The sequence below is a fragment of the Cupressus sempervirens genome, chromosome 7, assembly GCF_028749045.1.
Source record: "Cupressus sempervirens isolate cs-2001-9-10 chromosome 7, ASM2874904v1, whole genome shotgun sequence".
Classification (NCBI taxonomy): domain Eukaryota; kingdom Viridiplantae; phylum Streptophyta; class Pinopsida; order Cupressales; family Cupressaceae; genus Cupressus; species Cupressus sempervirens.
The window spans coordinates 282136140-282208228 of record NC_143124.1 but is presented as its reverse complement, the minus strand read 5'-3'; the positions used below and the strand labels follow the sequence as shown (position 1 = coordinate 282208228).

General features: G+C 33.5%; 2 pseudogenes; both read right to left on the bottom strand.

The window, feature by feature from the left end:
* Positions 1-19537: 19537 nt before the first annotated feature.
* Positions 19538-21548, bottom strand: LOC149546524 (cullin-1-like; annotated as a pseudogene).
* Positions 21549-21709: 161 nt separating this feature from the next.
* Positions 21710-63606, bottom strand: LOC149546523 (FAM10 family protein At4g22670-like; annotated as a pseudogene).
* Positions 63607-72089: the final 8483 nt, after the last annotated feature.

The following is a 72089-nucleotide window of genomic DNA, read 5'->3' as shown; positions in this document are numbered from 1 at the left end:
TATGCAATAAGGCTCATTGTTTCCAAATCTTACACTACCACCATCATAATGTTCCATGTGTTAAAATTTTGTTTTATCACCTGTCATATGATGTGAGCAGCCATTATCAATAATCCATGCATCATTTTTTCTAACATGAGAGATAAGTTCCATTTTATCTCCTTCATCATCAAATTCATCTTTTACTGCAATATAAACCATTTCATCATCTTCACTACTATCTAAATCTTTAGCAATAAAACAAGATTTATTACATTTTTCCTTGTAGTCCTTGAAGTTCTTAAAATCCTTCTTGCCTTTGAGCTTACTATGCTTCTTTTCATCTTTGTCTTCTCTATTTGGGCACCTTACAACAATGTGTCCAAATTCTTCACAAGGGAAATAGATTAGAGGAATCTTACCTTTATACTTTCCTTTGCCTTTGGGATACCTTCTTGCAAGCAATGCTTCAATGGTTTCAAGACCACTATCAGAACTATCTTCCTCTTAACTTTCAAATTGTTTTCTTTTAGACTTTTAAACTTTTTGCTTGAGTGATACTTTAGCTTCAAATGCAAACTCAAGATTGCTAGAACTAGGAGTATAACTATCATAGTTGTCTAGTTCAAATGTTGTCAATCTTCCAACTAGAGCATCTAAAGTTATAATATGATTTGGATTACATCTCATCTCTTGAATAGATGACACTCTAATTGCATAGATAGGAAGAAGGGTTTTGAGTACCTTGCTTGCCATTATTACATCATTAATTGTTCCACCAGAGGCTTTGATAGTATTGACATTGGCTTTGATTCTATCAACATATTTTTCAATATTTTCATCCTCTCTCATTTTCATATGATCAAACTATCCTCTAAGAATTTTAGCTTTGGCTCTCCTTACATTTTCATCACCTCCATAGATATTCTTCAGTTTGGTCCACATTTCATGAGTAGTTCCACAATCTTTGATTTCATCAAATTTGACATAGTTGAGAGATGAAGAAATGTCAATCATCATGATATTATGACTCTTCTTCTATTTAATTTCTTCAATAGTCATAGTTCTAGTAGGAGAATTATATTTGGTGTCTAGATTCTTTATACCTATATCCCCAATGGTTGCCAAGTTCAGCATCAAGAGTTCTTTACATGCCTTTAAGTTATCTTTGTTCAACTTTTGAATCTCCCTTCTGTAAGATATCTTGATCTTTAGCCTAGGTCCTTGAATCCTTTTCTGCAAGCACCAAAAGCTTTGATACCAATTTTTAGAAATATAAGAAGAGTAACTAAGAGGGGAGGGGTGAATTAGTTACTACAAAAATAAATCCCAAATCCCTTAGATGCCAATATCAATCAATACTCTAATTAAACTATATCTATTGTAACTCAGCAAACACACATGCACTCAATTTACTCTAGCAAATGTTGTAACTCAGCAATAATTTAATAACAATAACTCAGCAAATGTAAATCTTAAGATGTTTACTATGAATATCCTTAAGATTAACTTAGTTGTAAACACATAAATAAATAACATGAACACAAGTGACACCAAGATTTAACATGAAAACCTATAAGAATTTGGCTTAAGCCAAAATTCACCCAAGAACTAAAGAACTCAACACGAGCACACAGTAGACCAAAATAGAGAGAGTATGATTAGAATGATGATATTCATTCAATATGCTAGCTTGAGAGTACACTAGGAGTGCCTATATATAAAGGCCTTAGGAGAGCTTCTAGAATGCATAGAAGTCAACACTATGATAAGTCATACAACCAGGCACATGTCCACCAAATATGGGTTATCCTTCATTAAGCACAGGATTAAGTGTGATGATGTGAGAATAAGCCTAGAATGGTGTAGCATGCAAATTAGTGGTGTAGACAACATGTGCTAAATGAGGAGTGCAAATAACTATGTTGTCAACATGAAAACTCAGTGAATGATACAAACTCCTATGTTGTAGACACCATGTGCATAATTAGAGTTGTGTAACTCATAAGAGTACACAAACTCCTAAGTGTCTCACCTAAATGAATAATAAAATAATGCAAAATAATTAAATAATGTATTAACCTAAGTAAGTGTAATAAGTAAATACTTATTTACACCAACAAAACCCAATTTGGGAAAACCCCCCAATTTCAACTAGTTACTGATTTTCACTCTTCTGAAGCGAGCCTTGATAGGAGTCAACCTTGTTAAAGATTACAAAACATGTTGTTAGGTGTGATTCTATTAGAGGATTTAATCACCCTGTTAGGAGTGGCCTTTTTAGAGGTCTTTAGGTACTTCAAATAAAAATTCCACCTTGTTAAAGGATTTACAAATAGTTGTTAAGCCAACTCAGTTAAGAGATTTAGATCACTACTACAATGGTTAGAAAGTGACAATGAGATGACCTAATTTATAATGCAACTAAATTGCTAATTACAGATCTCAATTCTAGCTTGTATACATGATCCTTCCTGATCAAATGTATCTTTGCAACTCAATAAGGATATTCAACTTATCCTTCTAATTCATTTCCTCTAAGCATCATCAAATCTTCTATTCCTACCACTGACATTCAATCCTCAACTTGACCTTGTTTTTATATCTTACACATTGTCAAGTAAGCTTGAATACAACTTAAAATACTTAATATTCATCTCTTCAGTTAACTAAAACCAACAACTAAATCAATTGAACTTAATATGCCAAAACAAGAAAATCCTTTGTTAGTTGACCATGCTCGGTAGACACTAACTCAAAAATAATTTTCTTGGATTAACCAAGTGAACTCGGTTAACACTACATATTCACAAAGTTTCATTGGTAACCAAGGGAGTTCAATTAACACTGGTTCCATCCAACATTTTCTTCATTAACTGAGTGAGATTTGTTAACACTCAACTTCTACGTACAAACTTACCTTTGATGATTGAGTGAACTTGGTAGACATTGTCTTTTGAACTAAGAAAACTCTAGAGTGCTCAATAGATATAGGAAATTGTCTTCATCACTCTATTTCAACATACACTGACTGGAAATGACATGACATTTTGTATAACATCAATGACAATACACAATTAATCAATTGTTTCCAACAATGTGTAGGAGGGAGTGGAGGCTTCGAATGCTAGTGATGCTATTATAGGTGCAACAACGAAAGCAATAATTATTTCTTGGAGTTATGTTCTCATCTTCTTTGAAAGTAGAAAAGTTTTCATACATGAATTTTGGACAATATTCTAAATGAAGTGTTATTTTTTAATTTCATTTTTTTAATAATTCAACTCATCATCACAATTATGATGGCTAGTCTTAATGGGTTACCATCGCTTCTATAGCATAGTTGTCACATATGCATCACAATTATGATGTCAAAGTCAAAGTTTCAACTGTCGTAAGTATGATGGACTATTGTCACAATTGAAATGTTGTGAATATGAACTCTTGTCCCTCCCTTCTTCCAAGTTATGACTATGTATGTAACTCCCATTACAATGGATACCCTCATTTTCACAATTTGTCACAACAAAATTTTGACTGCAGTCTGATGGGAGCCAATTTGTGGTTCTATCATTAGGGTAATGGGTAGACATTGCAATTATGACAGCCTGCCATGGCAAAATGAGTCCAAATGTAGTAGCTCCTTTAGGTTGTTCAATGTATACTTCCTCCTCTATAACTTCATTTAGAAATGCAAATTTTACATCCATTTGGTACACTTAGAAGTTTTTATATGTAACAATTTCTTGGAATACCCCAACTCCTTCTAGGATTATCACCAATGCAAATCTTTCTTCATAGTTTATGCCTTCTTATTGTGTATATCCTTTGAAAACAAGTTTAGCTTTGTTCCTGACTACTTCTTCATCATTGTTCATTTTACTTTAGTACACCCACTTTGTTCTAATGATATTCTTGTCTTCTAGTTGGGTTACCAAGGTCCATGTATCATTTTTTATTATCTAATCAATCTTTTCCTCCATGGCTTTTCTCCATTCTTCATCTGTAAGAGCTTCCCTAGTAGCTCTAGGCTCTATGTGTGAGATAAGACATACTATCTCTCTCATCTTTTTCTTGGTCATCACTCCAACATCCTTGTCTCCAATTATCTGATTGGAAAAGTGGTGTCTTCTTACATACTTTTCTAGCACCGATTCGCCTTTATTTGTTTTTACTTTTTAATCTTTAGGTTGATTTGTTTCTACCTATGTTGGTACAACTTCTTGTACGGTTCTTCTTTCACCCACACTCTCTCCACAATATCATTTATAGAAATACTTTCAAATTGCCTGTAATCTTCTAATTATTTCATGTTTTCTTATTTTTTCTTCTTAGAGAATTCATCTACCTTCACATTGGAAAATTCCACAATTTTGTTTGTTCAAAGGTTTAGATATTGGTAAGCTTTTCTTTTGGTAGAGTATCCCAAAAGGACACCCTCATCTCTTTTAGGTTCAAATTTTCTCTGGTATTCATCTCTATTGGTGTAATATTTGTTTATGAATAATTCGAAGTAACTAATAGATGGTGAGTGACCAAACTAAGGCTCATAGGGAGTCTTCTTCATTCCCTTCTATACTTGTACCTTTTTTAAGGTTTACATTTTTGTACTTACATCTTCTCTGTAATTGATCTATGCAACATTGTTCTAAATCATCATTGTTCTAGCATAATCTATGATTGTCCTATTTCTTCTTTCAAAAACACCATTTTGCTTTGGCATCCTAGGTGCTAAGATCTATCTTTTGATTCTTTTCTCCCAACAATATTTTTTAAATTATTGTGTTGTGAAATCACTTCCCCTATCTAATCTCAAGCATTTAAATGCTATACTAGTCTCCCTTTCCACTTTTTCCTTTTAGGCCTTAAACATGTGAATATATTCTGACTCTTCCTTCAAACAGATAATCCATATCATTTTGGAAAAATGATCAATAAATAACATAAATTATCTATCATTAGGTACACTCTTTGTTCTCATGGGACCACACAAGTTAGTATGAACTAGATCTAGAACATGTTCATAAGTAAGTGACTTGCTAGAGAAACTAGAGCTTGCCAACTTTCCTAGTTGACAGTCTCTACACACAACATTTTCAGGTTTAGTAATCAAAGGTAGACCACTTACACAATTTTTCTTTCCTACCTTAACAATTCTTTCAAAGTTCACATGACATACCCTTCTATGCCACAACCAGCTATCATCATTCTTAGTTACCAAGAATTTATCTTCAAAAATATTGAGGTAGAAAATGTTAACTCTACTTTGTTCTCCTATAGCTAAAAATTTTCTTTTCTTATCAAATATCATGTAAGAACCTTTGTTAAATTCAAACCTATAGCCTATATCCATTAGTTGGTCTATACTTAAAAGGTTATATTTCAGACCTTCCACTGAGTATACATCTTCATAGTTACTAGATTCATTCAAGGCTAAAGTACCCTTATCATTGAACATGGTGAGTTGTTGTCAAACTTCACCATTCCTCCAAAGAAGGCTTCTACCTCATTTAAATTTCTCTTATCACCAAACATGTGGTGTGAGCAACTAGTGTCAATTATCCAATTCTTGTAGAAAATAGTATTGGTTATCATGGTTTTTTTAACACTTTCTTCTATAATAACAATAAAGGACATTTCATCCTCATCATCATCACTGGCGGGCTCTTCATCAGTCACACCTTCTTTATAAATGTAGCCTCACTTCTTCTCCATTCCTTTGGATCTTTTCCATCTTTTACCAGTCTCCTTCACATTCTCTGTACATCTAGCAACATAGTGTCCTGCCTTTATGCAATTAAATCACTTGAAAGAATGTTTTCCTTTTGAATTTCCTTTTCCTCTAGCCATTCTCTTTGCAAAAAAATCCTCTAGCTCTTCTTATTTGGCTTTTTCAGCATAGGTACTCTTCAATTCCCTTTTGTATTTGGATGTGCTCACCTACTCTCTCTTTTTTGAGTTGCAATCAATGTAAGTAAAGCCTTGAATGCAATCCCAACCTTAGGTTGACTATTTTCAAAGTTTCTTAGCTCAAATGTAGTGAGCTTTCCTACTAAGGAATCAAGAGATACATCTATTTTATCTATTTTTCTTAGCTCTTGAATCATTGACACCCTTATAGAATATTTAGGAAGAAATGTTATCAATATCTTTCTTATACATTTATCTTGTTTTTGTGTTCCTCCAGCCACTTTGACAACTTGCATCTATTCCATACGTCTCAATGTCCTCTCCTTCTTGCATACTCATTTCATTGAACTTTCCTCTTAACCTTTTAGCTTTGGCTTTATATGGACATGCTTATTACCACCATAGATCATTTTTATCTTCTCTAACATCTCATATTTTATTTCCAATTCTTCTACATCTTTATATTCAAGGTAGGATAGGGTATTGATCCATTGTGGAAAAGTGAGTTTCTTTCTCCTTTATCTAGTCCAAGATGAGTTGACCAAAAGGTTCCACATATTTGACATCTACATGGGTCCAACAAGAGCCACCAAGAGTTCTTATATGAAACCACATCTTTCTATACCATGATTTGTAGTTTTCCTTGGAAAGGTTTGGTGCTTCTCTTTCAAACATCTTGATCTTTTCCTCGGGTTGTTATACTCTTTACTTTAAAGGACTTAGACTCTAATACCAATTTTTGTTCCAAAAATAGATTGGTATACTGAGAGGAGGGTGAATCAGTATAAACTAGTAGTTTTAACTTTTCTTCTTGTGCCACACTTTATGCTAGTCTACATGTGGGCAATACAATTTGATCCTTGTCACATTTGGGCAATACAATTTGATGTAGAGCCTAGCAAAAAAAAGTGTAGATTTACCAATGAATCATAAGCCCTTAAAGGTTTGGTTCTTTTCTAACCTTACTAGACTACTAATTATTAGGGTTCCCAATACCTCCTTGACCCTATCTACTGGACCAACACCAACTCCAAATTTAGGCCTATACTCCTAGTAGGTCTAAAAATCTAGTTTTTCTTCACTAACTACTAATCATGGAAAAGGATTTGGAATTTTTTTTTTCTATTTGAATACCCTTTATCAAGGTCATAACCCCAAGGTTTCACCTTCCAACTCTACTCCAACACCCTAGAACTTGCTTAAGACTCAAAGGCCTAATTATCCATATTAGGTGTGGTTTCTTAAGGAAGTAGTCTCTGATGGGGTCATAGAACTGGAAAGAAGTCTCTGGGGTGTGATTCTACATCATTATCAACCAAATCCACCATTTTTTCATTCAAACATATTGCATCTTAATGGTTATTCACATAAACTTGCTTCAAGCCAATTGAATACATAAAGATATTCATTCTAGGGCATAGATGGAAAAATAGAAAACAAAATCCCCAAATATTTATCCTTTGGAATCTGATAGTAAATTGTCCTAACTTGATATTCCCAAGTGGTTGTACCAATCCACTAGTGGTAAATCAAGTTAGGCCTCCATTTTGAGTAAATTCCTAGTTTCAGGGCTGATTCAGACCAATTTCAAAAAAAGGTTAGAACTCCCATCTCTCTAAACAAAATAACTTCAAATCAAAGCCAATAGATAGATAATTCACTCCTCTACATATCCATGTAAGATTTAGGTATCAAAGCATCCCTACACATCTATACCAAGGCAATTTCAGCAAAATTTGCATAGAAAAGAGGGTTTATTTATTGATTTCAAAGTAAAATCCATACAACCTAGTGTATCTCTCATCAAGGAGATGAATTACATTTAAATATATTCAAAACCAATGGCTATAACCAACTTTTGGTAATTGGGAGTCATTTTAAACCAAATGTAATATTTTTCAAAATTTTGACATTTTTGCAAAAAAGTATGAATTTAGAGCCAAACTTGAATTTTACCTTATGAAAAAGACCTAGACCTTAATTAGATCCTAGGTTAGGACCTTTATTTAACCAAAATACAAAAAACCTATATGCAATGGGTCATGATTCTAATTCATACAAGATGTACATAGAAGTATCTTGATGTATTGACCCTGCAAAAGACCAAACTAGATGAAAGAAATGGTTGATCTCTAGGATCCAACCATTGTTATACTAACTAGGAATTGAACCTCTAAGATTTATGTTATTTTCTTGGGTGCCCTGCACTAAACTCCTCTGACCAATTATACTCAAGTCCCTTGAGTTGGAATATTGATAAGTGGAACACCTATCTTCTTAATGGCAGCCCTTGTCATCCAAGTTTCTTCATCCAAGGGTTTGTCTTGCCACTTAACCAAATAGTCATGGTAGACATGCTTCCTAGTTTTCTTGCTGACTCTCTTTCCTAGAATAGATTCAATAATAGGTGGAGTTTTAGTGGATTGATCTTTTAGTACTTTTGATGAAGTAGGTTCAATTTTTCCTGCATCACAATCATTAGTAGCATGAGATTTATAAGCATATATATTATAAACATTGAAGATAGGAGAGAGATAAATATTTAATGGAAGTTCAATTTTATAGACATTTGGGCCACACTATTTAAGGATCCTGAATGGACCAATCTTTTTCATATGAAGTTTTGTGTATTTTCCCTTCGAAAAGATCTCCTTCTTTAGATGAACCATGACCAAGTCCCCCACTTTGAAGTTTACATCTCTTCTCTTGACATCTCTTGCTTGTTTGTATTTTGGTGAAGTATGAATGAGCCTAACATTGACCTTTTTATGTATACCCCTCATGACTTGTGCAAATTTTTCAGCAAGGGCACTCCTCTAACCAATATTTTGTACTTCTCTAAGTTTTAACACTTGCCTAGGATGGGATCCATATACAATAAGAAAGGGATTGCAGTCTATGCTTCTATTGATGTAATCATTATAGGAGAATTTTTCTTGTGGCAAGATTGTGTCCCATACTACCCCATATTCTATGGTCAAGCATTTGAGAGGTTTCCTAGGGATCTTTTGGTGACTTTAGTTTTCCCATCTAACTATGGGTGGTAGGCAGAAGACATAGCAAGATTTATTCTCAATATTTTCCGTAGAGCTCTCCAAAAATGTCCTAAAAACTTAGGATCTCTATATGATACAATGGTGAGAGGTAAACCATGTAGTCTAACAATTTATTTAAAGAATAAACTTGCAATGCTTGAATCATCATGAGTTGTCTTGCAAGGTAAAAAGTGAGCCATCTATAAGATCTATCTACCACAACACAAATACTATCAAAACCAGATTTTGTCCTTGGAAGACCTAAAAAGAACCCATACTCACTGAATCCCAAGGTTTTGTAGGGATGGGTAAAGGTGTGTATAAGCTAGCATTTGAAGTGACTCACTTGGATTTTTGACCCACTAAACAACTTTTGACAAACCTTCTGACACATATCTATATTTTGGGCTATAAATAGAACCTTTTCACTAACACAAGTGTTTTGTCTAAACCAAAGTTGCCTAATAGACTTCCACAGTGCTTTTCCTTGGTGATGTTTTCTCTCATGGAGCAGTTTGGGATGCATAATTGATTGCCCTTAGAAAGAAGACCTCCTTGGAAGATATAATCAGGAAATTCAGTATGATATTTGTCCCCAAGTTGTAAACAAACCTCATAAGCAACCCCAAAGTCTTCATGATGTTGGCATATGTCCTTTAGTGCTAAGATGCCCACACTCTCTTATTGAATTTCTTGGATGGATAAGTTCCTTCTACTTAAGAAATCTACTACCTGGTTAGCTACACCTTTTTTTTATTGATGGTGAAAATAAAATCTCACAAGTACTCCATCCATTTGAGATGTTTGTGGTTCAACTTTTCATACTTATTCAAAAAACTAAAGGCATTATTGTTAGTGTAAACAAAAAACTCTTTATGTAGGAGATAATGCCTCCACATTTTAGGTGATTTAACCATAGCATACATTTCTAGGTCATATGTAGAGTATTTATATTTATATTAATTTAACTTCTCACTAAAAAAGGCCATAGGTTTGCCTTCTTGGCTCAAAACACCCCCTATAACCTTCTTACTTGTATCACATTCAATGGTAAAAACCTTATGAAAATTAGGGAGCACAAGTATAGGTTGTTGGGCCACTTTTTTTTGAGGTATGAAAATAACCTATCTACTTCATTAGTCCACAAAAAATGACATTTTCTTCCACCCTTGATAGTGTCTATCATAGGTGCACAAACCCCACTGAAATCTCTTATAAATTTTTAGTAAAAACTTGCAAGACCATGAAAATTATTTACCTCACAAGGAGATTTTGGATTAGGCCAATTCAAGATGGTGACCTTGTATATGAAAAAACCAAGAAATATCAGTTCTTTCTGCAAAAACACACACTTTTCCAAGTTTATCTTTAACTGCTCTTCATGTAACCTTTCCAAACCATGTCAACATGAATTAGGTGTTCATCTCTATCCTTGCTAAAGACCAATATAGCATCCAAATATACAACTGCAAATACATTTATGAAATTTTTGGGGACTTCATTCATTAGTCGCATGAAAGTACTAGGGGCATTGGATAGGCCAAAAGGCATGACAACCCATTCAAACAACACCTTATTGGTCTTAAAAGTTGTCTTCGATTCATTTCCCTCCCTAATTCTTATCTGATGGTAGCCACTTTTTAGATCAATTTTTGAATAATATCTTTGTCCTCCTTAGCAATCCATGAGGTCCTCCATTCTAGGCATAAGAAACCTATACCTTATAGTGATTCTATTAATGGCTCTAGAGTTAGTACATAGCCTCCATGTACCCTCTTTCTTAGGAGCTAGGATTGTAGGGACTAGACATGGACTTATGCTTCTTCTAATGAATCCCTTCTCTAGTAACCCTTGGATCTATCTTTCAACTTTAGCATTTTGTTTAGGGGTTATCTCATAAGAAACTTTATTTGGTAGAGTATCACCTAGAATGAGGTCTATACAATGACTAATTTCTCTCTTGGGTTGTAAAGTATATGTCTTATCATCTACAATTATTCCTTCATATCTCTAAAATAACTCTTGCACTTCTTTTGGACCTACTCTTCTCATAGGTTCTTGACTCTTAGTCTTGATTTTTGGCTCTATTTTTGGCTTTACAATGATGGAAAACAAAGGGGTATCCCTTTTCTTAAGGACATTCACAAACTCCTTCTCTCCCACTAGTAAAACATCATTTTGAGGACTCTTTCTTTCTCGTTGTTAGGAAAAGGGTTCGTAGTGTAACTAACTCCATTTTTGGTCAAAGTATACACATTCATCTTACCTCCATGTTGGGCATTTACATAAAATTTTGAAAGCCTTCCAAGTAGAAGGTGGCATGCATCTATGTTTACAAATTCACATAAAATTCTATCTCTATATTCTCCTATATGGAATTCTACCCAACATTGCTCATCTACCAAAGTTTGCTTTTCTTTATTTAACCATGAGACTTTATATGGGGTAGGATGTGGTATTTTCTTCAACCCTAGTTTATTTACCATTTTAGTGGACACCAAGTTTTCAATAGAGCCAAAGTCTACAATAACTTTACAAACTTTCCCACTTACCTTGCAAGTTGTCTTGAATAGATATTTTCTTTTTGGTGGTTCCTTATTGATTGGAATCTTCAGAAAAGTTCTATTAAACATGATGCATTCTCATTTTATAGGATTTGTAGGCCTTGATTTTTTTGTGTGGTAGGATGCCACACTTTGACAAGCATCCTCTTGGGTAAGTTGCACTTTCCCATCACCCTTCTGGTTATTTCCACTTGAATTGGCCTTGTTTGGACACCTAAAGAATTGGTGACCAACATGATTGCAAGAAGAACATCTCTTAGTGAAGACATTTTGGTTTTTTCCTCCAAACCTTCCTCTATTGTTCCCTCTGCCTCCTCTAGAGTTATTTCTTTATTGGTTATCCATCTCCTAATCTTGATTACTTGAATGCCCTTGGGGTTTTGTAAAAATCTATTTTGAAATCTGCCCCTTCCTTTGAAATAATTTTCTCTACCTCCCATGTTGTTTTGTTCTCCTTTCTTCTTCTATTTTTTCTCAATCTTGAGGACTATTTGGAAGCATTTATGGATATATTCTAAAGACATCAATGTGATTTCATCTTGGATGCTATATTTGAGACCATTTACATATCTTGCTAACTTTTTTTATTTTCACTTTCATACATTTTTTCTTTTAGAGTTAAGGTATGAAATTCTTTTGTATAGGTACTTACATCTTGGTCTCTTTGTGCCAGGTTTTGTAGCTTCTTATGGATCATGACCTCATAATCCTCAAGGATAAATTGTTTCTTTATCTCTTGCTTCATCTTCTTCCAAGTTGAGATTAAACTCTTTTCTTCCTTTGTTCTTTCATTCTACAAGAAATTCCACCAATAAAGGGTTGGTCCTTTCAACTTAGCGTTTGCAATTTTGACTCTTTGATTTGTATGTACCTCTTCACATTCAAATGGTTCTCAAGAGCCTCTAACTAGTCCATGAACTCCTTTGGTTCTAGTTTACCATGAAACATAGGTAGGTCCCCTTTATCTTTCTTTTCTACCCTCTCTAGGGCTGTAAGCATAGCCCTCTAATCTTCAGGAATGTTTCCATGTTTAGGATGGTCCTCCTCCACTTATTCTTCCTTTTATTCCTCATTGTCTACTCTACGTACATGCCACTTCAACTTATCTAATTCTCTCTGCATAGCCCTATTCTTTGCTCTGAATGCTCTGCTCTCAACCATCTACTCTTTCACAATTTTTTCCAATTCAATATTGGTCACTCTTAAAGGGATCTCCCTATCCCCTTCTTCGCATTCATACATCTTGTCTCCCTCTAAACTTCCCAATCAAAGTCTTAGTGGCTCTGATACCACTTGATGTAGAGCCTAGCAACAAAAGGTGTAGATTCACTAGTGAATCTTGAGCCCTTAAATGTTTGGTTCTTTTGTAGCCTTCTTTGATTACTAATTATTAGAGTTCCCAATGCCTCCTTAACCCTATCTACTATTCCAAAACTCCCTTGGTCTTGGACTTCAACACTTTTCATGCACCAACTCCAAATTCAGGTCTATACTTGTAGTAGTTCTGAAAATCTAGTTTTACTTCACTAACTCCTAAATTTGGAAAAGGACTTGGAAATTTTTTTATGGATTTTAAAACCCATTATTAAGGTCTAAACATCCCCAATGTTTCACCTTCCAACTCTACTACAGCACCCTAGAACTTGCTTAAGATTCACATGCCTAATTGGTAAGAGTAGATGTGGTTTCTTAAGGAAGTGGTCTTTGATGGGGTCATAAAACTAGAAAGAAGTCTTTGGAGTGTGCTTCTACACCATCATCAACTAGATACACTATTTTTCATTCAAATATATTGCATCTTAATGGTTATTCACATGAACTTGCTTCAAGTTTGCTGAATACATAGGGATATTCAGCCTAGGGTACGGATGGAAAAACATAAAAAGGAAAAAAAAAAAGCCCCCAATTTTGAGCCCTTGGAATCTGATAGTACATTTTTCTAACTTGATCTTTCAAAGTGGTCATACAAATCCACTTGTGGGAAATCAAGTTAGGCCTCCATTTTGAGTAAATTCCTAGTTTCAGGGTTGATTCAAACCAGTTTCAGAAAAAGGGTTAGAACTCCTACCTCTCTAAACCAAATAACTTCAAATCAAAGCAAATAGAGAGATGATTCAGTCCTCTAAATATTCATGTAAGATTCAGATGTTAGAGCATCCTTACATGTCAATACCAAGGAAGTTTTAGTAGAATTTGCATATAAAAGAGGGTTTCTTTATTGATTTCAAAGTAAAATCTGTATAATCTAGTGTATATCTAATCAAGGCGATGAAGTACATTTAAATAGACTCCAAACCAATAGCTATAACCACCTTTTGGTTATTGGGAGTCATTTTAAACCAAATGTAGCATTTTTGCATCTAGTTACATAATAACTTTTGAAAATTGCATTGACAACATTTTTTCGATTTCTTCAATTTTGCAAAAATGATGAATTTAATGCCAAACTTGAATTTTACCTTATGAAAAATACCTAGACCTTAATTAGATCCTAGGTTAGAATTTCTATTCAATGGAAAGACAAAAAAACTATATGCAATGGGTCATGAACCTAATTCATGCAAGATTTATAGAAATATCTTGATAAATTGACCCTATAAAAGACCAAACTAGATGAAAGAAATGGTTTATCTCTAGCATCCAACCATTGTTATACTAACTAGGACTTGAACCTCTAAGATTTCTATTATTTCCCTGGGTTCCCTACACCATAATTTTTGGTGCCAATCATTTTGGGATGACTTCCTTTAGTACTAAGTTGCAAAACAAACACAACCCCCTAGCCCAATGGTACAACACACTCTTTCCCATGGAATTCATATATTTATTTAGTATATCTGTGTGCTTACCTTGATTATGGTTTTTTGAATTCTAGTTTATAGGGTTTTGATTTATAAAGCTAGGTGGGATTTGATGACAAATAATTAGGATTTCTTCAAGGTGGGTGAGAATATAATAGTCATAAACAACCAGGGACTAAAACTATAGTTCCTTGTTGTACATAGATTTAATGTGGTGTTATGACCATAGGATCTTCTCTCTCACTCTCTCTCTTCTTTATATATAGTAGGAAATCCAAATAATCATTCATCAATCTTAGCTATATCCCCACAAATTCCTTTTTGTTCCCTTATGACCTAATTTTGCATTACTTTCTATCAATACTAACAACACATATTCACGCATGCATGCATTTTGTCTCTTAGGCTTTTGATATACATCATAGGAGGATATTTTAATAGCACCCCACCCCGACCACCTCCCTCTGCTCCCACAAAACTAGAACCTCCCCTCCTACAGTGTTAATGACATATACACATACACTTTCAAGACCAATCAATCCCGTCTATGGTGATGTTTTTTGAACCAATATTTTGAAAATAATTAAACAATTAAATTGTTGGAAGAGTGAGAATGTCCTCAAGAAATGCTTTTTGTTTATGTGAATTCAAATAGATTTAAAGTTCTTAGATACCTCCTCAAAATCTAAAAGTCACCTAAACAAGGCAAAATCACATTTTTTTAGTTGACCAACTATGCTAGGTTATTACCAAGCCTAATCAAATACTTGTTATATCGAATACCCAATATATTGTCACCCAAATTGATTTTTTCATTTCTACAATTGAATTTAGGGTTCTAGTTACATACAATAAGTATCTATATGTTATATATTTAATTATATCATTTATATTTATAGTGTATAGTATATATTATCATATATCTAGTACATATTATAATATATATTTAATTAAAGTATTATTATATTATAATATATATTTAAATATAATGTATATTATACTATAGTATATATTATAATATATTTTATTATAGTATATGTTATCATATATATTGTATTGTAGTATATTATAGTATAATTTTGATTATATATTATATGTTAAATACACTATATTTTTTAATATACTACATATTTTCATAGGGCTCCTAGCATGTGTAAGGGCATGTGGCATTTTTTTGAATGGGTAGAAAGGATTCATAGGGTATTCTATGACCAATTTTGACCCATTCAATGAAAACATATGTTCCTAATGGTCCTAGGCCCATAGGGACATTGTAAGAATTTTCCTTAGGGCAAAATTCACCCAAGATCAACAAACTCAAGCACAAGCACAACAGCAAACTAGAAAGAGTATGATAAGAATAATGATATGTATTCGATTCAATGTGAGAGTACACACTAGGAGTGCCTGTATATAAAAGCCTCTAGAATTCTTCTAGAATGCCTAGGAATCAGCAACATGATAAGTCATACAACCATGCACATGTCCACTAGAAGTGGGCTATCCTCCATTAAGCATAGGAGTAAGTACGATGATGAGAGGATAAATCTACAAATGTGTAGCATGCAAAATAATGTTGTAGACACCATGTGCTAAAATAGGAGTGTGAATAATTGTATTGTCTACATGACAACTCAATTAATCATGCAAACACCAATGTTGTAGACACCATGTTTTGAATTAGAGTAGCTCACTTCTATTTGTCAACATGACAACTCATAAAAGTGCACAAAATCCTAAGTGTCTCACCTAAGAAATAATTAAATAATGTGTTTGCCTAAGTAAACTAAAATAAAGTGTAAATGGTAAATATGTATTTACACCAACACCCCCCTTAAGTGCAACTTAGGGGAATGCACTTAAGCTCATAAAACAGGCCATGTTAGGTACCCATGTACATAATGAAATGCAATTTCTCATAAAGTGAAGAAAGAGGGAAAACCTCATGGGAAAAACCCTCCCCCAAAAAGAGAGATGAAAAAACAAGATGCATGGATGGATGGAGTAATCAAGACCCCCCTCATTACAACATACATCAAGTATATAAAAAAGAGAAGTATGAGAAGGTCAAAACCCCATAAGAGGAAAAAGTCCCCCTCCTAAGAAAGAAGGAAACAGACAAGGTAGTGCCCACCCCCCCCCCCCAATGAAGAGTGTCGATCAGTGATAGCTGCTCCAAGGTAGAAGCTGGTCCATGAATGTTGAATAATGTTCCTACCCTTTGGAAGAAATAATGGCAAAGGTAAAAGTGAGATGCTTCCCCTATGTGTAGAAAGAATCTCGATGATGAATGATGCCTCTGAAACCTTCTCAACTGTCCCTATGTCAATGCTGATGGTCACCCCTTGCAAGACTGCTAAAAAGAATGAGCGTAGATCTAGACAGGATGTATGTACAACCTATCCCAAAGAACTATCTATCTCCTCAAATGATAAAGAGACCTCCTGCACTATTGTGCATAAGGATCCACAATCATATCAACCTGAGAAAATTGCTCATGTAGAGAATGGATGTGAGGTTCAAAATGAGCCCCCACAATAATTGAAAAATTATCATCATCATCAAAGAGAAGATGTATATCATCAATGATGTCCCCCATGTCTACTATGTATGACTCCACAAACAAACCTAAAATGTCTACTATGTAGTCATCCCCTATTACTGGAGTTAGAAGACAAGGTGTACCCTATTGTGTTGGACCTATCACTGTGGCAATATATACATGTGGAATATGTTAATGATGTGACCTCTCTCTAAATCTATCAACAGGACCCCACAAATCTAAGTCTATTGAATCACTATTGTTGGTGTCACTATTAGTTTCCACAGTGTATGAAGTGCGGAGAGGATTAGAGGATAAGCTGGGTGAACTTTCCTCAAAGTGTACATCCTTCTCCACAAAGATCTCATGAGTCTCAGGATTCATAAGTATATATGCCTTAACACCATCTTCATATCCAATGAAAGTACAAGGCCTTGGTAGTGGTGCCTTGCATCCCCTAGAAGATATGTTTGCCCATGATAGACAACTAAAGACTTTGAAGTGTTTCACATCTAGTTTTCTACCACACCATGTCTCAAAAGGAGTCTTACCATCTAAGTCATTATGAGGAGACCTGTTAAGTATGTGAGTGGCACTACTAATAGCTTCGACTTCAAGTGTAGGATCAAGAGACTTGGCTTGTATCATGCAACTTGCCATGGACTTAAGAGTTCATATCCTTAGTGCTGCAGCATCTGCCTTATGCAGACTGAATGTTGGTGGATTCTGAAGATCAATACCCTCAAGTTTGCAAAAGTCTTTAAGTCTTGTGTTCACATATTTTCTTTCATTATCCATCCGAAGAACCTTGATGGCTTTCCTTGATTGTTGTTCAACATGACTCTTGAAGGCTTGAAGCTTATCAACCACTTCATTTTTTTGATGAAGAAAGTAGACCCATGTGTAGCATGAAAAGTCATCAATGAAAGTAAGTATGTAGTGACCCGGGCTGACTGATGTCACTACAAAAGGACTTGCTAAAACCATGTGAACCAACTGAAGAACAACTGGTGCTCTTGAAGACTTCCCTTTATCAAAATTTTCCTTTAGATGCATATTCACTAACCATGTTGAACATTCACCTTTAGAAAAGTTGATTATAGCACTAGTACATTTGAGGTCATTTTTTGACCATTATTGGTTGAAATTTTGACCCAGTTTTCAACCAAATTTTGACCAAATTTGACCAACCAATTGGTTAAAAAAATTCTCATCAAAATTTTGACCAACTTACTGGTTGGTGAAAATTTTGACCAATACATTGGTCGAAAACTATCAAAATTGTTGGCACAATTTCTGCCAAGCATTGGTCAAAATTTTGACCAATGCTAGTAGAAACTACACGGCATTGGTCAAAATTTCAAACATTGCTTGTGGAAAATTGCACAAAATTGGTCAAAATATTGACCAATACTTGGTAGAAAGCTGCCAAGCATTGGTCAAAACTTTGTCGAAAAAAATTTTAGGCATTCCATAAAATAGTTAACATGCCTTGCCTATAAAATGTTTTATAAAATACCTAAAAGATACATATGTTGCATTCAAATTTTGGCTAGTCAATACATCTACACACAAACAAAGTACAAAAAAAGCTTCATGTCCCATAAAGTTGAGATTCTTCTACCAGTCCATGTTTAAACCTTGGTCACACCAGAATACATAACTAGAGCTAACTTATTTATCAGTAATAAACAAACTTAACCATAGAAAACACCCCCCCCCCCCCCCCACTTGATTTGTAACTACAAACCAAAACAAACTTGACTTGTGAAGGTCATCTTTAATGGTGAGTTTCTAGTCCATCGTCTTGGAACAAGTGTTATACCAAAGGCTTGTGCATTTTATTTAACAAAGGTTGTAAGGGGAAAAACTTGGACACAAAAAAATAGCGATCCAACAAGTTTCCTATTTTGAGCAATCTAGAGGGAATTATATTATTATGGATTGTGGAATAAACAATTACTTTAGTTTGCAGCTATTCCATCCCAAATTTTGTGCAACTTCACCCATTTTAATGAGGTCAGAAGATGTTACTAATTCACATAAGTGATCAAATCATATAAACCAAATGATTCCAATGGACTTGGCAAGTTGTAAAATATTCATAGCAACATAATAGACGAAGTATTTGTATGTAACATCAGTCATATCTCATCGCTAGCTTTACTTCTTGAAATACTAGAAAATATTATTGAAATAATTTGCCTAGAAGGCCCAATAGAAAATGTAATACCACCAAAAATCCTTAATGTTGTACTAAAATGTTTACCATTTAACACACAGAATTGAAAATGTAGCCACATTAAATAGACTACAAATATAAACAATTTCAACTTTTGAAATAGAATCCAAGATATTATAGATCAAATTCAAAAATCGTCAAAAGTAATCATAATAACTTTGGGCCCATATCCAACAATGCATGTTGGATAAAAATAAACTATAACATTGATGGCATTGAAGCATCCATTGTCCCACTCAATAGATACAGATCCTATTTATGAGACATTTAAGCATTTAAAAACTAGGTTATACCACACTAACAAAAATAATGATTTGACTCTTTGGCAATTAGAGATGTTCAGGGTTATCCTCCAATCATGAATTCTCAAGAAACTAACCTTGTTACCAAGGGGCCTCGACAGCCTTCACTGCTTACATTAGCAATGATGCAGTTTTGAAATCTTTTTTATCATGACTTGATAATCACAACCCTCCACTTGCAGAAGTCAATAAAAATACTTCTATAGCAAAGATCCTTAAGCACCCATTTGGGTAGTTCAGGGCAAGATATCTAAAAGTGTTATTATTATCTTTGTCCCTTTCCAAGTATTCTCGCATGATCAGGTCTTCAATTCACTTTTTGATTGCCTTGAAATCAGGTTGCATGAACAAAAATTGTTAAATTTAGTAAACTAACAACCTTATTTCATAAATTAACTAATTCATTTTTGTATATAGCATCCAATAAAGCAATTCATCTTTAACATCTATCCAAGTTGCTCAACGCACTCCATAACAAGTTGTTGGTGTGCTAAAAATTTTCTACTTTTCATAATTCTTACAATTGATGCATCAATTGCATAACATCTATCTTTATCTACATCCTCAATCACCTTTTTTTTCTCATCCACTGGTGGGAGTGGAATTTGCAACTAGGTAGAAACCAATTCCCATGTTATCTCCACATGCATTAGTTTTTGTTAAAAATAGACAAGAAAAATAGTATACAATTTGTTATATCAGAGTTCATACCTTAATTTTCCTCATCTTATCAATGAACTTTGAATTGAATTTGAAAACATCTGTTTGAGCCACAATTTTTGTATTTGGCTATTTATTGAGAATTTTATGTTTTGCACATGAAAGAGAATTTAGCAATCTGACAATATCTTCATTGGTCAAATTCAATTGTCTTAACTTCTGAGTAACTTAGCCTTTCAGATGCATTGAATAGCAACAATGTTGATGCCTATGTATCATAACCACAAAGTAAGTTACACAAGGAAAAAGAAGTAAATTCAAGATATATCAAGGAAACTAACACTAATAAACATGATGTATTCACTTTGCATATTTATGGTTTCTATAACACATCAATTTTAGTTTTCCTTTAAATAGATAGCATAAGTAGCAAATGAATTAAATTATCAATGTATGGTCATTAACAATTAATGACATTAACCATTGCTTTAACTTATCCTACCCAACTAATTCTTAACTAGAAACTAGAAGAAGAAATTCGCAATAATGATCAGTAGAAAATGACCTATAATGCCATTTTATATGAATCAAAGAATCCAAATGTCTGTCAGTAATCAACCAAAAAGGCAATTACCTAGTAAGTAGTAACAACAAGTTCCATAGGCTTAGGGTAAAACTTCCCATTAATATTACAAGTATCTAGAGAATATATCCATGTTAAACACCTCTACATATCTTACCTACATTAAGTAGCAAAGGTCAAAATGTTAAACTGCTTCAAAAATTGGCAAGTTTAAAAGGTATATTGCATACAAAATGGGCATACCATTTCAGCTAGTAGGTTAGGATCAAATGATTTGTAACTCAGCCAAAATCCAATTGTCAAAACTGTCATAGTCAAGTCTATGCCAGGATGTTCTTGAGAATTTTCATTAAGATAATCGTCAAAATGACCTTGGGTCTCCTTTGCTAATGTTAGATATGTGACCTACATACAAGCATAGAGATTTTTACACAATTTACAATTAGATTAACTTCATTGATAAGAATTAGAGTGATTTTTTTATTTATGTAGGATGCAGCATACCATTCCCTCCATTTTAGAAGTAAACTGACCACCACACTATTGCTTCAACTTTGTCAATATGCTTCTTTCATGATCATCATTTGCACTTTTATCAAACAAAAGTCTCTGTGCAAGCTTCTTCCTACAATTTTGACAAATATTAATTATATATCACAACACATAACAAGACAAAGTCCTAAATTTTAAAATAGCATTATATGGATGAAGATTGTCATTCATGTCATGAATTCCAGATGTGTAAAGTTGCATAGCTACACAAAAAGGCAACCTAAAAAGACTCTCTATGTATGGTCTGCATTAATAAGTAGTCACATATTCATAGAGATTAATGCATACACAATTAGCTCAACTATCCCAAACTATCTATTAGAGTATGACATATGAATTCAGTGTCTTCCGTCCATGAAGGACTATCAACAGAGACATGTTATTGAAAGAAAGAGAATAACACACTATTTTGCAAATATTGATTTGTTAAAAAGAGAATAGCAATTTATATACTTATAAAAGAGGCACACTCATACAAAGCACCTTTCTTGCGAACCCCACTCCAATTGATTTCTCAACTGAAATCTAGAAAATAGATGTTAAATCAACCATCCATATAAGTTGATCAACAAAACATTCAAGATCTTGCTCATATCAAGCATTCCACCTAGCATTCCACTGGGCATTCCACTTGGCGTTCCACCTGGAATTCCACTAGAGAAGCTGCCAGGCATTCCATCTGGGAAGCCCCCTAACTTTCCACTTGGGAAGCTCCTAGGCATTCCACCTAATTTCCTACCTATTGAAGATTGTTCTTGTTTCTTGGCTTGTTTATAGGCAGCGTTAAAATGAATTAGGGCCATTATTAGCTATATGCATTATGAAAGTTTAAAAAAGGATAATAGTGCAAACTTTATATTACCTAAGCTTTAGCTCGGCGACGTTTCCTATAATGTTCTTTCTTTCTATCATCCCTTTTCTTGCGTAGTTGCTCATATTTATTGTGATGCTCTTCAATTTTATGTGCATTTGGTTCAACCTGTGTGTATATATCAAATGATTATCATCCACCATCTCTAAATGTTTGTTACTATGAATATAGATTGTTCATTACCTTAACTAAAACAACTTCTAATGCTTTGTTATCTTCTTTAAAACAATTACAATTTCCTCATCATAATCAAGACTTGATTCCAGATGTAGATCCTAAGCAGCTTCTTCCCATTTACCAAGCATTGCTCTTGCCATTCCTCATGCTTGATGGCCTTTGGAAGAGTCTGGATTAATCTATACTTGATTATTCCAAACAATAGTCATTTCAAATTTTTTAAAGCAATTAAAACTAGACTAGTACAAAAAGAAACTAAACCATATATTAAGAATATGGAGTATGTAACCTGGACATACCAAAATAGAAAATGTGTCATATTCTAATAAACAGAACTCTACTATTATAAACATTAGATTAGATTGTTTGAAGTAATAAAGCACATTCCCCCTTTAATATGGTTTGGAGGTAAAACCAAGGAATGGTGAAGTGCATTAATGCCTTAACAAAGTGACAGGATGAAAAAAAAAATTCATAAGCCTTATTAAAAAGTTGTACAAACATTAATAGCAGCATTAGCATCCCGAATGGCTGCATTGGGCTTCCTCATCTTAACATATACACTAGCTGCAAAATCATGATGTTGTCTCATATCAGTAACTTGTTCTCGTACGATCTCTCACACAATCTAAGAATTATGCCAATATAGTAGACTAAAGAATCGTCAAATTAGCAGCCATGCCTTCACCATGGTTAGCAAAGAGGATTGCAGATGTGGGATTGCACATAATGGCTTTTGTAAGATGGTTTATAGCCTCTTCCAAATCACCTAAGAAACTCTGAGATTAGAACAAATGCAAAAGGCAATCTATGTGATACCCTTCCTACATAATATATGACAGCCACTCTAGGGATTCTATTAGCAAAGAGTTTATAACATTTGACATTGCCTCCATTTTTTTGCCCTTAGCTACTTGGGTAGAATCTCATTGCTCTTTAGTTACTTCAACAAAGGGATCTCCCATCTATCAGTAACTACATATGTTAATTAAGGAGTTGATGTTAACAACATCAATCATGTAGAAGCTCCAAAAGAAATACTAACTCAAAATCAAAATGTACTATGACATACATATTTTAGTTTTCAATAGAAAATATTATAAATCCAAGCCTTACTTTCTGTGGGGGGTCATTGTCTAGTTCATCAACTCCTTGATTGTCAAGTTCAATGTCTGATTCAACAATCTCATCATCACTGACATTTTCTTCTAGCGCTTTTGGTGCAGTGCTTGAAGTACCAAACTATTCATCCAGATCATCACTTTCATCCTCGAAAGTACTTTTTTGGAGCACATTTTATAGAAATTCAGTTTAAAAACTACAAACATTTTGGATTCTTATGAACGTTGTATTCAAATCAGTATAAAACTCCATAGAAATTGATAAAATTGATTCAACACGTGCTTGCTTTGTTACAATTCCTACCTAAAACTCCTTGGAATAACACTAGTGAGTTCTCAGGTGAGAATAAAGTTAAATGTAGGAACCAATTTTTATTTAGAAAACCAACTAATACAATGCAAAATGAACATAAAAGAAAACTTCAAAAGCAAAAATACCAAAAAAGATTTTTGGGACTCAACTTTGGATTAAAAACATATGATATTAAGATATTTTATAAACTATAATTCTAATATAAACCCGCTTACTAAATCATAATATGTTATCCATGTAAAAGTGATATACTTCTAGGCCCCAACCTTAGATACCAATATTATAATGTAAGCCCTACAACATTGATAAACATGTGCTATTCTATTAGATTTTGAAAAAGCATAGGATAGGGTGGAGTGCACTTTCTTCATGATAGTTTAGAGGCATTTAGCTTTCCTAAGCAAAGCTATAGGATGGTTAGTATCTTACTAAAAGGTGTTTCTACTAAGTGGATGCTAATGAGGTCTTATCAAAGGCTTTCCACTTGGAAAGATCTATTAGATAGGCTGACCCCTAGCTCCTACTCTTTTTGTTATTGCAACTGATGTTGTACATAATCTCCTTAGGAATGATGTGAGATCTCCTAGAATCAAAAGTATTATGTTACCAAAATATGAAGACCTCCTAAATATCTAGTTTTCCAATGAGACAGCCTTGCTTGTGCAGCTAGATGAAGAGAATGTTGATAACTTAATTAATAAATTGGACCACCTTTGTCTTGCCTCTAGTGCTAGAATATCTAAGACATAATCTAATATGTTAAGCTGACAAGAAGGTCCCCCAAGCTGGTGCAAAAAGTGTGATTTCTAATGGGCGAGCCTCATAAATAGATGAGATGCTTTAAAATTTCTTTTATAGTTAACCAAAACTAAAAGGATATGTGGCTATGGGTTAAGAATAATGTGGACAAAAAAATTGGAAGGCACAGGCAGTGTCTCTCTCTCTTATTCAAGTTCATCAAAAGATTTTATCATCCTACTATCTATATTATGCATCTATTTGGCTCTTTGGCAGCAGTCGGGTGAATGATATTCAAAAAAAAATTAGAAATTTCCATTGGTTTGATGGAAAAGGAAAAAATAAAGGGCAATTTGTGAAGTGGGGTTAATGTTGCATGGATAGAAGATTGGGGTATCTAGGTCTTAAAGACCTAAGAAAGCAAGTAATTACTTTTTCTATTAAATGGATTATCAAAGTGCTTGATGGCAATGAACCTCGTAAAGTACTAATGAGAAATAACATTGCTCTTATTGTTTCTAAGGGTACAAAACACTATAAACTTACAAAGACTTGTCTTTCAGTGATGTCCTTACCTACAAGTAGGTTGTTACCCTATTGGGTCCAAGGTCTTAAAAGTTTATGAAAATCTTAAGAGCTTATCAAAGATAAGGTCATTAATTGCTATTTCTTCCAAGATAGGGATAAAGTTTATGGGACAAGGATCAATCAAGTGAAACCTCAAGTATAGGGGAAATAACTTTCCCTACTGCAAGGTTGTTCTACTAAGAAGTGGGTCAAGATTGCTATTTTTTGCTTTAGGTATTGGACCAACTTATTCATTGGACCTCTCTGAGATTGTATTAGCAAATCCCTCATACTAGTTGGATATACACAATTACCAAAGAAGCCTACCTGGTTCTTAATACCCCAGTCACCTATGTAGGAGGGATTGACATTTATAAATCTCCTTATTACAATTCTCTATTTTTTTAGCATATTAACCAACATAGGAATATTGAGGTAGATAATGTTTTTTTTTTGCATAAGCACTTACAATATGTTTTGTCTAACACTTTGGAGCCTAAGAAGGCACATTTTAGATGTTTGTTGAAGGTTTAGTTATTATAAACATAATGCACATTTTGATCTATGCTCACTTTGCAAGAAGACAAATTCTATCAAGCATATTTTCTTTGTTTGTTTACAGATTCTATCAGGCATATTTTCTTTGCTTTTTTATCTATTAAGGAAACGTTGTACATGTTTTTCAATGGCTTTAACAATTGGAACACTAATAATGACAAATAGTTGGTTAGAAATCTTATTTGGTAATATTACAATCATGAAGAAGATTTACAAAACATTTTGGCTCTCTTTCTACTGAAATTTTGCAGCAAATATGGAAGGCTACAAATGATGGAATTTTTAATGGGTGAGGAGAATGCTTACTGAGTCATACAAAACACTCATGTACTTTAATGTTGCTTATAGGTAACTATGACAATGGAAATTATGTTAAGTTCCTAAAGTTGCTTGGAGATGGGATTGTAAGGGTCACACAAGCAAGAGATGAGATATGGCCATACATGATCATACAAAAAACAAATGAATCCCACCTTCCATAATCAAACTTGATGGAATTCCAAAACCAATCCAATGAAAAGGAAAAGGAAATAGAGGAAAAATCTAAGAAGGATATAAGAAGAAACATGGAAACAAGATCTTCTTCAATAGAAAAAGGTATTCTGATATGAGAAGTTGTCAGTTGTTTCCCATCCTCATGGACATTGGAGTTGGGAAGATTACAATGAAAGCAAAAACTAACCTTTGATGGATAGTTTCAAACAATTAGTGATATTTTATTTTGTTGATTTTTTGTAATAGAAAGTTAGAGATGTTATTTATGTATCGATCATGATGTAATATGTACTAACATATTTTGGATTTTTTTTGTGAGATATATTAGCTGATCTAGTCTCTTAACTTGATGAGCTTGATATTGTTATGGACTTCATCTATATCTAGTACAAAAAAAATTAAAAATTAAAATTGTTACTTGGATTTGTTCTTACAGCGTAGCAAAAAAACCGCCTTTAAATAGCATACAAAATTTGTGAATAAAAGATTCTCAGACATTGATAGATGAGTGGGTTGCTTCAAAATCAAATTCATCATTCTCAACACATATATTACATATGTCATTCACTTAAAATAGAACCAAATTCAATCCCATAAGTACACTCCATTAGAGGCCATTTGTACAAACTTATAGAACATAGATAGTACATTAATAGCTAATAGGGGAGATGTGCACAAAAAAAAGTATTAACTAATAGGAGCAAAGAAAATGATCCTCATTCCCTTGTGGAATGCACAACAATTTATTTCCAGTGGAATGCCAAAATATACTACAGCTCCATGTAGTTTCATATGTTCCATAACTATTGAGCCTATACATTACACAAGAATATAACCCAAGTAAGTTGGATAACAGATAAATCAACTCAAGTGCAAAAAAATGAATTGATTGGAAAATTTTGGTTTTGAATTGGACTATTTTTAATTTTGTATTCAATTGCAAAAAATATTCTTGAAATGGATTAAAAAATCTTGATCTAAATGCTATACATATCTTGTAATAAAATAATATGGTAGTAGATAGGCACTTCCCAACTTTTTCATTCAGCCACATTATACCTTTGTGTTCAATCACTCCATGGAACTTGACTAAGATACTACTCAACACCATAGTTAATAATTAAGAGCCATGTCCAAATGGATATGTGATGCTTCCTAGCTTTTTAACTAAATATAGCAAAATGTTTCAATGTTGGAAATAAGTGCTAGTACACTAAAAATTTCTGCAGGGATAGGAGTGACCCATGTCTAGGAATGCCTTATGGATAAAAGATAGCTAGTGCAAGCTAAAAAGAATTAAAAAATACCATTTAACGAAGGAAATCAAAAAAACAAGAAGATAAAGGGTATACAAGGAATCACAACTAATTGAAGAGATGCACCTTTCTTGCGAACCCCACTCCAAAAAATTTCTCAACTGAGATCTAGAAAAAAAGTTCCAATTTCAACTTTATTCATTAAGCATGGAAATGAATGTGATACAAACAGAGATTTGATATGGTATTTTAACTTTTAGTTTTATCTTTTAAACCCTAACTTGGAATATTGCCTTGGTGATTTTGGGAACAAGAGTGCTAAAAAAATTATTCTTGAAATTATTTGTTTGCATTATTAATTCTCAATAAGAAGTGCTTTTATAATAAACAATAGGTTTGGCATCATCTAAATACCTTGGAAACATATTTTTGATCACTGTTCTACCATAGCTCTTTTATTAAGTCACAACCAAACTCTGAATAAGTCTCTCTTTTTAAAGTGGCATCTTGTTGTCCAAATGGGTTCTACTCAAGTTGCCAAAGATATTCAAACATTGTTATGATTGAAGAAAAAATATTAAAAGAAAAGGCCTAGTTAGATACTCACAATGGTTTTATCAATATTGTTTAGGTCATCCTTAATTTGTGTGATCAATCCTCTGATCTTTGGTGTGCCCAACTTTCCAACCATTGCCTTGAGATTAAGCATTTGAAAGACCAAAGATGAAGCATGTGTTTGGCATAACAATGCAAAGTGTGCATAAAAATGAAATAGGGCACAACCTTTTTCATTTACAAAACAATATGAAGCCTGTGTTGGTCAAAATTTCAACCAACACGGGCATCAATTTTTAAAAAGGAGATTTTTCCTTGCATATTCTGAACAATCTAAAACATTTTAATAGATGGTCTAAAAATAGGGTCAAATGTACTAGTGTAGGTAGACCTTTGACCATGTTTTTGGAGCAAAGTTGCTGAAGATAGTGGAAGGCAAGATGACCATACCACTCATACCATAATTTTGTTTGTGAATGTGATTGAATCAACAAGGCTTGTGAAGGTGACTTAGGCACAAAGTGGGCGAAGGAATAAAGCCTCTTGTCATGATTGACTTTCCCCACTGCAACCAATGAATCATCTTTGAGACTTCACACCATTACTGAATCTAGATGGAACTCAACTTTGTTGCCATCTCCAAGTTGAGTGATTTGGTAAATTGAGAGAAGATTAGAGGTAAGATTTAGAACATAAAAACATCTTTGAATTCCCCATTTTCCATCTCCACATGTCCTTTCCCTTCAACTTCCATTTTTGTATCATCTACTACAAAGATGTGTAGTACTCATGATATGAGGCACCTGAGTCAAGAATCTATTTTGAGAAAGAACTTGTATTTTTCATAAGTTCTTACCCTTTTCTCTTTGAAGTGGTTGGAGTTAAATCCTTGGAAGTATTTGGCACATTGATTTTGTTCTTCTTAAGTAGGTTTTCCAATTCACCGATTCTCTTAGTCTTGCAATCATGCTCATCATGATTTGACTTCTTGCAATATTCACAAAAAGTTTTCCCTTCTTTTCATTACTTCCCTTCTTGTTGGAAGAAGAATTGCCTTACTGTGAGGAGGATTGTTGTGTCTCAGATTATGATTTTTTCTTCCAGTGCTTCTTCTTGTTGTTGTTATAATTTCTTCCACTTTGACTTGATTGGTTCTCATCACTTGTCACCAATGCCTTGGTCTTTGATGACATGAGAAAATCCATATCTATCAACTTGGATTGTTCCATCATCAACATTTTTGCAAAAGCATCAAATTTAGGCTTTTGGAAACCACTTCCCATGGTCAACCTATGAGTGTTATAACTTGAAACAAAGGAAGCATACTCTAAAGGTAGCCTCTTTAGGATGTGATGAATCAACTTATCATCCTTCATGGTATTACCACAATCTTCAAGTAGTCCTCTAAACTCATTGGATTTGTTGATATAATCTTAAATTATGTCAAAATTCTTAGGATCTAAGAGAAGTAGATCATCCTCAATCCAGTATCCCTTTTCCTCATCCACCTTACCATACAATGATTCAAGTTTGTCCCAAGCAGGTTTGGTTTCCTTGAAACTAGAAATGTGGAAGAAGAGATCTCTATGTACACAAGTCTTGATAATTCCTAAAGCTTGTTGGTATTTAATTTTCCAATCAGAGAGTGTTGTAGAATTAATGGGTTTGGGAAATGTACCATCAACATAAAGATTTAAACCTTTTTCCATTAATCTACTCTATACAATATCTTTCCATGTAGAATAATTGTGTGAAGTTAGAAGTGGACCTTTAGGTGAACCCATGATGCAAAAAATAAAAAGAGCACAAGAGAGAGACATAAAAATATAATACACCCCCCCCCCCCCCCCCTTATTCACTCAATCAAAGAACCCCCCCCCCCCCCCCCCCCCCCCCCAAAAAAAAAAGATGCTTTAGGCACTTTATATGTAGTGCGTGTACAATAAGCCACTTGTTAAAATGTACAAAGTGGGCTTCTAATTTTTCTATTTACAACTGCCTTTTGAGGCTCAAATCTATCGCTAAGCACTGTAGCTCAGATGTAAAATAATTCTGAAAAGTAATCAAAGCAATATAATGCAGAAAAGGCTCTAAGTCTAAATGTGATATTTTTGTCCACACAACCCTATAATCTGATTGTAGATCTGGAAAGTAGACAAAAAATTAAGCACTTCAAAAAAAATGGAACCTATTTATGAGTCCAAATGAGCCCGTACACAGCATTTCAAGTTGCAAAATGCAAGACTAGATAGGTATAGTCACCAAAAGATGCAATTTTTGACAAATTTTTGCACCAAAAATAAAAAAGAACACCACCACCAAAATAGTCAAAAAATTCTACCCAAAATCAAAAAATATTGCACTTGATTTGGAGTCTAGATGACTAAGTTATGGCCTCCCAAAGTTAGACTATCAAATCAAAATTGCATTTGGAGAGGGGTTTAGGTAGAAAACTACTATGTTAAATTTGACAATCAAACAACCATCATAATAGTTCAAAATTGACTGGGAATGATGGTCAGACCATCATCAAATTTACTGTCATGTCTGGCTGATGTCAACAAAAGCTTAGCCCCCTGCTAACGTGGTGGTGACATCAGGATGACACCAACTATATGAAGCTAACACATGTTGTACATTCGATCACTGATGTGTAAGGACATGTGGCTACTAACCTGGTGTGCTTACATGGTGGATGCTACATTGTCAACCTATTGCGATGACATGTGGGAAGGAAATAAATGGTTGTGTGGTGGCTAAGTTCACCTTCACTATTGAGATGGGCGTCAAGCTAGAGCATACAAAGGTTGATGTGTCATGCATGTAGAATGCCACTTGTCTACAAGTTGAGGAGGGAAGAGATGTCGTCGGTAGGAGAAAGTCATCCTAAAAATGATTTTGCGGTAGTCAAAGTTTTAATGTTTAGTCCCACATTGGTGGAAAAAATACATTATGAGGAGTTTAAAAGACTTTGTCCGCAACCATAAAATTTTATATTGTGTCGTCATGGGAGTGTATGGTGCCTATTGGGTAGTTGGAATTCATCTGTTGGATTTGGATTTCGGTGGAATTTTTAACGCGTGCCAAAAAATGGTATTAAGCTACCAAAAAATTGGAATATTCTTTGAAACGGGAGAAATATTCCACACAGGGTGTAGGGCTGGGGTGTCACTGCCCAATGCTTATACAAAAAAAAATTATCTACGGGCCTGAAGGGCACAAAAAAAATTCCAACAATTTCCAGAAAAAAGCAGATAGAAAATGCAAAGAAAAATAAATTCAATCTAAAAATAAAATTGCAGATCTAAATAACGATCATACGGCACTTGCAAATTGGGCCTTCAGGTGCTAGTTTGCAAAAAAAAATTGCCTCAAAGTCAAATTTGGCCTAGTGTAGGCAATTTTATAGTTGATTTTCACTGATTCGGCATTTTGGACGTAATCGCGAGGTCCATTCTAGCTCTAGATGCTCCCAATGACTGCGATACACCAAATCTAGCTCGAGATGTTGAAACAACAATGGTCTCAAATAGCTATGTGAAGAGAAATTCTCCAAACTCTAATACCATGTAAGAATTTGTGTTAGGTAAAAATTCACCCAAGATCAAGGAACTCAAACACAAGCACAACAGTAGACTAGAAAGAGTATGATCAAAATAACGATATGTATTCGATTCAATGAGAGTACACTAGGAGTGTTTGTATATAAAGACCTATGGAATGCTTATAGAATGCCTAGGAATCAGCAACATGATAAGTCATACAACCAGGCACATGTCCACCAGAAGTGGGTTATCCTCCATTAAGCATAGGAGTAAGTGTGATGATGAGAGGATAAGCCTACAAAGGTGTAGCATGCAAAATAATGTTGTAGACACCATGTGCTAAAATAGGAGTGCGAATAATTGTGTTGTCTACATGACAACTCAATTAATTATACAAATTCCAATGTTGTAGACACCATACATGTCGAATTAGAGTTGCTTACTTCTGTGTTGTCAACATGACAACTCATAAAAGTATGCAAACTCCTAAGTATATCACCAAGAAATAATAAAATAATGCATAATAATAAAATAATATGTTAACCTAAGAAAACTTAAGTAAAATGTAAATAGTAAATATGTATTTACACTAACAGACATAAATCATATGTTTGAATGGGTCAAAAGGGGTTATAGAATACCTTTCAACCCATTCAATGATAACATATGTTCCTAGGGGTTTTGTGACCTCATAATTGGGTAAAAATCATTCATGATAATCATTTACTTCATCTTGTGCTTCTTCGGTATCTTCTTCTTCCATCACATTATACTTTACCATCCTTCCTCTGTGATCATGTCTAACAACAAATGACCAACTTGGTTTGTGTGGAATGCCAAAGTAAAACACTTGCTCACATTGGCTTGAAGAATATAGGGCTCACCTCTGACTAGCTCAAATGACCTTGTATTAATCATTGTAAATCCACTATCATGTTCAATAATAGTCTTACCAAGATCATTTCGATTCAGCCATAGCCTGTACCATTTGATGATAAATAAAACTATTTTAAATGAATTAAAGTTGTAGTCAAGTATATCATCCAAAATGTTGTAGTATCAATTTTCAGATTGTTAAGGATGTATGTCAATTCTAGATGAAATATTGGTGATCACAAAGGTTGCACTTATCCCAAAATATTGCAAAGACTGTGAGCCAACAATGTTTGTAATTATAAAATAATTGTATTATCTTAATGAGGTCCTATTATAATTAATTAGAAGATCCTGAAGGTTGACTCAAGGAATTGTTTTGAGGATGTGGTATGAAGGAAGGTTATTTTCCTTGTGATGTAAAGTGTATTTGAGTGTGATATGTGAAGTACTTGGTAAATGTGAGTGAACAATCCAAGGGATTATTGGATGCAAAGTTGGTGATTTGGTATTGAGATCATAAGAGGATTAGTTTGGTTAAGAGGATAGAGGAATTTGAAATTATTCATTTCTATTATTTTACAAGAAATAATATAGAGATCAGTTGGATAGTGAGTTTGGTGGTCTTTTTCAATAAGCTATCGGGAGAATAGGTCCATTTGGCTTCTATGACTCCTAACAAGGTTGGCACAACTCCTAAAAGGGTCAGAATCTCCTAATAGGGATTCAAAGTCTACTAATAGAGACTAATATGTACTAAATGTATTTCATTGGCTCCTAACAGAGTCTATCCTCTTACAAGGAATTTTTATATTAGTACAAAATTTTGTGGGTACCATCCCCACTAGGTTTTTCCCACATATCTTGTGTTATTATGTATGTGTACTTTCTTAAAGTTGTTGGTTATATTGTTCACAGGGTTAAGGATTAATAAGGTTGATAAATTTTTTAATAGTTGGATAATCGATTGACACCCCTGCCCCCAATTATCTTGGTGGACTATACTTTCTAACAACTAGTATCAGAGCATCAGGTCCTTAAAGGAAAAGCTTAACAACTTAAAGAGATCAATGGCAAGTCACTTCAGAAAATAAAGTCCTAAATTTGATGGAGTTAACTATGACAACTAAAAGGAGAAGATGAAATCTCATTTTCTATGTATCGGTCTAGGGTATTTGCTGATGACAAAGAATGGAAAAAATATTGTAGAAGAAAGAAAAATTGTGGATTGCAATGAGGCTAAGAGAGATCTGTTTATGTTTAATATGCTTGCTAGAGAACATTATTTTTAGCTCTTCTTGAAAATGAATATAGTCAGGTAAAATCCTTAGAAACATCTCATGGAATTTGGAAATCTTTAGAAACAAAATTTAAAGGTGATGTCCATGCTAAAAGAATTAGATTATAGAATTGGATGTGTTTATTTCAAGATGCTAAGATGATGGAAAATGAATTTGTAAGAAGCTATATTGGTAGAATATCAAAAATTGTTGTAGGAATTAAGTCTTGCAATGGATCTAAAACTAAAGATGATATTATTTGGAAGATCCTAAAAACTTTGACACCGCCATTCAAGAAAACATCATAGATGATTGAGCTAGTGATACCCTACATTGAGAAGTTTACTAGAGAGACACTACTTGAAAGATTGGAAGTAGCAAAAGAGATCTTAAAACAATCTGGAGATTTTCCCAAAGTGAAAACAACCTTTAGTGCATTAAGTTTTCATCATTCTTTATCAAGAAGTGCAAGCACTAGTGGAGACTATGCTAGCAACAACAGATCCAAATTTTAGGAGGATAGAAGAACTGAAGAAGGAATTGTCTTTCTTGTAAGGAGAGGACTAGATGGTAAGAGAATTTGTAACTGTTGGACTTGAATGAATTTGGTCATTATTCTTCTAAGTTTCCTAAAAGAGAGAAAATTTTTAAAAAGAATTTCAAGTCTAAAAATCTTAGAGATTTTTTGTATGCAAATGAAGATGATGAGTTTAAAGAGATAGTTTAGAGTGAAAGTGATGATGAGTTACAATTTGTAGCTATAAAAGAACAAAATCTTAAAAAAATATGTCAGAGAAGGGAAAGCCCTAGTTTTGCAAGTTGAAAAGAAATTTCATTGGATTATAGATAGTGGTTGTTCACATCATATGACTAGAGACATGAATAAGTTTTCTAAGTTTAGTAATCTTGATGGAGGAATTGTCAAAGTTGGTAACAATGTAGCTTGTCATATCAAGGGAATAGGATCTATTACTCTTGATGGAAAGACTAACACTAATGATGTCCATTTTGTTGATGGATTAAATCATAACTTATTGAGTTTTGGGTAGTCTATTGATAAAGGTCATCAGTTATAATTCATAGAGAGGACATGCATTATCAAAGACAAAGGTGGTAAGTTGATTGGCACTGGTACAAGATCTAGAGGTAATGTTTTTCCAGTAAGCCCTATAGAGATTACATGTTTGGTTGCAAAGGTTAATAATATTTGGTTATGACATAGAATATTTATCATATAAACTTTGATAATATTGTGAAGGCTATTAGTACATTTGATGTCAAATATTTACCTACAATTGTGAAGCCTACTAATGTTGTGTGCAAAGGATTAGTTATGGCTAAGAAGAAGAAAGTTTATTTTCCTAGCAAGAAACTCACTACCACAACAAAATTGGAGATTGTTCATACATATTTGAGTGGTCCTACTAGAACAAAAGGATTCTATGGTGAAAGGTACTTCATGATTTTTGTTTATCATTTTAGTAGAATGATGTGGTTAGTATTTCTTAAAGAAAAGTTTGAGGCATTTGAAAAGTTTAAGTTGTTTAAGAACATAGTTGAGAATGAATCTAGAGTAAATATAAAATATTTAAGATCAAATAGAGGTAGAGAGTTTACCTCAAATGATTTTAACACCTCTTGCGAAGCAAATGGCATCAAGACATAGCTATTAGCACCTAAGACCCCTGAGAAAAATTGGATTGCTGAAAGAAGAAATAGGTCTATAACAAAAGTAGAAAGAACCATGATATTTGAGAATGATGTATCCAAGACATTTTGGAAAGAATCACTCAATACAAAAATATGCACAATCAATAGAGTGCAAATCAAAAAAGGTACAAACAAGACACCCTATGAACTATGGTTTGGACATGCACCCTTAGTAGAGTATTTTAGAATTTTTGGAAGTAAATATTACATTAAGAGAGATGATGATATTGGTATGTTTGATGTAGAACACAATGAAGGTATGTTCCTTGGATATTCATTGAAAAGAAAAGCTTATAGATGTTTTAATCAAATAACTAAGACTATTGTTGAGCATGCAAATGTAAAAGTGGATGAAAAGTTTGGAGTTAAAGAAAGAATGTTGGATTATAGTTCTAATGAAGAAGAAGATAATCCCAAACCTTTTATAGAAAATATTGAAATTTTCTTTGAGACGAATAATGATTTGCAGAATGATGTTCAAAATTTTGAATAGAGAGAAAAACCAAGATATGAACCTAGTGAAGAAGTAAGAATTAAAGCAGTAATCCCAAACATGAATTTGACAAAGAATCACCCTGATAATCATATCATTGGAAGTAAGAAAAAGGAGCTATGACAATAAATAGAGTACATGGAGAATTGTGTTTGATTTCTCAAATTGAACCAAAGAGTGCACATGAGGTATGCAAGGATGATCATTGGATTCAAGCAATGAAGGAAGAACTAGATCAGATTGTGAAGAATGAGACAAAGGAATTGGTTCCTAGACTTATGTCAAGAATGTTATAGGAGCCAAATAGGTTTTTAGAAACAAGATGAATCAACAAGGTGAGGTTGTGAAGAATAACGCAAGATTGGTATGCAAAGTGTAAGGAAACTTGCAAGAAAGAATATAACCATTTCCACATAACACATAATAGATCTAAAATAAATATGTAATTAAAATCCACATGCAAGAGAATAGACAACATACCCACAAAAATGTGACACAAGATATAGCTTACGAAACCCTCATTAAGGAAAAAACCCAGCCTCCAAAAGCATCCATCACCATATATTATTTAGCGAAAATGCCACTGCAATACAACCATGGAAGCCTTCAAATCCATAGTCACTACCAAGAAATCTATGTGAACAAGCATGAATCCGCACATCCCATGTCATGCTTCCAACCATCACACATGCTCCCTTGGCTAACCTATCAAGCCTTGTCCCACTCAACTCTTGCCTTTTTGTCTTCTATCTTCTCCTTTAGTCACACTAACAACTACCCTTGTAGCTGCTTATATAGTAGCAAGTCCCACAAAACCACCAAGTGATATTACATAAACCATGTGCTAGAACCATGTGCTACCTAACCAATTGACCCCACATTTAATATTGGAAATGTATTTCATTTCTCCGATATTAAATAATTATATGAAATATTATCATAATGTTACAATACAACTCATCAAGTATATCCCATGAGAATCTTTCCATGGTGCATGCCCATCTAGTTGCAACATTACATAATAAAATAAAATAATACAATATAATAGTATTATACAATGTCTACAACACCCATTATCTCAACAATCTCCCACTTGTTGTATACATTTCATAGGGTCAATATGAAGCCACATAGATGAACAAGGGAACAATCCCTTCTAGCACATCCACCATCATGGATCAAAGTACATAAAGTGCTCCATCCAGTACCCACAACAAAATCAAAGTATCCAGCATCTCAAAAATGGATGATCTCACCTCTTATTATGCCACTACCACTAGACATACATAGAAGCCATTCAAAGAGAAAGCCACCCAACCTATCACATTAGAAGATCATAAAATCCTATACCAACTAAAATGCCAAGCACAAAAAACTTGATCCAAAGGTAATCACATGTATCTATAGTTGTCAAAATATCCAAAGCTGAAATAGCACCCACAACAAGTGTCAAACCCATCCAACTATCCATACCTCTGAAGGTATACCAAGTGAATCTCACATCATCAACATATCCAATCTATAACCTGTAATCACAAGCCTCAAGAGAAATACCTACCACATATATACCAATAAGCATGCACTAAAAAAGATAATGTCAAGTCTATAACAAATTCACTGACAACATCTGAAAAAAGTGAATCCATGTAGTATCAAGGACATCCACAACACATAAACCAATAACCTGCATGAACAACTCTCATAACAAGTCTCCAACACTCTCCCAAGTTCTCCACAACCATACCATATAACTAATCATGGATGTAAGCCTCTCACAAGAAGATCAAATTCATAAATAATTCCTAAACCAAGGAATATGCCCAATATAAAACCATCTCCTAGCATAACAACATATGCACATGGAGATAAAAAAATGCTAAGTCATCTCTCAAATGAACCCTCCAGAACTAACTCATGTACCATAGCTCAAGATCCATATCCATGAAAGACAAGCATAAATATAATGCAACTGAGAGAAACAATGGGCTATACCTCTCAAGTAGAAAACCACTGAGTAAACTAAGAGTAGGGAATAAGAATGCTCATCAAAATATCCAAGTCTTCAACCAAGAATAATCTAAGAAAAATCTCCTCTCAAGTCCATATTAGGTCAATGCCCCTCAGACTTCCTACTGAAACCATCAACTATTCCAAAAAATCCTTCTCTAAAATAAGAGAAATCAACATCATCACCGTCTCTAAGTATCCATGAGCACCTATAAACAATCAATCCATGCCAACTCCAAATGCAACCACAACAATATCATGAAGTATCTAGCTTATGATTAGTGTACTTAATACCAAGAAACTAAACCAAGATCATTGTCAAAGTTCCAACCATGGTCTCAGGAACATAAACATGACAACATGATCTTACCATCTCAACCAAAGAGATAACATGCTCCATATGAACATACTATAACATGTCACAACTCTAAACATGTATCAAGATTATACCATGGATAAAAATGAAACCATCCTAACTCCTAGGATACAATGCCAAATAAAAGCATGAACCACACCTTTACCAAGAACCCTGTGAGTCCTCAACATGCAACCATCTCCACATGCCATGAAGAAAAACAAGAACTCCATGAGTCCTCAAGATCTAATCATCTTCACACACCATGAAAATAACAAGTGCACCATGCAAATGTCAAAGATGCTTCTGCAACAATAGGATCTAAGACAAAACCTCCAACACCTACAAACACTCAATAAATACATCAATGGCAAGAACTCCCACTCAACTATGGTACCAAGTCACCTATGGCATCATAAAATCCATCTCCTACATGAAGATCCTCTAGGTATACACTCACATAACCAAAGTGTCAATACCAAGTGAAACCAAGATCTCCAAACCAAGAAGATATAAACTAAACTAGGAAATAACCCTACACTATTAGCTCATCACTATCACAAACTCCCACTAGACCATGTATCCAAGCTATCCATGAAATCATGATGAAAAACCATCATCTAACCATGAGAATCAACTAAGGCATCAAACCATCAAGGAACTTAAAGTGCACATCATGAGCACCTCAAAAAGAAAACCAAATAACCATGATCCTCAACCAAGAATATATACCACCATAACCAAATCAAGAATCAAAGCCAATGAACATCAAGGATGTACCTATATATCCAATCATGTCATACCAAAATCTATGACACCATAATCACATCCATACACCAAACGACTAACATTCAATATGTCCAACATATCAGCATGAAATAGTCAACCACAATCCTCCACCATGACTCTACCTAGTAACAACATCTCATCCCTTCTACATGAAGAAAAATTAGCAAATCATGTGATTTAGGGTATAGACAACCCAAATCTAAGCCACCAATCTAAATATGTATCAATAATGAAAGATCAATGGGCAAAGACAACCCATATCCAAGCTATAAATGCAACCTATAAGTATAGACCGCTTACAACACTGCACAACTTGTAGACCCAACAAGTCATCATACATATCAAAACCAAATACTAATAACCATATTGTGAGACCAATTTGAAATATGAATTGAGTATACAATGATATCAAATCTTAAATTTTCAAACATATAATGTCATAAACTCGCAATGCTACCATAGTCAATATATATCATAAACCATTAAGATCAATATATCACCAAATAAACCATGAAAAACCTACACCAAATATGAACCAATGTATAAAGCTCTCCAAGAGCTTTCTGTTGACTACTTGAAGTCTAAAATCTAACTCTGTATGCTCAAGTTATGCGCTAATTTGTGCTCAAAATAAACAACATATAAATTTTAAGCTCTTAAAACTTGACAAAATGTCAAAATCACAAAACCAAATTTACACCAATTTGTAGTGCTCTGAATTAGCTTTCCAATGCTTATAAGAAGTCTAAAATCCAATATCCCAAGAGAAAGTTATGGCCATTTTACTAAGACAGTCTTTCTACCATTTTCACTGCGATTTTTTTTTTTTTGCGACAAAAATTCTAACGGGATTAAATTTGAATGCCATCAGAGACTGAAACTAAAAAAACTCTTTTATTTCCTCTAGACATGGCCAAACTAGGGCATATTATATATCAAAATTTATGGAAACATCAACCCAGATCCAATGGTGAGGTCTATTTTTACTCAGGAGGTCATTTCTGCAAGCTTCCCCCTAAAACCCTCATTTAAATGAAACATCTAAAAACCCTTTTGTCCAACAATTTCATATGCCCAAAATTTGCCAACATTGCATCATAACAACAAACCCAAAACTATCAAATTTGCAATAAATAATCTATGAAACTCATATATCTTGCCCTCTCTTTTATCCTCTCATACATTCCCATGGATTCAATCTAGGGTTACAACAATAAAACCATAACTTTGACACCACTTGTATGGAAACTTGCAAGAAATAATATAATCATTTCCACATAAAACATAATAGATCTAAAATAAATATGCAATTAAAATCTACATGCAAGAAAATGGACAACATACCCAAAAAAATGTGACACAAGACGTACCCTAGGAAACCATCATTAAAGGAAAAAACCCACCTCCAAAAGAATCCATCACTATGTATTAGTAAGAAAAACACTATTGCAATACAGCCATGGAAGCCTTCAAAGCCATAGTAAATACCAAGCAATTCATGTGAACAAGCATGAATCCACACGTCCCACGCCATGCTTCCAACCTTCACAATGCTCCCTTCGATAACTTGTCAAGCCTTGTACCACTCGACTCTTACCTTTTTTTCTTCTATCTTATCCTTTAGTCACACCAATAACTACCCTTATGGCTGCTTATATAGTAGCAAGTCCCACAAAAGCACCAAGTGGTATTACATAAACCATGTGCTCAAACCATGTGCTACTTAACCCATTGACCCCACATTTAATATTGGAAATTTAATTCTTTTCCCCAATATTAAATAATTACATGAAATATTATCACAATGTTATAATACAACTCTTCAAGTATATTCCATGGGAATCTTTCCATGTTGCACATCCATCTAGATGCAACATTACATAATAAAATAAAATAATACAATATAACAGTATTATGCAATGTCTGCAACACCCATTATCTCAACACAAAGGGTATTAGAAATATAAGGTATAGAATATATGGAGACATTTTCCCCTATTGCCAGAATTAAAGCAATAAGAATGTTCTTGGCTTATGAAGCAAGTAAGAAGTTCAAATTGTATCAAATGGATGTAAAGTTGGCATTTATGAATGAATAACTTGAAGAAGAACTAGATCCATAGAGAAACTTGAAGGATTTCCTTCAATAGAAGAAAAGGACATGGTATGTAGATTAAAAAAATCATTGAATGGTCTGATGTAAGCACCAAGAACTTAGCATGCAAGATTAGACAAGTATTTGGAAAAAGTTTGGATTCGCTAAATGTATGGAAGATAGAAATTTATATCTAAAAGAAATTGAGAATGGATAGTTGATTATCGTGATAATTGTGGATGACATAATCTTTGGAGGAAATCATAAAGCAAGTGACAAATTTGTTGTTGAAATGAAGAATGAATTTGAGATGAGTATGATTGGTGAGATAAAATATTTATTAGGTTTACAGATTGTGCAGAACAATGATGGTGTCTTTTTATCACAGGATAAGTATTTGAAATACTTGTCATTTTTCTTGTAAAGTTTTAAGCTTTTTGGTACACCTATGATAAAGGGTCACAAGCTATCTAGCAAAGATGAGACACCTATAGTTGAAGAGAAAAAGTATAGATCTTGATTAGAGGTTTGCAATATCTGACTTGCACTAGACCATATATAAAAAATATAGTTGGTATAGTAGCAAGATTTCAAGTAGATCCTAAATAATCTGAACATTATCTAGCAATAAATGGAATATTCAAATATTTGAAGGGTTACCTGATTTTGATTTTTGGTATGAGAGATCAAGCTATTTTACTTTATGTGCATCTATAAATGTGTATTGGGTAGGCAGTACAAATAAATAAAAGAGTGCCAGTGATGGAGCATTTTTCCTTGGAGGAAGATTAGTTTCTTGGCTAAGAAAGAAATAGGATTGTATCTCATTGAGTATAATAGAAGCAAAATATGTAGCAACAACAAATAATTGTAATCAGATTATGTGGATGAAGTAGATGATGAAGGACATTGGGTCAAGACATATCTTCATTATCTCATCCCATGATGATTGAGTGATATCTCCTAGCACCAACACCTATTCAAAGCTTCTATAGATCCTTTACTTATTCCTCTACAAAAGAACAATTTTGAGATTCCTCATTAAACTTATGTTGAGTAGTATTATGCAAACTAAATTGGATCTTGATATGTAATCCTCCAAATTTTCATCATATGTTATATGTAATCCTCCAAAATTTCATCATATGTTTATGTCATGTTAAAGATGTCATCTCCCTTCAAATCATTTTCTCTACAGTAATCTTTGTACTTATTTAAGAGTATAGCCTTCATTTCATCCAATCACAAACAAAATATTTCCCTAGGTCCATGACCCATCTCAATGTTGTCTCCTCAAGAGTTGCACGAAATAATTTAAGCCTATGGTAATTGATAGTGTAGTCATAAATTCTACAAAGGATGTCAAACTCAAAGAGAAAGGTATCAGGATACTTTGTTACTAAGCCATAAAATATCAAAATAATTAAAGAAGGAACACTCTTGGTTTTTATTATCATGTTGATCAATAATAGGAAATGGGAAAATAGGAGGATCTTCCATTCTCTATGGACCCCTTGGTGGACCTCTTAGTTGATGAATTACTAAAGCTTTCCTAGTATCCATTTGATCTTGATTGAATATATTATTAGGAGCATTAATATGCAAGTTGGCCAATATTTAGAAAAAGGATTTAGGTTAATATATTTTTCAAATATATTTAGACAAAAATTACTTTCTTCTAAGGAGGATAAATAAGTTGGTAAGTTTTTAGCAATGCCAACAAAGGTGTTTTATTTTTCTTCTTCTTCTTATTTCTAGACAAATATCTCTTCTAACGAATTGTTAAGGTGATTAGGAAGGAATCTTTCTAGCTTATCTCTTCTTCTCCTTCTATAGTTGCAAGTGAATAGAATGAACTTAGTTAGAATTTTTGGAAAATAAATTCTAAATGATCTAGAATGGGAAAGGAAAGCATGAAATTGACCTAACTTCTACAAATGGATGTATTAAGTCCTTAGTTTGATAACGTTGTCAATAACATCACCAAAAATGCTAAAATTCACAAAGAGATTAACTATTACTTCCATAACTCAACTCATGGATTGCACATCCATTTGATTGGCTATCTTTCTCATTATGAAGACTCATTTAATTATCATCAACCTAGAGATGTATACTTAAAATGGGACTGCACAAATTATGCACTAAGTGCCTACTAGATCCATTTTATCTCCTAAGTTGTAGGAAATAAAGGCTTGAAAGTAAACCTACTCTATGAATGTAGAAAATGAATGCTTGGAAAATAACTTAGCTGGAATACTTTTGCTAAATAAAATGCTAATGCCAAAATTACAAAAATAACTATTGCAAAACTCAATTTGGATTATATAGTAACTACTTTTCCTACTTTGTATGCAAGAATAGTGAAACACCAAAATTGAAACTGTAATCTGTATGAAAATAAAATAATACTACAATGGATTAGTCTCCAAGTGGCCTCCCTTGACTAACTATCCAAAACTTGGTTACAAAGAAATTTTTTTTGAAACTCCATTATTTTATTCATTTAAAACAAGCCTGATTATATTCATAAAATTGAACTTTAGTACAAATAGAATGTGTTATTATAAATATTTAGTCATCTCATGATGGAGTGGTGGAGGAGATTAGGGTTTCGAGATGATAGTTATAGAGGGGTTTGCCCCCATGCTTGAGAGCCCTAGAGAGGGCTGAGGCATCCTTGGATTCCTCCATGGAATCTCACTTTGGAGACTAGTAGTATGTGGGAACAAAATGCGGACCCAGAGAAATGCGGAAAGGTGGAGTCACCAAGGAATCACTCAGGTCTTTTGAATACTATGGGAGGACAATTTGGGGGGTTTAGTAAGGTATGGATACAGTGACAAAAGGTTTAGTCTATGGCCCCAGCACCATTGGTGAAGGACAAACCATAAATAATATACAATAAGGTGACCGACATTCGCATTGACTTAGAGGCTTTGAAATCTTCTATACAGATGTTATGTGAGACACCTTTCTTTCTAAAATAGGGTGTTCACTGGCCAACATTACTGAAATTGAGGGGATGGGTGGATGAGACTTGGGGCTTATAGGTGATGATAAAAACTCTGAAAAATGGGTTTTTTTAATCATCATGGACTTCGGTAGGGCCAAAAACTAGAGTTCTTTTTAATCACCCTTTTCTAATGAATGGAGTTGGGTTCTCTATAAAGGACTAGGTAGCCAACTTCAACCCAAAACATGCAAAGACTAAAGAGGTACCAATCTAGATTCAACTCTACAACCTACCATATGAATACTAGAACATGGACACTTTTAAGCTAATTGGAAACAAACTGGGAAGCTTTATCAAGGTGGATGAGGCAATTGAGAAAGAATACTTTAGTATTTATGCATAGATTTGCATCATGTGGAAGTCATATCTACTTCTCCCTCATGTAATCAAGTTGTTCATGATGGAAGGGCATTGGTGGCAAGAGATCAAAGTGGAGGAGGTTATGGAGAGGTGCAAGGCATGTAAGGATTGGGGAGATTCTATGGAGGAATGTATAGTGGATATTAGAGGGAAGAGTAAGGTGGATGAAGACCTAAATAGGGAAGTGGCAGGCATCAAAATAGGCCCTTCCAGGGATGGTGACCTCATGTATGGTGGTGTGTTGATTCATGAGGGAATGAACTTTGGAGGATACCCTAATGGTGTGGAGGGAATCAAAGATAGTGGGTGCCCCTCGAAAGGAAGCTTGAGGATGGATGATGTTCAAGGTGTTAGGATTGATGAAATATAGACAATTGGAGTGTTGTTTGATCATCAAAAGAAGATAATTTTAGGAATGGTGGTAGAAAAATAGTGTCATGTAGTAGAGTTAGGAAAGATAAGACCTATTATGGAGGATGCTAACATTTAACCCATCTCTGGTATCTAGAATGAAGTAGAGGAAATTGTCATGCCTCTGGTTCCTGAATTGGTTGTTTAGCATTTGGAGGAGGCAATATGTAAATACATCTTTAACTCACCACCTAGAATTGTGGTACCATTCCTTGGAGGCATTCTTGAGGTAGAGGAACTAATGGATGAGGATGGAATGAGAATTAATGAGGAGATTGGGTTAGTAGAAATTTGCATCGTCTCTAAGTCAGAAGTGTTGGAGGTTAAGGTACACAATGAAAGTCAAAATTCAAGGGGGAGGAAATCAATCTAGATATTATTGGAGGATGTTGGAAACATGAAGAGCCTAAAACAATTGAGATCTGGGAAGGACATGGTCTCTCCTAAGAAGCAATGAATTTCCTTACATGGACCATCAAGGGTTGCAATGCCCCTAGCAAGAGATGCTTGATCAAAAGGGCTTTTGATCAAGTGAAAGTAGAAGTGATTTTCATTTAAGAGACTAAAATGGAGGTGAAAGAAGTAGCAAGGGTGTTAGGTGTAAGAACATGTTGGTTTGGTTATTTCATGGACCAATTGGGGCCTCTGGTGGCCTAGGATTTTATGGAACCCCTGATTAGTTAAGGGGGGGCCTATCACCAAAGAAAGGTTTTGGTAGGCTATAAGAATTTTCTCTCTTACATTAAAATTTTCAAGAATTTTGGTGAATGTGTATGGGGAAACCAAGGCTAACAAGAAGAAGTTGGTATGAGATGACATTATGAGTCACATCACAAAGTCGGGGGAAAAGTTGTCGTCACTGTAGCAAATTTCAATGTGATCTTATCATTCTCTAAAAAGAGGGGGAATGTGAGGCCGATGGGGACTATTTGATTAGACTTTTAGAATTTTTTTACTGACAACAATATCTAGGAAGTTCTAGCCAAAGGTGGATAGTTCATGTAGACAAATAGATGGAAAAGCTTTTTTCACATTACTAAGAAGTTGGATAGGATCTTTTTGGCTGGACCCTAGCATAAATTACTGATTGTTCTTAAAGGTTAGATATTGGGACTTTCGGGTTCTAACCATTTCCTAGTGTCATTGTTGGTGCAATAGATGAGATCCCTCTCAAATATTTGTTCAAAGTAAAGCTAGTGTGGTTCTGAGTTGAAGGTTTTTAGGAAATGGTAGTAGAATGGTGGCATGATACTCTGCAAGTTGAAGTTAATATTTCTTTTCAATTCTTTGCAAAGCTGAAATTTATCACGAGTAACTTAAAGGAGTGGAACAAGTCTCATTTTGGCAACATCTTTAAGATTAAAATAGAACTAGAACTTGATTTAGTAATATTGAATAGTAAGATAATAGAGGATGAAATAGATGAGGTTTATTTTTGAAACAAAGAAATATATCATGGCTAAGTATTCAAAAATTTTGTTGCGAGAAGAAGTTCATTGGAAGCATAAGTCCCAAGAGGATTAGCTTAAGGTAAGGGATAAGAAGAAAAAAAAATTCATAGCTCAGTGAAAATGAGAAGGAATGTTAACCAAATTATTTCAATTGAAGATAGGGATGGTACCATTTCTAAGGATTTAGATAAAATCAATCAAGTTGTAGTGGACTTCTTTGCAAATCTGTGGGGAGCCAAGAAGGTGGATCATAAGGTGGATCAATAGGAAATTCTGAAATTTATCTAAAATTTGGTCATAGAGAAGGATAACAAGATGTTAATGGAACCAATATAGATGAATAAACTCAAGTCAGTTGTATTTGGGTTGAGGGGAGAGAAGGCACCCAGTCTGGATGGCTTCCAAGCATTCTTTTATCAAAAGTTTTGGGAAACTCTTAGAACTCGTTGCTAGTGGTTGAGGCCTCAAGGAGAGAGGGTTTTGTGCTAAAGGATTTCAATAACACACTAGTTGTACTAATTCCAAAGAAAAATCATCCTTCAAGGTATGACAAATTTTGATCTATCTCTAAATACAATATAGTGTATAAAATTATATGTAAGGTAGCAGGCAATAGGCCTAAAAATCTATTGCACTTTCTTATCTCCCCATCTATTTAGCTAAAAAGAGTAAGAAGAGATGTATGATGTTGAAGCTATGTATATGAAAGGCCTATGATCATGTTGATAGTGGATTTTTGTTGTAAGTAATGAGGAAATTTGGATTTGGTGCTAACTAGTTGAAGTAGATTACAAGCATGATTTTAGGTTTTCATGTTTCAATTTTAGTAAATGGAAGCCTACATGGGCTCTTTAAAACTTCAAGGTGAATTCACCAAGGTGATCTAATCTCTTTGTTCCTCTTCATCCTATTGGCTAAAGTTCTAGGGAGGTCAATTGCAAGTAAATGAGAGCTTGGCCAGTGGAAGGGGATCATAATTGCCCAACGAATCAAAGCTACCACCCACTGACAATTTTCTAAGGACACATGCTTCTTTGGAATTGCTTCTATGGTGGAAGTGAGGATTATGAAGAAATTACTGGAGGCTTATAGACTAGCCTCAGGATAGTCGATGAATTTGGAGAAATATGAAATATTCTTTTTTAATATGGAGTTGGTATTTCAAGAGGACCTAGCAAGATTTTTTAGGATCAATATTAGGAAGTTGCTTCGTAGATTCCTTGGCACACATATTTTTGAAGGAGTGGGGAGGGATGATATGTGGAAGGATTTGATTGATGCTTGTTTAAAAAAAGCATTGTTGGAAGGGGCAGTGGTTGATTTTGGCTAGAAAGATCCTTATGCTACATGAAATGATCTTAGCTATGCCCATTTATATAATGACATGCTTAAAAGTTCCTAAAAAGATAGTCAATCAGATTTAGAGGAGTATGTGTAAGTTCACATGGAATGGGTCAAAGAAAGGAGATAAGTTCCCCCTTATGGCCTGGTCCAAAGTGTGTTGGCCAAAACATAGTGGGGTGCTGGCATATAGAATTGGCTCTTATAGAACTCTATGTTATGAGCCAAGTTAGTCTAGTAACTTTTTGTTGACAAAAATCAGAGATGGGTGAGAATGTTGAGAGCCAAATACCTAGATAATATGGAAGATGAGAGGATTCTAACTATTTCCAACCCACCTCATTGATCAATAATTTGGAATTTTATTCTAAGTTGTAGGGAGGTTATTACTAAGCATTTGATATGGGATATTGGGGATGGAGGAAAGGTTGATTTATGGAATCATTCCTATAATGGAGGGCAGAAATTATTGGAGCTAAGGGTGTCTAAGACTCTAATAAACTCAAAAAAGAAATAGTGGGGTACGAGAGTTAAAGATTTTGTAGATTTGTAGACTTCATCAACTGAAAGTAATGTTTTTTGGAAGAATGTAACTGACCTAAATCTCTCTAGGGAAGATGTAGATCAACTCAAGCAAATGTTGGATGCAAGAAACTTGGTTTATTCCAATGTGGTAGATCAAATGGTGTGATGTAGATCACAAAATGGTAGGTATTTGATTAAATTAGGTTAAAAGCTATTAGAAGGCATTCACAATGAAGTGGAATGGGAAAAAAATATGTGTTGGGATTATTCATGTATCCCCAAAGTAGGAGCATTCACATGTTTGGTGGATAATGGGAAAATATTGATAGGGAAGCGATTGAAAAAGATGGGTTTTTTGGGCATGTTTAGATTCTCATTATGCAGAGAGGCAAAAGAAATAATAGATCACTTGCTATTGCATTGCAGGTACTCTCAAAATGGATGGGAATTAGTTAGAGAAAAACTATATGGGGCATGTCCTATGTTTGACACCTTAAAGGGTTGGCTTGAGGCCTAACTGACCAAGAAGAAAATTTCAACCCTTTCAATGGCTTGGAATGTCATCCCATCGATAACACTATGGGAATTATGAAAAGAACATAACTAAAGAATTTTCCAAGATAAAGAAGAAAACTATTCAAGGTTCCTAAAGTGTTTGGAACATGTTATCTTAGAAGACATTTCAAATGTTATGTCTAGAGTTGATTCCCAAATAACATTCACAAGATAGGGTACCATTTTGCAAATAAGCTTCCCTAATATTAAGTTAAAACCCATTAATGGGTTGGCAAGGGCTGATCCATCTCGCTCATGTCTTGGATGTGTGTGGACACGACTAGAGGAAGGCTTGACTAAGATTAACTTTGATGGAGCGTCGTAGGGAAACCTAGGACCTTTGGGTTGTGGATTTATTGCAAAAGATCATGAGGGATGGATTGTCACCTTTGAAGCCAAGAGGTCAAGGGATGGAAACAACAACATAGCAAAGTGTCAAGTAGTGACTAAAGTAGTTTCAATGGGCATCAAGCTTGGCATAACCTGAATACACTTGGAAGGAGACTCTCAGGTTATAATCAATGGACTCAAGAAGGGGAAAATGGATGCATGGCACCTGGACAAATATATAAGTTGGATTATTTATCTCCTTGAGAAGTTTATAGATTTTTGTATGTTTATAGATTTTTGTATTTCCCATATTTGTCAGGAGGCAAATTCATTGGCAAATAGATTGGATAACTTTGGTGTCAAGGGATCTTTGGAGGATAATTATCAAAAAATTTAGGATGTTAGATATATTTAGTAAGTATGATAAGTACTTTGGAAAATGACTAACTAAAATTGGGGTGAGCACCTTTTAAGAGGATGGATAGTGAAATTCATTATATGATACTCTCTCACATGAGAAGGATGTATGTAGGAATTATAATCTAGGATTGCAAGCAATTAGTGCTTCTAGAGAGTTCGAAGGTAGACTAAGGGAGTGTGATAAAAATACTTTGGGAGTGAAGCAGAGGATCTAGAGAGGTCAAGATAGAGGCTAATTTTGCATTGGAATCAGATGGGTAGACTCAATGCTATGAGGCATTTATCATTAATGATTCAAAGGAGGAAGTAAGGAGGGTGGTAGTGGCTTTTTTGGATCCCTAATGGTTGGAAGGTGTCTAGGAAATCATTAAAAGGGTCATTCTAGGTGTGGGGCTAGAAATGGGGTTGGGGCCATAGAGGCTCATTGGCAGGGATGATACTTCTATGTCATTTGGTCTTCAACAAATCCACAGTGTGACCACTTACCAATAGCAACAAAGGGGTGGTGTAAGGTGGTCAAATTCCTAAAGAGATGGTGTGGTTCAAGGATGATGGTGGCCAAGGGTTTATGAAAGCTACTCTGAGAAAGAATGTTTGTATGCTTGGGGAACTCTAGTAAGGAAAGTGCCAAGGATAGATACATGGGGTGCAAAACTATCTAGGACATGGGTTGTAGAAGTGGTGATAGGTTCAGAAATGGTGGCCTCCGACAATCATAAGCATCACAGGGAAATGTCTAGCAAGGGGAAAGTGACAAAGGTGGAAGTGGACATGGGCATCTCCAACTTCACAAAGGAGGACGTCATGAAGTGGTTCAAGTAATTAGTGTTATGGGGACTATTTTCCATAATTTTTGTATTTATAGAGGTTGTATAATGTAGTGTGAACTTGGATCCGGTCAATTAGTTTCTGTGAGTCATGTCAGTTAGCCTCAATTGGGCATTGATGCCTTTTTGAATTTTTTTTTTGAATTTTCATGTTAGCTGGTCTAATTGATGCCAAAGTAAGTTTAGGATCCTATTTATTTTTATTTTTTCTATGTAATCAAATAATGTATATCTCTTATTAATAATAAAATATGTTACCTATTGGCTGTTGATTTAACAATGATTTTAACTACTAGGTAGCTAAAAAAAAAAATGCATATAAGGGTAGTTAACTCCTATGATGGATGCAGTCTGAAATAGAACCTAGGCCAAGTATAAGGCTATACTCCTTCTACACTTTAGGCTCTATAAAACCTAGGTGGGTAGACCTTAAATTTTTCTATATGACTAGTGCAAAGATATAGATTTGAATCTAGGCAAAGTAGATTAACCCTAGTTTCTTCTATCTTTATGAAATGACAAAGGCATGAAAGAGATAATAACATGACCTATGATATTACAAGCTAATAGTGGGTATCCTTTTAGCTCTACAACATAAAAGGGAAAATAGTTTTGTTTTAAGTTGATTTCAGCATAACCCAGATATGAAAAAACAAGAATATGCATTCTCCAACTAAAGTCAGTGCCTAATCCATTGGGTATCACACAAACTACAGCATACATCAAGATATTGGTGATCTATCTATTCACTTTGTGAATTAGACATCATTCTTCACAATTAATATCATACTTATCATAATCCTTCCATAAAATCTACAACCCTAATAAAATACATCAAGCATTTACTTGATCCTTTGAAGCAATGGAAAAACATATCAAGGCATCCAACCCTAAACAAGATGCAAATGAGATCTATGATCTTTTTTCACATATCACAAAATATTGCAAACAACAAATATAGGAGATAAGAATTAGAATGAAATTACTTGCATTTGTTTCTTTGTATTCATTTCCTTGAGACAAATGCATTCAAGATGCATGAAATAACCCATGAAACACACAAAATAGATTAGAACTATCATTATGACTTCATTATTTTTTTTCAAAACAAAGAGAAAATGTTGAAGAGTAGGTGGAATCATAGCTAGATCCTTACTCAATAGATTGAAACCAACCTTACAAAATGAGAAAGAAGAGAATAAGTAGAATAATGGAGCCTAGTTATATTTGATCTTGGTTTCCACTTGTCATCTCCATTAATCGTCTTCCTTGAAGGCAAAGCCTCTCTCCTCTCTCTTCAACTAAGAACCAAACATGAGCCTTATCAGTGTTGCAACTAACTGGTAAAATATCTCATCAAAATGATGAGAAGCTCTTTTGATAAAACACCAGATCTACTAATAAAATATGGCTTAAAATTCGCACCAAGATAATTAGAAGACAAAACAACAACAAAAGAAACACCCTTTCCAAGTTTAGAGATGACCCACTTACCATTTAGCTCAAAACTAAATCTAAATTATCAAACAAGAAATATAGTTGAAAATGGAGCACACTAGACAAACCTGAGAATAGCTCTCACCATCACTACCTACACTTGATTTGATGGCAAAAATGAAAACTAGAATCTGAGATCTTTTCAAGGATATACTATATGCCTACCTTTGATGAAGATTCAAACCTGTAACCCTCCATTGAAAACCAGGTAGGGCATATACATGAATGTGCAAGCATGCTCACCAAATACTTGAAACTATTATAAAGTTAAAATTTTATAATATATGAATAGTCTATTTAAAATGTGTAGGTCAAATTTATTTTTAAATCCCTTTTAATTCTTTCAATGTGAGCACTCAACATTTTGACACTATCTTTAATATATATAAAAATTCAAACCTCATAAAGGATTTCTCTCCAAATTGGACATTTGGTCAATTGATCAAACCTGGGATGAGATGTGTAAGAATTTGATTGGATGCTCTTGTCCTAGCCACTACTCTATCATCGGTCCTATAAGCACCTCTAGTTGGGTTGCCATGTCAGTGCCACATGATGCTCTCTAATTTATGCTCTAATCCTCGTCAATGTGCTACATCATCCATCTCTACTTAGGCATCCCTACCATGTGTTGCAGTCTTGCTTCATCATGATGACATCATCATCACCTTATGGGACATAAATATCATGAAATGTATCCTCTACTATTGTCACTATCTTTGCACTTAGACGCTATGTGCCATTGTGTGATTTTCTATCATAACCAAGTCCTTGCTACCTCAATGCCACATAAACAACCTATTATGTTAGCACCCAAGGCCTTCCTTAACAAGTAGAAACATCTCTCTACTTCTCATCTCTAACACCTTTACTTGGAGAATAAACATTGTCATGACACTTTTCCAGATTGTGAACTTAGTCTCCCCAGGATCTATGCCATGTGACATGCTCCTATCGATCTAGGTCATCATCCTCTCAACCACCATTTTATTAAAAATTATAATAAATTCATGTCAATTTATCCTACTAGGCCCCACTCTTAGGAACTCCTTGACATAAAGCATTGCAACTTTTGAAATTTATAATAGATGTGCTTGTGTTTATAAAAATAGGTAAAAATTCATAAACCCCATGAGTGTGGGATAAAATCTTTGAAGGAACCATTCAATAAATTGACTTTTGTAACAAGAGAACAACATCCCAAATCAATTTCCCATGCATTTCATACTATTGAAATGAAATATCTACATTCATCTATGATTTGTGTTGCACTCCATGTCACTTTGCATGACTCACAGATCAAACTTTATGGTGGTCTATGATGTTTAGAATAGCCCATTCAATTACTTGTACTTCTAGACTTACCTTCAAGAAAAATCTTTACATACAAAAATTTGTGACAGGAACAGGAGGCATCTGGTAAATCTTTTGGTCAGATGGCATCCATCCCTACAGGCCACCCTTAAACATCACACACTAAAGGAAAAAATAAGCTTGGGAAAAAATTCAACTTTGACTATTTAACACTTTTGGTCTAGGAATTAAGCTTAGTGTGTGATGTTTAAGCTATGTCATCCTGATACAATGGTTGGCAGTTGAAACAATCAATTTTTTATCTTGTATTCTCAATAGGTCAAGACCTCATTGTTTCATTGTTCACCATACTAAGGAATTAACATCCATTTAACACTAGCATACCTCTACTCCCTTTATCCAAACTTTGCATCCATCAAAAAACAACACAAGGCTCAAATTAAATGTAGGATGTCATATTGTATGTGCATTGCAAATTAATAACATAATCCATGGTGTTTTACAACTTCCTACTCATCACACAATTGGCTGAAGGGTGTCATTCTAGATTGGAAACATGATTTGGTACCCATCTTAAATTTGATGCATCTCCAATAATCTTTAACCGCCCAAATAATAAATCTATATATCATTTTCCCACACAGATTTCACCCTACTTTGTAGGAAGCTAGGTGAGTGTAGGTGGTTGAAAGGTTCATTAGTGCTCCTATTTGCAAGAAATGTTCTCCCATATTTGTGTATATACTACTTGAACTAAGGAATATCAAAATAATACACATGCTATATACATTTCTTAATGAGCAAACAAAATCCTCTTCAACATTGGCAATAACAATTTAGTCCCTATGATCATAAACTACTTTAGTCTCTTCAAATGTGTGATACAAGTAGAGGTGTTTGTGGCACATTCTTTTACTCACTACACTAACATGCTCCTCCTCTCTAATTTGGCATTTCCAACATTTAGAATTTGAGCTTCATTCTAATTTGAGAAATTGTGCTCAACTATATCATACACATTGAGCTAAAAAAGATATTTATTAAACTGGTAATAGGAAAGCCCTAAATATCGCACACTAAGGGAGAATTTAAGTTTGAAAAAGTAAGTCAACTTTGACTATTTAACACTTTTAGCCTAGGAATCAAGCTTTAGTATGTGATTTTTAAGTTGTTCGTTGGCAATATGGCTCATAATATTTATTTATGATTTGTATCAACTTACCAGAGTCTGCCTCTTGAAAAAAAATGCATATATTCCCTACAACCAACATATCAATCTGGAAAAGGCTTGTGGGAATGGTATTGGAAAATAACTTTAGCAAATATGAATATGGGGATTTCTAGGGCACATTTACTCTCTCATTTATATCTACTATGTGCACAGCCCACATGTCCATTTCATCTTGAAAAATGATGTGTACATGTTGAGATATACAAGAAATCATAATAATTTTAACTTATTTAGACATCTTTATACAACAATCATTATTTTAGCCAACTGATGAAATTAGTCAAGCCCTAAAGTGGGTCTGGCTAAAAAAATTCAAACCCAAACACATAAACTACCAAAATCTGATCCATCTAAACTTATTACATTGATTTGACTTGAAATTGATTATTGATCAACCAATTAAAACTCAAAATTTACCCATTTTTACAAATTGTACTTTTCGTGTTAGGAGGCCTATAAATTGGCTTTAAAAACTAGTGAAATCAAACAACCTAGAGTTGAAACCTGGGATATTTATTCTCTGGTTCAGATACTCTCACCCTATAAGATTTTGTCTCACAACGACCTTTGGATTGAAAGATATTAATCTCTAAAGTTGCCCCTTTGAAATATATCATTTAAACAACTTCTTAGAAATAAGAAATTACGTTTGGCTTTGACTTCAAAAATAAGTCAAATGATCACTTGGGAACATAAAACTTGGGGAATTGGTAGAATTTCACATGGATAGTATGAATATGATATTTTGGCTCATGAAAAACATTAGGGAAAATTTGGCAAACCTTTGAAACTGGCTTCCAAGAAATAGCAAAATTGAGCAACTCATCAAAACAATAATTTCTACAAATGGAATGGACCTGAGAAAGTATGCAAATGGATTGGCAAAAACTTGCAATCTAGCATAATGGAAGTATTTTCAATGTAGAACATAGTGGTGCAATTTTTTTGACTCAATCTACCATATTCAAAGTTATGACATCCTGAATAGGCCTCTTGATCAATATACACATTTGGTTACCAGTAAAACTTTAGAAATTTTATTTGGAATCATATTTGAAAACTAGTCAAATAGATTCTTCATAAGCTCAAATCTTGAGCTTAGCAAGTCTTTGGCCTCTAAAATGCAATAGAAAAGGAATCTTCTCAATAGGTTCAACTAGGTCAAAGTAATAATTGGTCAAACAAATTTACTTAAAAATTGTTATAAAAGGCAACTAGATAGTTTTGATTTTTGCAAATGGAATCAGCTTGGGAAAATCATCAAACATATTCATCAAACCTTAAAATTGAAAACATAGGATATCCTTTATGACTATAACATAGGTATATGACCATTTCTTCAAAACACTCAATGGATCATGAAAAATCATTGTCAAACATGATTTCTTGAAATTATAAACAATGTGCATTAGCATGACAACAATGAACAACCAACTTTGGAAAACTACAAACCCTATCAAAACAACTTGAGATCTGAACTATAGGTTCTCTGATATGCATACGAGGCACTCTCAAAGTGACAAGTCATGAAACTTTACAGAGTGCAAGGTATTCAAATGCAAACTAGCCCTTTGAACTCTATTTGACACTTGGGCAAATATGCAATTTATGACAAGTGCTCAAAATGATACCTTACCAAATGAATCAAAACTAAAAATTATCACTATGAAACACATTCCTATACTAAATGGAAGGAAAGGGACATCTGAAACTCATCATAGGCCTCAAAATTATAGTTGGGTACATATGTATGAAAACCTCTTATAGGGGTTAAACTTTTCAAAAAATTTAGAATAGTACTCAAAATGTGCTTGCAATTTTGAGTCCCAACATTACCTATCAAAAACAAATAGAGTGTTTTATTACAAAATTTCACTCTATTTTACTTACTCATGCAAGAGAGTAGCACTTATTTATAAAAGGAAAACTAACTACTAACTAACTACATGAGGAGAATAGGTGGATTACATTATTACATGCTTAGAAGCTGGAGTAAAACATCCATAAAGATAGGAATAAAAGCTTATTCAACGAATATGAAGAACATATCTACCTCCAACTACTTTCTAGATTTCCTCAACATTAAGGATGTTCCTCTTGACTCAACCTTAACCTGTTTGTTACCAACTTTCACTTTTGGACTAGTTTTATGATTGTTCTTTTGGCTCTAGGACTAGGTCTTCATGGGTAAACGCTTGAGCACTTGCTTGGTCATTTCACCTTCAATGAACTGATTTATACCATAAATTCTTAACAAAAACAAATGACAATACATATCCAATATAATATGCAACATATATTCATTCACCATATGATTAACTATAGATTCAAATATAATTATATATTATCATGTATAAGCACATTGAATAATAACAATAAAAGGTATTAATACATTCAACCATGTGATTATCTAATCATGAAAGTCTAAACCATAAAACCATGAGATTGAAGTTTATGTGGCCACACACCACCAACCCAACCAAGTAATAAGACAAGTCTTAGGTACATATAACAAGGAATAGTAAAGCAAGGTGACATATCATATCAAGGACTAAACTAAACACACAAATTCTATTTAAAAACATGGGAAAATATTCATGTCATCAAATCCATTCTAAGAGAAGAAAATGCATTCTCAAATTCATTTCATGTATTTTGTTCGTAATGTAACTATAAATTTGATAACTATGGGATACTATAAGACTAAACAACTCAATGCAACAAATGTGATAAAGAAGTCACACATGTCTACTCACTTCACCTCGAAATTGTGCTCATAACTAAGAACAAACAAACAATGCATTGCTTAGTTGACAAGTCCATTGTCAAACATCTGCTTCCAGCCTAAAAGATAATACATTTGAAGATTACAAAAATGAAAAATCAAGATTCATGAATTTTCCATCACACAAGCTATTACAATTGAACATTGAAAAATAGCTCTCATAAAAAGGTAAATATAAAATCTTTCATTTTTTTCTTTCATATATGTCCATTGAATATATTCTCCAACACATTTCTTCTTCACTAACAATGTTCATAATACAACATTTACAAGTACTAGACAAAGAAAAAAGCATAATCAATGGATACTAATCATCTAGAAAACTATAACTTACTATTGTCAGAAACTACAATTGGAATAATTATTATGTTGTAATTGATGTCAAACCTTATTGGTGAGACAATTTCTACCTAAGTAGAGTGTCATAGCAATTTGATTGATGAGGAGGATTTGAGAAGAAGAGATAACAAGAAGACCTAGTGGAGGGGTTGAGTTATGTAGAAATCATAATGGGCACTTGATCATTTGGACCTTAACAAAATAATGTGTTGTTTAATCATAATACTAAGTGAAAAAGATAGTTGAAGTTGAAGCCTAAAAGAGATTATCAATGAAGGACCATATGCATAGGCTAAACCAAGCTTCAAAGAAGAAGATTAAGGGACTTATAGTTGAAGTCAAGTTGTGCTAGTGTTGATTGAGAACCAATAAAGACTAAGTATCAAAAAAATTGGACCAACCAAAGATAATGTAAGCTAAGCAAGACAATTAGTAATGACCAAGTGATCTAGTGATGATCGAGGCCAAGGAAGACAGTTTTGTCCGAGTGTCAGCATTTGTTATTTTGTGAAGGAATTGAGTTTCCCAATCACTATAGTTAGAAATTTTGGATTAGTCAAAGTACGTAAAGGATAAGTATTTATGATCTTAAACATTTAATGTTTGAGAAATTGTGTTTGAGCATTTCTAGGCATGGATTTAGAGAGAAGCTTTCAGAAGTATCTAGAAGGAGAAGGGAGAAACAAAATGATGGAAGGATTCAATGAATCTGATCTAACCCTAAGATCAATAGTGATGTCTAAGTGACAAAGATCAAAGTTACCTATTTAAGGAGGCATAATGATTAACTTAGAGGGGTAGCAATTGTTAATTTTGTTAACTGGCAAACTAGAGCAAAAGGTTGATAAGAAGGAGAAGAGTGATTCCTTGAAGGATTTTACAAGAAGATTAGAGATAGTGATGGAGACATTAATGGAGTTTAGTCAATGACTTAGCAGATGAGGTACATTGTGATCTATATTTGGAAAGTGATTTATATTTATTAGATAAACTTGTTACTTTTTAACCATTGTATCAGTTAAAATCCTTTAATCAAGATTGACCTTATAGTCATTTTAAAATCCTTTAATCAAGGTGACATTCTAATGGAATGTTCTTAAGTCATCTTACAATGCCACTCCTAACAGGGTGATTAAATTCCTTAACAGTGTCATACCTAATAGTGTATATTGTAACCTTTAATAAGGTTGGCTCTTAATAGAGCTCACTTAAGAAGAGTAAAAAATTGGTAGTGTGTTACTGGTGGATTTTCCCAAATTGGGTTTCCAAGTTAAATCTTGGTGTCTTACTTGTGTGGATGTTATTTGAGATATCTTTCTATTTAATGTTTTACATTCTACAAGTTAGTTATTATTGTGATAGTAGACTGCAAGTTTATGTTACCAATAAGTTACTATAGAAACCAAGCTACTTAATGAATAGATCTAAGTTGTTTGAAGTACTCAAAAGTTTAATTGGTCAAAACTTTAATTGGTACATTTGGACTTGGCATCATTGTAATAAAGTGAAACATGCAGCCTAGAATTTCCCTCCTTTCCCATAAATTCACTTTATATAACATGTAGGTATATACTCCAAATATAGACATTGTTGTAGTTCAAACAAGTGAGTCCTTCGGCATGTTTTTGCATGTTTCTAATTACAACTTTTTTTTTTTTTTTTCCGTATAAAAAGCCCCTACAATTTAAGAGTTGTTCTTTCACATCCTTTCACACAGTAGGATATAATTATCTAGATTTTAGTTGTGATCTCTAATTTACATTTCTACAATATTTTAAAAGTCACTAAGGTTTGAGCTTGGAAGTATTTGCTTCAATCAGTTAAGTTGCTTTCCACAATATAGGTTAGTTGATGAATTTAAATTATAAATTTGATTAGTCCATTTCTTAAAAGATGTATGTATGTTCTTGTACATGTTCCTAGCTAAATCAAATTATATAAATATTACTAGTGCATTTATCATCCATTTCACTTGTGTTAATAGTCAAACTACTTCCTAGAAAATAAATGATTGCTTCTAATGAAATCAAATGAAAAGTAGTCATAAATGAAGCAATCCCATCGAAAATGGTAAAAAAGACACCATTCTTCTATTCAAAAAATTGCTATAAAAAATGAGAGAGAGTCTATTTTGGGCAAGTTGGCAAACCAATGCAAAAACCCAGTTGGGCAATGGTGCAGCCTGGGCGAGGTGTGTGATGGCAGATTGGCTGGTGTTGAGTCCTTTGGACATCATCAGGGGTAGAATATTGTTAATAGAGTCATTGGATTATAGTTTTAAATTGATTAATATAGAATCTATTGTGATCAAGTAGATAAAAGTTTGGTGGCAGTCATCACCTTCACCTATAATTATCTACCAATGAGATGAACAAGAAATCTTCTTGTTTTGGTCCAAACTTGGACAATTTAAAACCTTTCATTAAGGGTTTGTTTGGTTTGAGGAATTTAAAAAACCAAGATTTCTACAAACCTTTGTTTAGCTAAATCAAGGTTTTGCAAATCTTCATTCTGATTTTTGGGATATCACTTGAACTATCGGAAGATGCATGTGAAAACAGATTTTTATGTGTAAGCTTGGAGTTGAAGGCAAATTTCAAAAAGTAGTCCAATCTATTATGTTTACACTAATTAAAAAATATAACTAGGTTTTTATTTTCTAGTCCTACTTGCTAGTAGGAAGTTGGAAAACCTAGTTTTGAGGCAAAATTGGAAGTTTGTTATGTTATTCCATTTTGCCAATTTTGAAACAAACACAAAAAAATTCAAATACAGATTTTGGAAAAGCAAATTCCTGTCATCTTCTAAGAACCAAATGGACTGAACTAGGGGCATAATTCCAAATTATATGTATCTAGCTTAACTCTATATTACCTTAAAGTTTATACAAAATCGTTGACTCTTTAGTAGGACATTCAGCTTTGTATTTACAACTTCCAAGATCAGATTTACATTCCCTGCAAAAAGAATTCTTTAATTAAATCATAAATCACAAAACTTTTATGGGTTATTCAATTCAAAGGGAAAATTAAAAATGAAAATTTAACATCTATGAATGAATTACTATCAAAATTGATCTAGCCTATCGTCAAATCATACTACATTGTCCTCATCCAAATTATCAGATCAATCACAAATTTCAAATTTAATTGAAGCTCATCTACAGAAGCCTTTTGCTATCAACTATGGAATGTGGAAGCCTTAAACTCTCATCTTGTGATGTTATCCAATTTAATTATTATTTTTAAATGCTAGTATTTTTTCTAGTCTTTATCTAAATGCCTAAAATATTCTAGAATTAAGACTTTCCAGGATTTAGACATACTTGTACGTGTACTTTTCTTAACTTCTTGTAGATTTTCACCACAATTCCAGTCTTCTTTATGACAACATTATGTACAAGTAATCATAATGAAAAATTGTTCAATGTGTACAAATTTACAAATGTTATTTTAAACTTGATCAATATTTTCTCTAATTTTTGTGTTCCAATTGTACAAAAATATATATTTTGTACAAATAAATGGTGTGCAAAATGGTGCCTACTCCTTGCTACAAAAGCTCATCCAATGAAAAAAAATTTAAAAATCACTTATAAATCTACTAATAGGATATAAGATTAAACCAACCATCCTCAAAATTTCAAAGCCCTAATTACGAAGCTTTATATGACAATTCCTTAAGGGCCCATTTGGCAGCGGGAATACAAGTGGAATAGGCATATATAAATTCTTAAGATTTTGAATTCTTTGTTTGGATGCACCAAATCAAAATTGGAATATGAAATCAAATAAGAATATGTATTCCAATTTTGGCTCAAAAATGAGGTTTTGCAATTCCACCTAAATAGGTGGAATCGGAATACCTATTCCAATTCCAATTTTATTTATTTTAGAAACCATAAATTTTTGGGTCTGTAAATTTCCCATCAAATTCTGGCCGAACCAAACAGAGAATAGGAATATGTACCCCCATTTTCTATTCCAGAAAATGTATTCCTATTTCCATATTTCTATTCCCACAGCCAAATGGGCCCTAAAGGGTCTATTTGGTAAGTGGAATAGGAATACTTATTACTAGTTTGTTATTTTTGGAATAGAAAATCGGAATACGTATTCCTCTTCTCTATTTGGTTCACCCAGAATTTGATAGGGAATATGTATAATCTATGTATGGTTGTGCAAAAGCAGAATTGGAATAAGATTTTTTTTTATTGTTATTTAATATTTTTACCATTATACATTTTATTGAGTTGGATTACTTTTATTTTTGTTAAGATTATTTTTGTTTTCAATTTTTTGAGTGAAGTTAAATTATGGGATTTTTCTTTTTAAATTAGACACAATCAATTGAAATAGTAATGAAACTAGTAGAATTTATTCATCATTTTAATAGAATTAGTCACCACAATACGATAAAAAACAAGTTCCAAAAAACAAAATAGTCGAATTGTTATTAAATATGTCCACCATTTCTATTCAAAATCATAAAATAAATTACAATTTGCAGTAGTTGCTTTGACTTTTAACTACATTTACGCATATAGTCCCAAAAGACTAGTAGGATTGAAACAATTATAATTCCCAACATGCCTCAAAGAAACACGGTTTCACTCTCACGAACCCTGCACAACTTGCAATTAGTACTTTCATGTGCTATGGATTTAGCTATGGTAGATGTGGGTGGGACATCATCAACCCACTAAAAGAAATTACAACCACTATCCTACTGCAATACAAAATCTAAATTAGTAGTGTCCATGACTATTAGTTGGTACAAAAAATGTAAACATACAACAAAAAATAGTAATAACTTTTCTTCCATTTGGAAAACAAAAGAATTTACATTCTGGATTATTTTTTGTGCGCAAGGTCTTCATTACTACATGGCAAGTGCCACACTCACACATTGGCAAATTTAAATCCATCGACCCTATATAAAATGTAAACAAATATAAATAAAATGAAACATTCAATTAGCAAGATGTTATTATTTTACATACATTCATTTTAGAAGAATCCAATTTATAAAATGATAATGAACTCAACCAAATCTTTTATATGATCATTTGAACTTTTTCTTTTGAAGTCACATTTTAGAACTCAAAGTTGAATGAAAAAAATCTCAAAATTGAGCACAAACATATCAAAAATAATCATTTCAACCAAGACAAATAATGAAAGTAGCCTAGCGCCATACTATTTCATGGGCTATTTTCTATGTTTGTGCTTATAACGGATCAATTGGATCCTTTTGTCTATGGTTTTAATGGATATGATTTTGAGAGTGTGTTATAGTTTAGTAGTAAATACTTTAGGATTTGATGTTGTTCTAATTCTAGTAGGTGTTGAGCTGACATCTATTGTTTGTCTCTAATGATTTCAAGCATTTCATTTTACAATTTTGGTCACTGTTGTAAGCTATAGGGTAGTGTTGTTCTAATTCTATAGGTTAAGCTACAGGGTATTGTTGTAAGCTACAAGTTAGTGTTGTTGTTGTGTTTTTGGACAATGCCATACATATTTTCAACATCTAGATAAATGAAGCCATTCAATTTTGTAGTTTTTCATAGTAGTTTGACACAACTATTACAATATCAAAATGACATGAAACATAAATAGATTTCAAAAAGAAATTACAATATCCTATTTGGATAAGAAATTCGATACAAAAGTATGACACTGTCTTTCAGCTTGAAAGAAAAATAAAAACTGACATTTAAATGTTTGTTTCAAATAAAACCATTACAATCCTCCAAACTTATATCTAATATAATCTTCCCTCATTGAGTCATCCATCTCTAAGAGCTAAATAGCTCTTGTTGGTTCTTGCATAAAATTATCAGATGTCATAGTCATAGTCTCTTGACTAAGTTCAGGGATGGCTTCCAAGGTAGCAAACACATTTGCAACATCTTTTTTAGTATCATCTTTCTCAAATTTGATGGTTTGCAACTTATTGATTCTGTCCCGTATCACATGAATGCTTTTAGATATTGCATCCAAAGAAGTGCTCATGCTTGCCTTCCTCCTCTTTTTCCTCCTTGTCATTGATGTGGAAGGATTGTTTCTAGTGGATCTAGTGGATTGATTTGACTGAAGGAAATCTTCATCTAAATCATCACCAACATTTTGAGGTATATTAAAATCATCATCATCACCCAAATCAATAGCCTCATCAAAAAGGTTACCATCTTCAACATATTGCATCATTGTAGCTACATTTCCCTCTACCATGTCATTTCCCACAATGACCACTAGATCATTAAAGTAGGTGAATGGTTGCCTCCTATACATTTTTGCAATCCTGAATTCATTTCTTTATATGTTGAAAATTTTAAATAATTAGATATTTTTTAAATTAGAAAAGGAGATGACTTTGAAGAGGACATTACCTTTAAGGGTTCAACCCATACGTTGTCCTCGACATCCATGCATTGAGTTGTCTCATTCCAAGCAAACCCACTTGTATTTCACAACTCTTTCATTATTCTATACACCAACTTCCACATTTTTAACTTTTTTTTAAAGTGATCTCTTCCAAGATTCAACTTTAACTCTTCATTAAATCTCCTCTCTATTGTTGTCCATTTTTCTTTCTAAAAACCTCCTTCACCTCTCCTTCCTAGAGTAACTTGCTCAAGGAGAAAATCTAGAAGTTTCCACTCCATCTCTCTAGTCCATACCCCTTTTGGACTTCTAGAAGAACTATCAATGAGGGTAGCAATGGGGGTAGTAATAGGAGTAGAAATGGGGGTATATGAACATCCTCATGTATGCTCATCAATAGATTAGTGGAAGACATTTTCACCTTTGAGATAAGGAGCTTTATATTGCTACAAAACTTGTAATAAGTAATGAATTGTTAGCAATGATGAGTTGTTAGAATGTGTTGAGACCCATTGACATAATATATAGATGGACCATGAAAAATCTAAAAGTTGAACATTTCAATAGATGTAGAAAAGAATCATAAAATAATGCATGTACAAGTCATGCATTTAATTTACTAGGAGTTTGCAATGGAAATAAAAAGTCACAATCAGTTGAAAATTGAAATCTTGGTTTGAGTAAATTAATAAAATTCAACTAACAACTTCAAGGCTAGGCTTCTGTAATCATTATCATTATCATTCTAAGTTTTTGTATTTTGCTTTCAGCTACTTGTTTTAAGATAGTGGGTACAAAACAACCTGGAGTTCTTATTTTACATAGGGTCCAAAGACTTCTAAAATAAAACATAATAATAATTTTGATTTGCAATTCATAAATCACAGTTTTAAATCACAAAATCAACAATTTTAAAGCATAACAATAATTCTAATTTAAAATTAATAAATCATAGTTTTAAATCACTCAATCAGTAGTTTTAAAGCATAACAATCATTTTGATTTGCAATTCATAAATCAGAGTTTTAAATCACTCAACCAATATTTTTAAAGCATAACTATAATTTTGATTTGCAATTCATAATTCATAATATTAGTGTTAATGAATCAACAGTCTCTATGAAGTGTCAATTTGAGTATTTTAGTTGGTCAAAAGTGAGGAGTGTAAATGCGAGTAAAAAGAAAAACTAACGTCAAGTAAAAATAACTAATGTCGAGATCTATAGTCCTCCCACATCTTTCATGCTATTTCATCTCAAAAATTTCCCCAATCATCTCTATCTTGTTGAGTCATCCCATAAGTTTCAAGAATTGGCACATCTATTCCATCCCAATCATCATCCTCTTCAATTTCCATATTGGGTGGAACACCATCCTCTATTGTAATGAAATTGTGTAGTATGCAACATGCTAACATGATCTTTGTTTGACTCATGATATTGTAGGATGTCACATGCCTCACAATAGGAAAATGTTGCTTCAAAATACCAAATATGCCCTCAATCACATTCCTAAGAGAGGATTGTCAATGGTTAAATAGCTCATGTGCACTATTTATTAGGCTTGCTCTAAAAAACTCTTTTAGGTGATACCACATATACCGATAAGGAGCAAAAAATCTGAGAACATTTGGATAGTTGACATTAACTAAATAGAATTCTCCTATACAAAGGAAAAAGAATATTATAGATTGGAAATCACATAAAAACTATGGTTGACAATAATTACTATATAATCATTAAAATTATGATTTAATATACCAGGGGGAACTAGTAGTGGATCTACTCTTGACAGAGTTGAAACAAGAACATGACTATCGGTAGCTAACCCTTCCCAACCAGCAAGAACATATTGAAACTTGTAGTCAAATGAACAGACACCCATTACATTTTGTGATAGGTGGCTTTTTCGATTACAATATTTTTCTTGGTTTTCCACATCAATGGTAACTCATATATGGGTTCCATCGATTGCTCCAATGTAGTCCTAGTGTAAGAAATATTATTATCAAATATGTAGCAATGGACTTAAGCAACAAAATACATTACAGGATGAGATTTACCTTAAAGTATGGATCAAAATGGTCCTTCCCAATAATTCTAGAGGACTATTTGGAGAAGGGGGCAAAAAGTAACTAGTATGGAGCAATATGATAGCCTTTAAGACCTTGTGGAAGTAGCAACTTATTGTCTCTCCTGAGTGACCAAAGTTATGGTCAATCTTATGATTTCTTAGATTGCGGCCAAGAGCATGTAGGAACATAACTACTTGTTCTTCCAATTTCATGTTTATCATATCTTTAATGCTCCCTTTCTCCCTTAGAATATTGGCAAGTTTGAAGAATGCTCCTCTAGTCATGTGTATTTGGTCATGACAATTCATCTCATTGGAATATATAATATTTTTATAAAAAGGAGAAGAAGCGCTTCTTTTCTTGTGCCTGAATCTTCTAGCATCTTCTGATGTTGCTACTATGAATACTACTTGAGATGCAAGAAAACTAGAAATTACACGCAAGAGTGTGATCTTCCTAACAATGCTTATGTGAACTTGTATATCATTATCAAGATCCATCCAATGCGCTATAACATTTGAATGGAGTTATTATTTTGTATTATGATATAATTTTTATGTGGTAATAAAAATATTACTATAGAGTTATTACAAGGAAAAGAATAAATAAACTATCAATAATGTCCAAATTAAAAAAATCATATCATTTTTATAATAGCATAGGTGTTCATTGCTTCTAATTGCTTCAAATTTGAATGATTGGGGCTAGGCAGTCTTGTGAATAATTAGGTGTTTGCAGCAAGTGTGGTTGTGAAAATGTGATAGTGGAAGGAATTTTCAAGTATATAAAACCAAGGATTTTGAAGTAATGGATAAAACTAGATAATGATCGAACCCTAAAGACTCTTTTAGTGGAGTGGAAATAGAAGCTTTCCTTGGATGGAGGAAGTAGTAGTAGAAATATTGAAATATTGGAGGTTTCGAAAGCACAAACAATGGTCATAATTTTAAAACAATCACTATTGCCTATAATTTTAAAACAAGAACTAATACTTGTAAGTTGGTTTAAAATTAACCTGAAAGAATATAATCCTATTGTAAAATGGTCATTGTTGATTATGTTTCAAAGAGAAATTGTAGAATAAAAGTGAGGCATGTAGTTTTGTTGTTCTTTCTCTAAACAGATGTACTCATTGGGTGTTGAAGGACAAGCCTATAGGGATTCTTCATTAGAGAAACCTGATGTTTCTCATTTTCAAATGTTTGATAGTTTTATCTAAATTTCTATTCCTAAGGAGATGGGGATGAAGCTTGAACTCTCTAGTTTGAAAGCCATGATTATGGAATACAGTAAGTTGCCCAAGGTATACAAGGTCTATTACGCTCTGTCATAATGAAAGATATATAATATGTTGAATGAAATATTGAATTTATGTGTACCTTTGTTAATTCATTAAGTACATTTTAAATTAGCCATAGGAGGAGAATCAAAGGAAATCCATATGTAACATGGACTATCCGGTATAAGCCAAAGAGTGAGAGTAGAACCAAGATTGGCAAAGAAGGCATCGAGATCTACAACAATGGGGATGTGTACAAGGGAAAGTTTCATCAAGGAAAATGTTCAGGTAGTGGTGTTTATTATTACTATGTTAATGGCAGATATGAGGGCAATTGGGTCGATGGAAAATATGATAGCTATGGGGTTAAGACATGGGCTAGGGGGGGCCAGTATAGAGGCCAATATAGGCAGGGCTTAAGACATGGATATGGTGTATATAGGTTTTATACTAGGGATATGTATGCAAGGGAGTGCTCCAATGGGTGGAGCCATGGCTATGGTGTTCAAACCTATGAGGATGGCAGTCGGTATGTTGGAGAGTTCAAATGGGGTGTCAAGCATGGACTTGGATACTACCAGTTCAAGTATGATGCTTAGTTTTGAATGTTTAATTTCATAATCTAATCAATTTAGAGTTACTCCCTTTTAATCAAATAAAAATATAATTATAAGAAAATTGCAAGACCTTTGAAATTGCCTACAAAGTCTCAGAGCTTTTATATCACCTATTTGCTAATATTATAGCATGTCTAAATACCCTATACTTAAGCATGTCATATAGTGTAGGAAAGGAATTCTAGTGGATTCAGAATTGAAATCACAAAGATAAAATGAACCTAGATTAGAATAGGATAGCAAATGACATACCTCTACTTTTTCGCCCACATGATGGTTTATGAACTGTAGTGGATTCCCTTTAGAATGGAAACTTTGGCCAGCAGAGTCAATAATTTTATAAGTTTTATGCTCCATTGATCTAATTTTTTCTTGGTTGCATCAAATCATATTTATGGATATGCTTTGTGGTACTTGTCTGTGATGGAGTTCAGGTTCACATTTTTTTATGCTTGATTGCATTACAAATGCATGATTGGGTATCATGAATAAAGTATTTAATGTGTTTTTAACATTTGCACAATCTTTATGTGGGATTTTTAGGAAACAAAGTGTTCTTGGATGTAGTTAAAAGTATCATACAAAGAATATGATACTTTGAAGATGAATGATCAAACTAAAGCATATAAATTAATGATCAAATATTGATTGCATTTTTCTTGTTTGTTGATCTAAGAGTTCCCTTTGCATATTATGTTTTTACAAATTTGTGTAGGTAACCAAAACTGTCAATTAATTTATAAAGCAATTATAAAGCCTAGAGCTCGAAAGGGTAAAAGTATTGGAAGCCAATTTCTATACACCCTGACTGCTAGCACTTTGTGGATGATCTTGTCTAGTCTATTAGTGCTTTGTTTAGGTCCATAAATTCATTAAATTTTAAGATAGTAGGGACAACATCTCTTAAAAGCTAAAACTTCTTGCTATCTCTCTCTTTTTCTTTAGGGCATGATTTAGCACATTTGGAGGCTTAAGTTTTATGAATCACCAAGGCAAAGTTTGGAAACTGAAAGCCAAGTTTGATGGAAATATGGTTGGAAGAAATGGACACAGGTTTGTGACTACAACCAATCAATGATATGATTGACCTACATTTGCATTCCCCTAGTGATATCAGATTGGGCGAGTTGGATTACAAGGGAGATGATTTCAAGCTAGTTTTTGTTACCTAGGAACTTCAATTTTCAAGAAGCAATAAGCTAGCATATAACCATGATTTTGTTTTATTATTTTGAAGAGATACATGAAAAGTAAGTGAATTCTTTCTAGCCTACAAACTTTATCAAGTCTAGCTTCCTAGAATGGATGGCAGTATGGGAAAAATAGAATTAAAGATCAGTCGTATCTCAAACAATAGAGATAAAAGTAAAAATATAATAACTTCAAAATCTTAACTATTTGATTTATAGCATTGGGATCTATAAACAAACATTTCAAAGCTTGAAATAAGGGATAGCAATTGAACCCCATTGGATTGCACAATAAGAACAAATTGTTGTTTCTTATCCATCAGAATATGGTTTAGCAATAAGCTAGAGCACTTACTATAAAGATGACCTTGAGAGGTGTGCCCCTATCATTAAAATTGTTTGTTTATTGATGAGTCGTGAAGGAAATACCAGAGACACTGACATTGGATGAATTGTAGACCTAGATCAATATAAGAAATATGGTTGCTCTGATGGTTGTATAAGTTAATGAGATAATTTCCTAGATGAGAAAAAGATTTGCAAGAGATAGTGAACACTTCAACAATCTACCTGTCAACAAAGATATAGAAAAAACTAATGGATCAGTTATAACTGCAACCTTGACTCCCTTTTGAGAATGGGGTACATAGATTGAGTTCTACATATTGAACAAAATCAATAGCAAAACATCACAATAATGCATAAATAAAGAGCCCCAACACAAGTAGAATATGTATGATGTTTCAGAAAAATATAATGTAGCTAGTTTGAATGCAAAGTTGGAGGTGGGGGATCAAAAATTGTTGGGTTTGAATGCAAACTGGTGGTTTTATGGTCATGTAGAAGTAGTCATTGAATCCCCAATGGGAGTATGATGGGAAAGGGGCAACTAGCATAATAGTAGTCCTAATTTGGTTGGGGTTTCACTGCTAATCAGATGCCATCTAGTTATTCTTTTGATCTTGTCCTCTTTACTCCAATAGTGTTCCACCTACTAAGAAAGGGGTTTAAGCTTCTCTCATTTGTCCTTTCACCATGAATCCAAAAAAATAAATAAATAGCCTCGATAGGCAAAATGATGGGTCAAATGTTGAGATATAGATAGAGGTGGAGACAAAGGAAGAAGCCCAGGAACAAAAGAAGATATAAGCATTTAATTCCACCAAAAGAAAGGGTTTCAAAAAGTACCTGTGACAAGAGAATACCAATGAACACCTCCATGGCTCTATGCAACACGTTGGTAGAAGAAGAGAACGAAAACCTTTGGTAGACCAAGAGATCTATGCAAGACAATGGCAAATGAAGACCCAAACCGGTACTCCAAAACCCTTCAATTTTTAGCGTAAAAAATTGGCGGACCCAATGGTAAAGTTTGGAATAGGAATATCTATTCCTATTACATCTATTTTGGTGGAATACCATAAGCCCATTTTTGGGGTAAAAATGGAATACATAATCCTATTCCTAATACCCATTTGATGCACCCAAACATAGCATTAATTTTTTTTGAAATTTATTAATGTCAATTCCACATGTATTCTACTTGCCAAATGGACCCTAAATTTAATAAAGGTAAAAGTTTAAATTATGAAAAAAAATTGTCCATTTTTTTTAATATTTTCTCAAGTAAATAAAAATTTCATGAATTATGTGTTTAAAATAAAAAAGTTCAAATAATAAAGGTATTTGCACAATTTGGAGTATTTGAAAGTCTTAGAGTTCATACTATGAAGTTAACTTTTGCCATACTTCACTTTAATTATGAAGCTCTTCAGTAGTATGCTGAAATTTAAAGTCTTTAATCTCATAAATTTAATGACATATAAGCTTAAATATTAGGCCTTTCATCTCATTAATTTAATAACATATAAGCTTAAATATTAGGTGCTCCACAATTTGAGGAAAGTAAATCCCTGAAAAGGTTTCAAAATAATTGTTTTGATTTTTTTTATCAATTTTATATTGGGTACGTAATAATTAAATGACCTCTAATCTATTGAAAAAAGTTAAATTTTTAATAAATGGAAGAGTGAAAAATATTAAGTGACCCTTGGTCTATTGTTTAGAGTTTATAAATGGTCTTTGAATGAAGTTGAACATTTCAATCTCTGCCGAGTATAAAGCCTAATTATATAATTATAAATTTAATAATATTTAGGTAAACTTTGTTTTTAAAATAGTAAAGTAAATAAATTTATATCAACCTTTCAATTTTAGTCATCCCACTAAATAACTGTAAACCCCTAAAAATAGTTGAACCTTACACTTCAGTTTACTCAATTTATACCATAAAAAAACCCAAACCTTTCGCTTCAAATAATTTATGTTCACCTATCTTGTTATATCCAACTTAGATGATTCAAACTTCATATATTATTGGTGAATGCTAAATTTGTACTCCACATTGGATTGAAGAGTGATCAATGAATGATTGGAATGCTTGGACAACTTTTTAATTTAAAATTATATTAATCATTACCATTGCTTTTTTATGTATGGAAAAATGGATCTTAATCAAAATTCTAATGATGTCCTTACTATTTTGAATTCAACATCTGAGAATTTATCACCATTGCCCAATCATAATGCATCGCCTAAGAGTTCAATTGGATCTGCTCCAGTCAAATCTCCCACATTTATAGGGAAAAGCATAGAGGACATTGTAGCTGAAGTATTAGAAAATCATTAGAAAATTGTACTAACATCATTAAGACATTGAAGAAGAAATGTGAGAATCTTGAATGCCTAGAAGAGAAAGATATAGAACTTTTTTGTGATGCAAAGCATGTGCAACAATTGACGAACTTTCTTGTGATATAAAGCATGTGCAACAATTGAGGTACTTTTTTGTGATACAAAGCACGTGCAACAATTGACGTGTACAATAATGAATGCACATTTTGATAATGCCAAAGAATCCTACTACTTGAAGCTCTATCAAGTAGAGGATTAAGGGTATTTGAAGTGTTTGTTTCTTATCTACTTGGATGAAGTGTGGTATCCACAGTCATCGTATACTAGTTTATCCAAATGATAATTTTGTCATGTAGTAATGTACATATAATACCTATCTGAAATATTTTATGATCTTCAAAGTGAGCTTGTAAAGTGTTCTCATATATATACTATCATGGAATCATATAGGCTTTGGAGAATGTACATATTATCTA